The 61,241-nt window shown below is 44.8% G+C and overlaps 2 protein-coding genes across 4 annotated transcripts; one reads left to right on the top strand and one right to left on the bottom strand.

The window, feature by feature from the left end:
* The first annotated feature begins 2,192 nt into the window (after positions 1–2,192).
* LOC139388919 (voltage-dependent calcium channel gamma-6 subunit-like) lies at positions 2,193–18,104 on the top strand. Of its 3 annotated transcripts, none has more exons than XM_071135749.1 (5): positions 2,193–2,782; positions 6,887–7,612; positions 13,028–13,102; positions 13,650–13,787; positions 16,502–18,104. In XM_071135749.1, exons 2-5 carry the CDS (start codon positions 7,237–7,239, stop codon positions 16,723–16,725), a joined length of 813 nt encoding a protein of 270 aa, XP_070991850.1. In that variant the 5' UTR covers positions 2,193–2,782; positions 6,887–7,236; the 3' UTR covers positions 16,726–18,104. The 3 variants fall into 3 exon arrangements, with proteins under 3 accessions (XP_070991850.1, XP_070991852.1, XP_070991851.1); XM_071135751.1 differs by having other exon boundaries at positions 2,693–2,782; positions 7,229–7,612; XM_071135750.1 differs by lacking the exon at positions 2,193–2,782 and adding an exon at positions 5,405–6,441.
* A 5,204-nt stretch (positions 18,105–23,308) lies between these two features.
* LOC139389380 (calcium channel, voltage-dependent, gamma subunit 8b) lies at positions 23,309–42,059 on the bottom strand. The gene is made up of 5 exons (XM_071136103.1): positions 41,927–42,059; positions 39,343–39,564; positions 26,349–26,432; positions 24,540–24,680; positions 23,309–24,211 (listed from the first exon to the last, which is right to left on the bottom strand). Exons 1-5 carry the CDS (start codon positions 41,955–41,957, stop codon positions 23,397–23,399), a joined length of 1,293 nt encoding a protein of 430 aa, XP_070992204.1. The 5' UTR covers positions 41,958–42,059; the 3' UTR covers positions 23,309–23,396.
* Between the last annotated feature and the right edge of the window lie 19,182 nt (positions 42,060–61,241).

Here is a 61,241-nt window from a genome sequence, read left to right as displayed (position 1 = left end):
GGGTGCTGCAGACTTTTCTAGTGCCCGCGCCAATTCGTTGATATGTATGTTGAAGAGGGTGGGGCTTAGGCTGCATCCCTGTCTAACCCCACGACCCTGTGTGAAGAAATGTGTGTGTTTTTTGCCAATTTTAACCGTACACTTGTTGTTTGTGTACATGGATTTTATAATGTCGTATGTTTTACCCCCAACACCACTTTCCATCAGTTTGTATAGCAGACCCTCATGCCAAATTGAGTCGAAGGCTTTTTTGATATCAACAAAGCATGAGAAGACTTTGCCTTTGTTTTTGGTTTGTTTGGTTGTCAATTAGGGTGTGCAGGGTGAATACATGGTCTGTTGTACGGTAATTTGGTAAAAAGCCGATTTGACATTTGCTCAGTACATTGTTTTCATTGAGGAAATGTACGAGTCTGCTGTTAATGATAATGCAGAGAATTTTCCCAAGGTTACTGTTGACACATATTCCACGGTAGTTATTGGGGTCAAATTTGTCTCCACTTTTGTGGATTGGGGTGATCAGTCCTTGGTTCCAAATATTGGGGAAGATGCCAGAGCTAAGTATGATGTTAAAGAGTTTTAGTATAGCCAATTGGAATTTGTTGTCTGTATATTTGATCATTTCATTGAGGATACCATCAACACCACAGGCCTTTTTGGGTTGGAGGGTTTTTATTTTGTCCTGTAACTCATTCAATGTAATTGGAGAATCCAGTGGGTTCTGGTCGTCTTTAATAGTTGATTCTAAGATCTGTATTTGATCATGTATATGTTTTTGCTCTTTATTCTTTGTTATAGAGCCAAAAAGATTGGAGAAGTGGTTTACCCATACATCTCCATTTTGGATAGATAATTCTTCGTGTTGTTGTTTGTTTAGTGTTTTCCAATTTTCCCAGAAGTGGTTAGAGTCTATGGATTTTTCAATTGCATTGAGCTGATTTCTGACATGCTGTTCCTTCTTTTTCCGTAGTGTATTTCTGTATGGTTTTAGTGATTCACCATAGTGACTCTCTCTTTTTTCTGTCTGCTCTATCTGCTCTGACTCTCTCTCTCTCTCTCTCTCTCTCCCTGTCTGCACTGACTATCTGTCTGCTCTGACTCTCTCTCTCTCTGTCTGTTCTGCCCGCTATTACTCCCTCTGTCTGCTCTGACTCTCTCTCTCTTTCTCTGTCTGCTCTATCTGCTCTGACTCTCTCTCTCTCTCTCTCTCCCTGTCTGCACTGTCTGCTCTGACTCTCTCCCCCTCTCTGCCTGCTCTGACTCTCTCTCTCTCTCTCTCTCTCTCTCTCTCTCTCTCTCTGTCTGCTCTCTCTGCTCTGACTCTCTCTCTCTCTGTCTGCTCTGACCCTCTCTCTCTCTCTGTCTTCTCTGTCTGCTCTGACTCTCTCTCTCTGGCTGCTCTGTCTGCTCTTTCTGCTCTGACTCTCTCTCTCTCTCTCTCTCTCTCTCTCTCTCTCTCTCTCTCACACTCTCTGTCTGCTCTGTCTGCTCTGTCTGCTCTGACTCTCTCTCTCTCTCTGTGTCTGTCTGCTCTGTCTGCTCTGACTCTCTCGTTCTTCTCTCCTCTCTCTCCCTTCCTCTCCTCTCGTTCCCCCTCTCTTTCTCTCCTCTCTTCTCTCTCTCTCTCTCTCTCTCTCTCTCTCTCTCTCTCTCTCTCTCTCTCTCTCTCTCTCTCTCTCTCTCTCTGTCTGCTCTATCTGCTCTGACTCTCTCGTTCTCCTCTCCTCTCCCTCCCTCCCTCTCCTCTCTCTCCCCCTCTCTTCCTCTCCTCTCTTTTTTTCTCTCTCTCTCTGATTAACAGTGTGTTATGGATTGCTGTGAAGTGCTACCCTGGCCTCCACTCATATAAACAGTACAGAGGCCCCTCCTTTGCCACCACTTAATGCCATTAACAGCTGGCTTTCTTAAATAGACAAAGAGACACACAAGCACAAACAAACGCACACATAGACACACACAATGTTTTTACCCACACAAACGCTGCCTGTCATCATGGCAGAAAACAAAACCATAAAGATTTTCAACAAAGGTAGAGTTGAGTTTGAATATGGACCCGGATACACACAAACACACATTCTGAGGGTCAGAGGCCAGTAGACACAGTTAATCAACAACAGAACCAACCTACCCAGCGCTCCCTCTCCTCTTACTCTCTCTTTCCATATCCTTTACTCACCCCACCCCCTTAACACACACTGACTATCTCTCTCTTCTGCCTCTCTCTTTCTTTAGCCCCATTTATACCTGGTTTTAACAACATGCATACTCTGTCCTGATCTGGTCCACATTCTGATTGTGCCCACATTTTTAGACAGGTGTAGACGATTAAAAGACGGATTGTGATCAGATCTTTCTGACCACCCCCGGAGGTAATCAAGCATGCATTGTGTCTGGGTGTCTTGTGTGTAGACAGATCTGGACAGAGAAACAATTGAAATCATAATTTTCCCACCTTCTAAAATCATTGACAGGTGGCACCATTGAATTATGACATCAATATGTGTGTCTTACAATAAATACATAAATATTATTGTAAAAGAATAGCACTCAGTTAATTTGCATACAGGGAGTGACCAGGAAATCTGGAAATGTGGGTACAATCAGAATGTAAACAATCAGGACAAAGGACCCATGTTAGCACCAGGTATAAACGGGTCTCTCTCTCTCTCTCTTCCTTTCTCTCTCTCTCCCTCCCCTCTCCCTCTCCAACACTCCCAACTTTCTCCCCTCTATTAAGTTCCAAGCTTCTTTCAATCTGAAGTGAACAACATATTCCAAACAGGTCAGACTTACTTTTCTCCTTGTTGTTATTGGTGCTGGGCTTTAGATCGGGCTTATAGCTGCATGTTGTGCTGGTTGCCGTAGTGGTGGTTAAGTAGGAGAGAGTGTTGCTGATTTTCACAGATGTCTTTTTTCCTAACATGTGTGAGCAGTTAGAGCCTGCCGTTTTAGTTCTACTGCTCAACAAGTAAATGGACAGATCCTTTTGAAATGAAACATTTCTGCAGTCGATCTTAGTTTTGACACGATTAGGTTTGATCTGATTCGTAAAACAGTTTGCTGTGTTATTTTGACCATGATTAGGAAATCACGGACATTGCACAGCAAAAAGTGACATCTAAGCAACTTAAATATGTTATCTAGTGATAATTCACTTCAAACGAGTGTTTCTTGTCTTACTAAGCTAACATGTCTAACGTCATTGGCAGATATTTGGCCTCTTTTAACCTAAAAAAAGGCTAAATACAAGTCATTTATCTTATTTTAATATATTTATTTTATTTATTTGAACATATTTCAAGATATTTAATTCTCATTAAAATAAGCAAAATTATCTGGCAATGACGTTAGATAATTTAGTTGTTTTTTTAAAGAACGTAAGTGACTAATCACTCAATATAACATATCTAGGCTTGCTTAGATGGCACTTTTTGCAGTGCGTGATGTAATGGGATATCTATCCATGTGAGGTGTGTGTAATTCTACAGCTCCTAATTCAACTGTCAGCAGTTGCTCTTGTTATTTTCCATTAGGTTCAGTGCTATGCCTTATGCTATAGATATAAGCTATAGGTTACTTCATGTGCAAGAGAAGTTTCAGTCTAGCCATTGGAAATACATATCTCTGATAGTGTATACCATTAAATAATCTTTATTTTGGTTCTGTGGGACATTCCATGATGCTCTTTGACAGACAGAAAATGATTCCTTCCACTGTGGTTGCCAGATATGTCAGAAGGACGTCCCAGTGCAACATTTAAAAAAGGGCAGACAGTTCTCAGTCGTTTGACTTTGGTTTGGAGCTATAGACTGATAGCAGAGTACACACCTAATGGATTACTACACAGCAATGGAGGCTGGTGGGAGGAGCTATGGACTGATAGCAGAGTACACACCTAATGGATTACTACACAGCAATGGGGGCTGGTGGGAGGAGCTATAGACTGATAGCAGAGTACATACCTAATGGATTACTACACAGCAATGGAGGCTGGTTGGGAGGAGCTATAGACTGATAGCAGAGTACACACCTAATGGATTACTACACAGCAATGGAGGCTGGTGGGAGGAGCTATGGACTGATAGCAGAGTACACACCTAATGGATTACTACACAGTAGTGGATGCTGGTGGGAGGAGCTATAGACTGATAGCAGAGTACACACCTAATGGATTACTACACAGCAGTGGAGACTGGAGGGAGGAGCTATAGACTGATAGCAGAGTACACATCTAATGGATTACTACACAGCAATGGGGGCTGGTGGGAGGAGCTATAGACTGATAGCAGAGTACACACCTAATGGATTACTACACAGCAATGGGGGCTGGTGGGAGGAGTTATAGACTGATAGCAGAGTACATACCTAATGGATTACTACACAGCAATGGAGGCTGGTTGGGAGGAGCTATAGACTGATAGCAGAGTACACACCTAATGGATTACTAAACAGCAATGGAGGCTGGTGGGAGGAGCTATAGACGGATAGCAGAGTACACACCTAATGGATTACTACACAGCAATGGAGGCTGGTTGGGAGGAGCTATAGACTGATAGCAGAGTACACACCTAATGGATTACTACACATCAATGGAGGCTGGTGGGAGGAGCTATAGACGGATAGCAGAGTACACACCTAATGGATTACTACACAGCAATGGAGGCTGGTGGGAGGAGCTATAGACTGATAGCAGAGTACACACCTATTGGATTACTACACAGCAATGGAGGCTGGTGGGAGGAGCTATAGACTGATAGCAGAGTACACACCTAATGGATTACTACACAGCAATGGAGGCTGGTGGGAGGAGCTATAGAGGGACGGGCTCATTGTAATGGCTGGAATGGAATTCATGGAACGGTATCAAATATATGGAAATCACGTTTGACTCCGTTCCTTTTATTCCATTCCAGCCATCCTATAGCTCCTCCCACCAGCCTCCACTGCCACACAGCCTATCCCCACTTCTTCCCCATATTTCTATCACATTTAGATGGTCATTCAATGGACGCTTTCATCCAAAGCAAATCACAAACTCCCATGTTTACACTGAACTGCTGTCTCCTATCCTATCCTATTGCCCCAACTCAACCCTTGTCCCTAACCCCTCAGGCACTTGTGTAGATGTTAGTGGATTGTATGTATAAACAAAATATACCAACGTACCCTCCTATAGTCTAGGAGGACTTTGCATCAGTTTTACTGTGTGCCTAAAGAGTAGGGGCAATGGGTTGATTTAGGATTGCAGTTTGATAGTAGAGAAGATACTTAATGGATCAAGTATTTATATTTTCTTTTCACCTGCTGTCTGACTGGCTGTGTCCCAACCTGGGACCTGTCCATGGGACTCCACCACTCTGTCCCCTGATGTGGGACCTATCCCTGGGACACTCACTCACTCCAGCGCCATGGCCCCTGATGTGGGACCTATCCCTGGGACACTCACTCACTCCAGCGCCATGGCCCCTGATGTGGGACCTATCCCTGGGACACTCAAGCTGTCTACCACCACTGTCAGCGCTTGGCGTTAATTGCCACCCAGAGCCACCCAGGGCTGAATTACCTCACACACACCACACCACACCACACCACGCACATGTAAACGCTCACACATGCACAAAACATGAATGGTATCTGCGGGTATACATGATACATATACACTGAGTGTACAAAACATTAAGAACACCAGCTCTTTCCATGACATAGACTGACCAGGTGAATCCAGGTGAAAGTTATGATCCCTTATTGATGTCACTTGTTAAATCCACTTCAATCAGTGTAGATGAAGGGCAGGATACAGGTTAAAGAATGATTTTTAAGCCTTGAGACAATTGAGACATGGATTGTGTATGTGCACCTTTGAATGGGGGATGGTAGTAGGTGCCAGGTGCACCGGTTTGTGTCAAGAACTGCAACCCTCCTGGGTTTTACACGCTCAACAGTTTCCTGTGTGTATCAAGAATGGTTCACCACCCAAAGGACATCCAGCCAACTTGACACAACTGTGGGAAGCATTGGAGTCAACATGGGCCAGCATCCCTGTGGAACGCATTCAACACCTTGTAGAGTCCATGCCCTGACGAATTGAGGCTGTTCTGAAGGCAAAATAAAGTGTTCCTAATGTTTTGTACACTCAGTGTAATGCAGAACATTTCTTTCAGAGAGGGTACTAATAGCAACCTGCGAGGAGGATCTGTAGGGGCGGACCCAGGGATACCTGGCTTGGTTATTGGTCGGCGTCTGAGGAAAACAATAGCCTTTCCTTATGGCTGTCTGGCCCAGAGCCAGCACAGCTCCTAATGGAGGATTCAACACTCACCTTGACCCTGACAGCAGTCTGCTCTAATAGCTTGTATCTGGCTCATACTCTCTCTGGTGTATAGGACAGCAACAACAACATGTCCAGTCCAGGCAGTTCTTTAATAAGAAGAAATTATTTTGGTGGGTGCTTGTATTTGTAATATTTCACACATGTATGAATTGGAAATGTATGTTTTTGCATTTCCCAACTCCCCCTGAGACACCTTCAGAGTGGGGTCACAGCCAGCCATTGTGAAGGCACATTAACATATGTTATTTTCACCTTGTCACTGCAGGGATCCAAACTAGCGACCTTAACAGTTACTGTCCCAACGCTCTAACCACTAGGCTACCTGCTGTATCTAGGCTTGTACTCTGCTGCATAGGGCAGCAACAAAGGATCTCTACTCCTGGCAGACTGGCAGTTTTATCCACAGAGAGATCAGTGTTGGCCCAGTCAAGTGTTTTTCCCACTTGAACTTGATCCCCCTTTTTAGGGAATCATCATCTCTCTTGTTATGGATGGGGACAAAAAGGGTGTTGTCGTTGGTAACCGCTTTTTTCTTCTTTCCTTGTTTATATTCAGGGGGTGTTCCAGAAAAAATATACGCCATCCTTCCTCGTCACCCAGTCCTCTCCTCCTCCACCTTTCTCTCATCACTCCCTTTCTCCCATCTTGTCTACTCCCATACTGAACCATCCATCTCTCTCTCCCCTTTCCTCCTCCCATTCTCCATCCCCACATCCACCTCTGAACTGCTGTTATCTGTGTCTCTACCTTCCTTCTGTCTTCAACCTTCCTTTCTTCTTTTTGGGGTTCACCCCCCTTCAATAATTTCCCTGCTTCTCTCTCTTCACTCTCTTTCCCGTCCTCTTCCCTCTTTCCCTCCCTTCCTCTCTCCATCCGACCTCTCTCGGCCTCTGGTAGAGGTCACCATGTGGGCCAACTACATTGTCCAGCCGGAGGAGGATGGCCGTATGGGGGTGGTAGGAGCTGGGGCCCATGGGGGCCTGGCCGGCCTGGCAGGGGTGAAGGGAGGGGGGCGTGCTACGAGGCGGACCCCTAGGATGAGTGACAGCCAGGAGGGGAAGATCAAGCTGGCGTTCTTTGTGGCCATTGTGGGTGTGACCCTGACAGTGCTGGGGGTGGGAACAGAGTTCTGGGTGGAGCTGGCCACGCCCAAGACCTGGAGTAACAACCAGACGTGTCAGACAGCCCACTACGGCCTGTGGAAGGGGTGTACCCGCACCCTGTGGGTGGACGACATCGACCCCGAGAGAGAGAGCTGCGGCCCCGCCGATCTGCCCGGAGGTGAGGAACCTGTCTGTCTGTCTGTCTGTCTGTTGCATTAGGGCAGGCCATGAGTTGATTTTGGGGACAGGTTAGTTCATATCCTTAGTCTCATTTTGATGACAACACTGTAAAAATGGGTTCTGACTAGAGGGAGTAAAGCTACGACCGGAAGGGATTATTTCAGAGCAGGTTAGGAGAATTTGCGCAGCAGGTTAGGATAATTAATGTGGCAGGTTAGGAGACTTAGGTTAAGGTTAGGAAAAGGGTTAGGGTTAGGGTTAGCTAAAATGCTCTCCTGACCTGTAACGAAAAGCCTCTTCCGGTCATAGCTGGACTCCCTCAAAACCGCAGAGATGGAGGTAACGATGGAGGTAACTGGGGCACTGATTTCATGACCAACCCCTGATTCCACTGCAGTGCTGTGTGTGTTAGTTAGGGCTTCCTCCCCTTCCTCTGTAATGATCTGTAAACATAGGATAGGTGGAAGCAATGTGTTGGATGTCTCCCAGGAATTTGCATCAATTTAGCATCAATATGTGGGTGTGTGTGTATGCATGTGTACATTGTATGTATGCGTGTGCGTGCCCTTTGTCTGTGTGTGCGCGAGCGTGCTTATGCAAACGTGTGTGACTAGGAGGCGTGTATGCCAGCTTTGCTGCGTGTGTATCTGGGTCATCCTACAGATAATGTGCAAATTGAGTCCTTAAAGGAATACTGCTTTGAAATGGAGCCAGTCTGAATTTGACAAATCTGAATGTGGATACTGGTCTGTCTGTTAGTTATCTAGCTATAGGCATCAGATTTTTATAATCGTTGGTGAGTCAGAAAAGGATGTTTCCAGTATCCTTGTAAAGATCCAAACTTTCAGTGTGTTTATATAAGACAGACTCTTCCCTTTTACAGCATGATGGAGCTTCGTCTTTCGGGATACTTCAATGGATTATTATTATTACTATTTCATTTCAATTTCTTTCAGTTTTAGAATTTCCCTTTATTGAATGATCAGTCGAAAATATATTTTAATTGCAGGTATTCTTCATCATAGTGTTTTTTTCATAAAATCTTCTCTATAAAAAAACTATTTTTTTTTTTTACATTTCAGGAAAAGAAAGCTAATAAACCTTGATTTTCAGCCACTTCCTCCATCCTGTACTGTTACGTTCCTCCATGTAAGTCTGTTATCTGTGGAATGACCCGTTTCTGTCTGCCCTTCTTACATCAGCTGATATATCAAAGTGCTGTACAGAAACCCCAAACAGCAAGCAATGCAGGTGTAGAAACACGGTGGCTAGGAAAAACTCCCTAGAAAGGTCAAAAAGAAAGGAAGAAACCTAGAGAGGAACCAGGCTGTGGGGTGGCCAGTCCTCTTCTGGCTGTGCCGGGTGGAGATTATAACAGAACATGGCCAAGATGTTCAAATGTTCATAAATGACCAGCATGGTCAAACAATAATAATCACAGTAGTTGTCGAGGGTGCAACAAGTCAGCACCTTAGGAGTAAATGTCAGTTGGCTTTTCATAGCCAATCATTGAGAGTATCTCTTCCGCTACTGCTGTCTCTAGAGAGTTGAAAACAGCAGGTCTGGGACAGGTAGCACGTCCGTTGAACAGATCAGGGTTCCATAGCAGCAGGCAGAACAGTTGAAACTGGAGCAGCAGCACGGCCAGGTGGACTGGGGACAACAAGGAGTCATCATGCCAGGTAGTCCTGGGGCATGGTCCTAGGTCTCAGGTCCTCCGAGAGAGAGAAAGAAAGAGAGAATTAGAGAGAGCATACTTAAATTCACACAGGACACCAGATAAGACAGGAGAAATACTCCAGATATAACAGACTGACCCTAGCCCCCCGATACATAAACTACTGCAGCATAAATACTGGAGGCTGAGACAGGAGGGGTCAGGAGACACTGTGGCCCCATCCGATGATACGCCCGGACAGGGCCAAACAGGAAGGATATAACCCCACCCACTTTGCCAAAGCACATCCCCCACACCACTAGAGGGATATCTTCAACCACCAACTTACCATCCTGAGACAAGGCTGAGTATAGCCCACAAAGATCTCCACCACGGCACAACCCAGGCTAGGAGTGGTTGGCTTTGATACATTAGCAATGATGTATGTATTGTTTTTAATAGGATGTAGATATATATTTGACATTGTATAAATATAAAATAGCTTTATTTCATTTTGTAGTCTTGATTTAGCTTGTTCTATTAGGATGGATGAGTCCTATGAATGTTCATATCTATTACAATGTAGATTACACGCTATATCCATCTGGTGCATTGTTTATCAGCCTCCGATATTTTAGAGGGCTGATTCACCTTGGATGTCTAGTCGATAAACATCTATGTCTGACTCACCTTGTGTGTCTTGTCTAGCAGATAAACATCTGTGTTTACGATGACGGTCTGTGTGTTGGAGTCGAGTCAGTATCTATTCTGACACTTCCTTGTCTCCTTGCGTCAAAACACTGTTGGCCCACAGCGCCTGACAGACAGGCTCTGCTGTGTGTGTGTGGACTTCTCATGTTTGGAGAAAAAGAACTGTTTCTCCATCTGTGCGTCTCTATTTCACATTCATGTTTACATGCCCCTGGCGCCTGTCCCTGGGAAACAACATCACAGTCATTCTCTGTCACTGTCTGTCAGTGCCAGACTAACTAATACATCATACAACACTCACTGCTACTGTACATTACCATAACCTCTGACTAACTGACTAAGCCACTCAGGTGGACAGGAGTGCAGAAGGACAGGTGGACCGGTGGACAGGAGGGCAGGTGGACAGGTAGACAGGTGGAGAGCTTGAGAGGTAGATCTCACTATAAATCTGTGGTCATAATATACACTTTTCCTGTAATGCACCAGTGTTGCAGACAGAATAGCGTTAAGGTTGATAGGAGAGTCTGCTGTATGTGTTTGTACTTGTGTGTTTGATTTTACTATCCTTGTGGTGACCAGAAGTCAAACAGCCTAAAATAACCTTTTTCCTTAAGGTTTAGGGGTAGGGTTTGGGGTTAAGGTTAGGGAAAATTGGATTTTGAATGGGAATCAGTTGTTTGGTCCCCACATGGATAGTAAAACAAACATGTGTGTGTGGCTGTGTGTTTGTGGGTCCCTCTGTGTCTCTGACCACACAGAGTATGCAGGGGTGACTACCAGACAGGGGGATCGAGGAAGAACAGCAGAGGATGAGAGAATATATTTATATAAAGGAGGGAGAGAGGAAGAGCAGCAGAGGACGAGAGAATATATGTATATATAAGGAGGGAGAGAGGAAGAGCAGCAGAGGATGAGAGAATATACACTGCTCAAAAAAATAAAGGGAACACTAAAATAACACATCCTAGATCTGAATGAATGAAATATTCTTATTAAATACTTTTTTCTTTACATAGTTGAATGTGCTGACAACAAAATCACACACAAATGATCAATGGAAATCAAATGTATCAACCCATGGAGGTCTGGATTTGGAGTCACACTCAAAATTAAAGTGGAAAACCACACTACAGGCTGATCCAACTTTGATGTAATGTCCTTAAAACAAGTCATAATGAGAAAATAAGTATTTGGTCAATAACAAAAGTTTATCTCAATACTTTGTTATATACCCTTTGTTGGCAATGACAGAGGTCAAACATTTTCTGTAAGTCTTCACAAGGTTTTCACACACTGTTGCTGGTATTTTGGCCCATTCCTCCATGCAGATCTCCTCTAGAGCAGTGATGTTTTGGGGTTGTTGCTGGGCAACACAGAATTTCAACTCCCTCCAAAGATTTTCTATGGGGTTGAGCTCTGGAGACTGGCTAGGCCACTCCAGGACCTTGAAATGCTTCTTACGAAGCCACTCCTTCGTTGCCCGGGCGGTGTGTTTGGGATCATTGTCATGCTGAAAGACCCAGCCACGTTTCATCTTCAATGCCCTTGCTAATGGAAGGTTTTCACTCAAAATCTCACGATACATGGCCCCATTCATTCTTTCCTTTACACGGATCAGTCGTCCTGGTCCCTTTGCAGAAAAACAGCCCAAAAGCATGATGTTTCCACCCCCATGCTTCACAATTGAGTTTTTACCAAAAAGTTATATTTTGATTTCATCTGACCATATGACATTCTCCCAATCTTCTTCTGGATCATCCAAATGCTCTCTAGCAAACTTAAGACGGGCCTGGACATGTACTGGCTTAAGCAGGGGGACACGTCTGGCACTGCAGGATTTGAGTCCCTGGCGGCGTAGTGTGTTACTGATGGTAGTCTTTGTTACTTTGGTCCCAGCTCTCTGAAGGTCATTCACTAGGTCCCCCCGTGTGGTTCTGGGATTTTTGCTCACCGTTCTTGTGATCATTTTGACCCCACGGGATGAGGTCTTTGCGTGGAGCCCAGATCGAGGGAGATTATCAGTGGTCTTGTATGTCTTCCATTTCCTAATAATTGCTCCCACAGTTGATTACCTATTGCAGATTCAGTCTTCCCAGCCTGGTGCAGGTCTACAATTTTGTTTCTGGTGTCCTTTGACAGCTCTTTGGTCTTGGCCATAGTGGAGTTTGGAGTGTGACTGTTTGAGGTTGTGGACAGGTGTCTTTTATACTGATGACAAGTTCAAACAGGTGCCATTAATACAGGTAACGAGTGGAGGACAGAGGAGCCTCTTAAAGAAGAAGTTACAGGTCTGTGAGAGCCAGAAATCTTGCTTGTTTGTAGGGGACCAAATACTTATTTTCCACCATAATTTGCAAATAAATTCATAAAATTCGTACAATGTGATTTTCTGGATTTTTTTTCTCATTTTGTCTGTCATAGTTGAAGTGTAGCTATGATGAAAATTACAGACATCTCATCTTTTTAAGTGGGAGAACTTGCACAATTGGTGGCTGACTAAATACTTTTTTGCCCCACTGTAAATATACAAAGGCAGAGAGAGGAAGAGTGTCTGTCTAATGCAGTATTAACCAAGCCCCTGTAATCTTCTCTTTTCCTTCCTTCATCTCGTTCACCTCCCTCTCATCTGTCTCCCTCTTTCTCTTTGTTCTCACCCCTCCCTCCATCTGCCCACTCTATCACTCCCTATCTCTCCTTCCCCCTCTTTCTCATGCTCTCTGCGTTCTCTCTCTCTCTCTCCTTCTGTCTCTTCCTCCTTACAAATGTCTTGCTTTCTCTCCCCCCTCCACCTGCCCCTCTTTCTATCTCTCCTTCTCCCTCTCTTCCATCACCCCTCTGTCTCTCCTTCTCTCTCGTGGCACCATATGTGCTGTGGATGTGCTGTGAATATGGGACTGTGTAGAGCAGTGAGCAGTGTTTCTCATGGTGCTCCCACGACACAACAGATAAAATGTGTCTTCATGTCCAGGAGGACAGAGGGGATGGATGCACAGGGACCAGCAATATACTGTGTGTGTGTGATTTTCCCTCTGTTTCTCTTCTCAGAATCCAACTGCACTTACTTCAAATTCTTCACCAATGGACACAACGCAGTCATATTTAAGAAGACGACCCACAAGAGTAAGTCAGCATCTTAAGTCTCGCTTCCGCTTCCTCTCTCCCCCTCCTTCTCTCCCTCTTCCTCTCTCCCTCTCTTTCTCTCCCTCTCACCTTCTCTCTCTCTCTCTCTCTCTCACCTTCTCTCCCTCTCCTCTCTCTCACCTTCTCTCCCTCTCTTTCTCTCCCTCTCACCTTCTCTCTCACCTTCTCTCCCTCTTCCTCTCTCCCCCTCCTTCTCTCCCTCTTCCTCTCTCCCCCTCCTTCTCTCCCTCTTCCTCTCTCCCTCTCACCTTCTCTCTCCTTCTCTCCCCCTCCTTCTCTCCCTCTCACCTTCTCTCTCTTTCTCACAGTGCTGTATTTATCTCCTGTGATGTCACTCTCAGATGCACAATGCTCACTGAGGTGTAACTCTGCCCTCCCTCCCTCATTCTCCCCTGTCTTCCTCTCCAACACCTCTTCACTCTTTCTCTAACCACTTCTCCCTCTATTCACTTCCTCTCCATTCCCTCTCTCCTCCTCCTCTAATTCTGTCTCCCCCTCTCTCTTCCCCCTCCCCTCTCTCTCCCAGACCTGAACATAGCGGCTGCTATCCTAGCAATGATAGCTCTGTCTATGATGGTGATGGGAGCAATCTGTATCACCATGTCCCTCAGTAAAGGAGTGCCCTTCTTCCTCAAGCCCGCCTCCTTCTGCTTCATCCTATCAGGTAAGGGGAAATAGACTACAAAGAGAGCAGTCACTATTCTGGGTGTAGACTTAGACTTCCCTGTAGGGAAATAAACAATCAAAAATTTACATCAAACTCACAAAAGTTCCAAAAGAATACAAACATTTCAAATGTCATATTATGTCTATAAACAGTGTTGTAATTGTGTGCAAAGTACAACATGGAAAATTAATACACATAAATATAGGTTGTATTTACAATTGTGTTTGTTCTTCACTGGTTGCCCTTTGCTTGTGGCAACAGTTCACAAATAGTGCTGCTGTGATGGCACACTGTTGTATTTTACGCAATAGATATGGGAGTTTATCAAAATTGGATTTGTTTTTCGAATTATTTGTGGGTCTGTGTAATCTGAGGGAAATATGTGTCTCTAATATTGTCATGCATTTGGCAGGAGGTTAGGAAGTGCAGCTCAGTTTCCACCTCATTTTGTGGGCAGTGTGCACATAGCCTGCCTTCTCTTCAGAGCCAGGTGTGCCTACGGCAGCCTCTCTCAATAGCAAGGCTATGCTCACTGAGTCTGTACACAGTCAAATATTTCCTTAATTTGGGTCAGTCACAGTGGTCTGTGTACTCTCTGTGTAGGGCCAAATAGAATTCCAGTTTGCTGTTTTTTTTGTAAATTTTTTCCAATGTGTCAAGTAATTATCTTTTTGTTTTATCATGATTTGGTTGGGGACAGAAGCACCAGATCATCAGCAAACAGTAGACATTTGACTTCAGATTCTAGTAGGGTGATGCCGGGTGCTGCAGACTGTTCTAGTGCCCTCACCAATTCGTTGATATATATATACAGTGGGGAGAACAAGTATTTGATACACTGCCGATTTTGCAGGTTTTCCTACTTACAAAGCATGTAGAGGCCTGTAATGTTTATCATAGGTACTCTTCAACTGTGAGAGACGGAATCTAAAACAAAAATCCAGAAAATCACATCGTATGATTTTTAAGTAATTATTTTGCATTTTATTGCATGAAATAAGTATTTGATCACCTACCAACCAGTAGGAATTCCGGCTCTCACAGACTTGTTAGTTTTTTATTTAAAAATCCCTCCTGTTCTCCACTTATTACCTGTATTAACTGCACCTGTTTGAACTCGTTACCTGTATAAAAGACACCTGTCCACACACTCATACAACCTCTCCACAATGGCCAAGACCAGAGAGCTGTGTAAGGGACATCAGGGATAAAATTGTAGACCTGCACAAGGCTGGGATGGGCTACAGGACAATAGGCAAGCAGCTTGGTGAGAAGGCAACAACTGTTGGCGCAATTGTTAGAAAATGGGAGAAGTTCGGTCTGGGGCTCCATGCAAGGTCTCACCTCGTGGGGCATCAATGAGGAAGGTGAGGGATCAGTCCAGAACTACACAGCAGGACCTGGTCAATGACCTGAAGAGAGCTGGGACCACAGTCTCAAAGAAAACCATTAGTAACACACTACGCCGTCATTGATTAAAATCCTGCAGCACACGCAAGGTTCCCCTGCTCAAGCCAGCGCATGTCCAGGCCCGTCTGAAGTTTGCCAATGACCATCTGGATGATCCAGAGGAGGAATGGGAGAAGGTCATGTGGTCTGATGAGAAAAAAAATAGAGCTTTTTGGTCTAAACTCCACTCGCCGTGTTTGGAGGAAGAAGAAGGATTAGTACAACCCAAGAACACCATCCCAACCGTGAAGCATGGAGGTGGAAACATAATTCTTTGGGAATGCTTTTCTGCAAAGGGGACAGGACGACTGCACCGTATTGAGGGGAGGATGGATGGGGCCATGTATTGCGAGATCTTGGCCAGCAACCTCCTTCCCTCAGTAAGAGCATTTTCCTGCATGACAACGACCCGAAACACACAGCCAAGGCAACTAAGGAGTGGCTCCATAAGAAGCATCTCAAGGTCCTGGTGTGGCCTAGCCAGTCTCCAGACCTGAACCCAATAGAAAATCTTTGGAGGGAGCTGAAAGTCCGTATTGCCCAGCGACAGCCCCGAAACCTGAAGGATCTGGAGAAGGTCTGTATGGAGGAGTGGGCCAAAATCCATGCTGCAGTGTGTGCAAACCTGGTCAAGAACTACAGGAAACGTATGATCTCTGTAATTGCAAACAAAGGTTTCTGTACCAAATATTAAGTTCTGCTTTTCTGATGTATCAAATACTTATGTCATGCAATAAAATGCTAATTAATTACTTAATAATCATACAAAATTATTTTCTGGATTTTTGTTGTTGATTCCGTCTCTCACAGTTGAAGTGTACCTATGATAAAAAGTACAGACCTCTACATGCTTTGTAAGTAGGAAAACCTGCAAAATCAGCAGTGCAGTTCTCCCCACTGTATATATATATATATATATATATATATATATATATATATATATATATATATATATATATATATATATAAATTAGAAAATATATATATATGTATGTTGAAGAGGGTGGGGCTTAAGCTGCATCCCCGTCTCACCCCACGGCCCTGTGGAAAGAAATGTGTGTTTTCTGCCTCATACTTTTTTGTGTACATGGATTTTATAACATTGTATGCTTTTCCCTCAACACCACTTTCCATCAATTTGTATAGCTCTCTCTCCCCTCATACCTACTCTCCGTCTCACCTTCCTACTCCTTCTCCCCCTCTCCCTCCCTCTACATCCATTCCCCATCCCCACTTCCTCCCTCCCTCCCGCTCTCCCACAGGTCTACTGGTCCTGCTGTCTATACTGGTGTTTCACCAGTCAGTACTGGCCCTGTTGTCATCTGACCACTCCATACCGCTCCACCACGAGCTCTCCTGGTCCGTGACCTGTGTGGGCTTCGCTGGGGCCATCCTCATCATGGGGGGGATCCTTTTCCTGATCCTCTCCCTCCCCTATAGCTCCTGGGAGAAATGTCTGCCTCAATGCAACAGCAGCACTACCTAGCACAATGGAGGCCCAAAAGAGGCCCAAAAGCACATAACTGGGGGAAAAATGTTTAGTTTTATATCAAGATTGTAATCAAACTCCAGTCCTCGAGGGAAGCACTGTCTACTGGCTTTAGTTGTCAATTATAAATCAGACACTGATCAGAACAACTACAACCAGTAGACACTGATGCCACCCAGGAGTTGAGTTGGAGACCCCTGTTTATATTGTCAGTCTGCTGGCTTTAGTTGTCAGGTATAAATCAGACACTGATCAGAACAACTACAACCAGTAGACACTGATGCCACCCAGGAGTTGAGTTGGAGACCCCTGTTTATATTGTCAGTTATATTGTCAAACTAGACTGAAAGACTGACTAACTTGTAGGTCGACACAGTGTTTACTTAATGCAATAACAATGATGCTCACTAACTGTGCCTAGAACTCTACAAGCCTGCCCTAAAGCCTGCGACCTTACCAGAAAACACTATGTAGACCACAACTTCCCCACTTTTTGGCATCATGACCAACCTATAGCTTTTAGAAGTTTCTGATGACCTACCAAAGAACAAGCAATGTTTCTAAGCAGAACCCGGTCTTTACCAGGGGGGTAATGCTGGGTTAAACAAAACCAAAGCATGGATTGATGTCTTAACTTGTCCATTGACTGCTAACAGGGTAAGGAAACCAATATGTAATTTAGTTATTGAACTAGTTCTTTAAACACAACGCCAACCACACTGTAGTTGTAGATAAAGACCCAGCAGGGTGTAGCATCCTGTCTGTACTATGAACTATGTACTAACCATTACTTATTGATAGTGTTACTTAGCCAATTAAATCACATGGGGGAGGGGCTGCTATGGGTAGGTCACTACCGTTGCTAAGGGAGGAGATACTTTATTGTTTCCAGGAAGTGGCACAGCCATCCCTGCTACATGAAACGCCTTGCAGGTTGTCACTATTAATCTATTATGAATGATTATGACGCCTTACACTTAATACCTAGAAATAATATATTCTCTATTTATTATCTACACATTGTCCACATGAATGAATGCTGTTTTTAAGTAAGAATGTGTGAATGATTTAATGTATGTATGGAAGTATTGTATAGACTCACTTTACAAGCACAGCTCTGTATATAAAATATGTGTTTATATTTTATTTATGCCTGCACACTGTAGCCTTTTGTTCAAGCTTAGGGGGGTGTTTTTAGTTTTTAGCTCATTCAAACCCTTTTTTTCATGTGTTTTATTTGTCTTAATAAAGCCCACCTTGTCTTTCTCTACCTACATGTTTGTTTGGGGAAATGCACATTGTGCCTAAATGGTCCTATGATCATATGTATGTCTCAATGGGTTTGCTTTTGAAATAAATAGATTTGACATAAGAAACACTCTCCTACTTTGTCTTGTCTACGAGTCCTTTTCTCCCTTCTAACTTAAATGCAACCCATTTTTAACCCTTACCAACAGACATACCACCCCCCACCCCCCCCCCAACTCTCTCTCTCTAAAATTAGTACATTTCTCATCCCAGTTGCACTGCAGAGGTTGAGAAACCTTATCCATGAATGTAAACTGTGTGCCTCACCGCTACCCTCACCCTTACCCCCACATGCACCTGCACCCCCACCTCTCCCAACCCCACTTTCTCTCCTGTCTCTCGGGGAGCTCCCCTTCCCAAGCACCCCACCTCTGTTGCCCTCACCCCATTGGCCCAGAGGTGGAGTAATTTATCAGAAGGGTCCTAGAACCTTCTTCCATGTCGGATCCCTTTCTTTTGGACCCCCTCTACACTAATTGTCCAAGGGAGACCACCAACACACATACACTCTAGCCCTCCAGTGAGCAGAACCTGAAACCAGTGCTGACACATGACACGGTGTTCAGAAAGTATATATAGCTGTTTAATAGTTCTGCACAGCCTCTTTGACGAGAGCAATCGAAGCACTGCTGGCTTGTACCAGGTGTAAGTGAACCTCAGAGTGTGAAATTTGAGATTTTGGCTGACAAATGTAGTATCACCACCTCTTTTCCAGGCTGGATCTCAACCAGTCGTGATTGGGAGTCCCATAGGGCGGCGCACAATTGGCCCAGCGTCGTCTGGGTTTGGCCGGTATAGGCCGGTATAGGCCGTCATTGTAAATAAGAATTTGTTCTTAACTGACTTGCCTAGTTTGATAAATAATACAAAAAATCCTGTTAAAATAAAGTAACTAAAGTATTGTGGTCACATTCATTAACAGGATACTGCACTGTATAGTGCAAATACATGTTTTCACACCTTAGGTCTAAAGTTGTGTCAAGTCTCTCTCTGTCTGTCATTCCCGCAAACTCTCACTTTTTCCCTTTTTTTCTCTCGCTGTCATTCCCTTCATCTGTCTCTCTCTCTCTCTCTCTCTCTCTCTCTCTCTCTCCATCCTGCTATTCAATCTGGTTTCTGAGCTGGTCATGGGTGTACCTCAGCCACGCTCAAGGTCCTAAACGATATCATAACCTCCATCGATAAGAGACAATACTGTGAAGCCGTATTCATAGACCTAGCCAAGGCTTTCGACTCAGGAAATCACCACATTCTTATCGGCAGACTCAACAGCCTTGGTTTCTCAAATGACTGCCTCGCCTGGTTCACCAACTACTTATCAGACAGAGTTCAGTGTGTCAAATCGGAGGGCCTGTTGTCTGGACCTCTGGCAGTCTCTATGGGGGTGCCACAGGTTCCTATTCTCGGGTCGACTCTTTTCTCTGTATATATCAATGATGTTGCTCTTGCTGCTGGTGAGTCTCTGCTCCACCTCTACGCAGACGACACCATTCTGTATACATCTGGCCCTTCTTTGGACACTGTGTTAACTAACCTTCAGACGAGCTTCAACGCCATACAACTCTCCTTCCGTGGCCTCCAACTGCTCTTAAATGCAAGCAAAACTAAATGCATGCTCTTCAACCGATCGCTACCAGCTCCTGCCCGCCTGTCCAGCATCATTACTCTGGACAGTTCTGACAAATAGCGAGGTGTTTGGTTAGAATGTAAACTCTCCTTCCAGACTCACATTAAGCATCTCCAATCCAAAATGTAATCTAGAATTGGTTTCCTATTTCGCAACAAAGCATCCTTCACTCATGCTGCCAAACATACCCTCGTAAAACGGACTTTCCTACCGATCCTTGACTTTGGCGATGTCATTTACAAAATAGCCTCCAACAATCTACTCAGAAAATTGGATGCAGTCTATCTGTTTTGTCACCAAAGCCCCATATACTACCCACCATTGCGACCTGTATGCTCTCGTTGGCTGGCCCTCACTTCATATTAGTCGCCAAACCCACTGGCTCCAGGTCATCTATAAGTCTTTGCTAGGTAAAGCCCCGCCTTATCTCAGCTCACTGGTCACCATAGAAGCAACTACGAGTAGCACGTGCTCCATCAGGTATATTTCACTGGTCACCCCCAAAGCCAATTCCTCCTTTGGCCGGCTTTCCTTCCAGTTCTCTGCTGCCAATAACTGTAACAAATTGCTAAAATTACTGAAGCTGGAGACTCATATCTCCCTCATTAACTTTAAGCACCAGCTGTCAGAGCAGCTCACAGATCACTGCACCTGTACATAGTCCATCTCTAAATAGCTTATCCAACTACCTCATCCCCAGACTGTTATTTATTTTTTTGCTCCTTTGCACCCCAGTAAGGGAGGAGATACTTTATTGTTTCCAGGAAGTGGCACAGCCATCCCTGCTACATGAAACGCCTTGCAGGTTGTCACTATTAATCTATTATGAATGATTATGACGCCTTACACTTAATACCTAGAAATAATATATTCTCTATTTATTATCTACACATTGTCCACATGAATGAATGCTGTTTTTAAGTAAGAATGTGTGAATGATTTAATGTTTGTATGGAAGTATTGTATAGACTCACTTTACAAGCACAGGCTTTCCTTCCAGTTCTCTGCTGCCAATAACTGTAACAAATTGCTAAATTGCAGTATCTCTACTTGCACATTCATCTTCTGCACATCTTTCACTCCAGTGTTTAATTGCTAAATTGTAATTATTTCGCCACTATGGCCTATTTATTGCCTTACCTACCTTATCTTACCTCATTTGCACTCACTGTATATAAACTTTTTTTCTGTTGTGTTAACGACTGTATGTTTGTTTATTCCATTTGTAACTCTGTGTTGTTGTTTGTGTCGCACTGCTTTGCTTTATCTTGGCCAGGTATAGCCTACCTGCTTAAATAAAGGTGAAATAAAAAATAAAAATACAATTAAATCCCTTGATCATCTCATGATGTCACTCCTTTAAAGAAAAAAAAGAATCAGTCTGTAAATCGGTCTGTTACTGATTTTTTTTTATAAACTTCGTGCAATACAGTGTTTGAGTTTATCACACATTTAGATAAACCATAATCATTTTGTCTAGATATATCTATTCTCAACTACATAGCATTTATGTGGGCAATATGTATACTATCTGTGTGCAGTTTTGTCACATTATTATTTTTTCTCTCAAATGAAATAAAAAAGAAGAAACTAAAATCCAAAAGAATGTGGAAGCGTCAGGTGGTTTCATTTCCTTTCCCCAGTCTGTAATGTAGCGGGGTGTCCAATAGTGTCCATCCCAGTTCTGCCTCACACAATACATGAGGTGCAGGAGAGTGTTTACACGTGTATACATTCTCATCAACATAAACAGAAGGGGTCAAAAGGTCAAAGTTCAAGGGTCACGTGGGAAGCACAGTGAGAGTTTTTCTTTGGGGGTGGGGTTCGGATGTTCGTCTCCATGGCGATTCTGTCATGGGTCATGTGACAGAGGAGAAGACATGCCCAAAACAGCTAGGGCAGGGCAGGGCAGGGCAGGGGGGAGAGGCAGCGCTCCCCATGAGAACTGGGGGGTAGCCTGAACCATACAGAGGATCAAAAACGCATCACCCTCCCCTCCCTTCCCAAAATACACACATTGTTTTCATACCAGAGGTCCTAAAGAAAGTATCTATAGAGTTTGCAAATATAGGTATGCGTTAATTACAATGTACATGTTTCATTTCAAAAGTTCTCTATAGCGTGTTTGAACCCCCCACCTCCGTCCCCACATTTATTTAATTGACATTTTTCATTGTCAATTTCAGTTTAATAATGGATGGATAGCATGTCTGTTGTGTCTGTTCTAAATAATAATTTTGGGTCTCTTGCTTGTAGAAAATAATGAATAAATGTTTCTCTTCTTTTCTCCAGGTGACACGTTTCACCTGTTTTCTCTGTACAAATATATCAGTTTCTCTTTTTCTCTTCTCAAGACAGAGGTTTCTGTTAATGCCCAGAAAACAAACATCTTCAACACGACTACAGCTATGACTACTGCTAACATTGATTAGAATGGAACTCAGACTAACATAGGCCCATAGAAAACAGACTCAGAATAACACTGAAGTTGCTCAGTTGCCTCAGTCACTCACTTATTGTAGCCTTCAGTTACAATATTGGAAGACAATGTACAGTATTCACACAACTTAACTGTGTGTTAGAACCAAGGGGTAGAAAATCCAAATAGAGGTAAAAATAAATTAACTGCACTCCACCAAAGAACAAGTTGTAATAATAGTAATAATAATACATGATATATTATTATTATTATTAGATAATAATTAAATCATATAAATCATAATACACACTCGTCTTCTCATACGTTGTAGACACTCATGCTTGACACCAATGACACAGTTACACATCCCACTGATCATACCAGCGTGTCTGTGTTTAAGAAATTCACAGTAAACGTCGTCAGGATCCAAAATCAGAGTGAAAATTATACAAATCATATCATCATTCTAAAACGATAGCATTGCAAACAGAGCTAGCTCGTAATAACGCTAATAATAATCACAACAACAATTGATGTCCAATAGGATCTTGTTAAATCAGAGTTAGTATTGCACTAAAGAAAGTGGATTGTTTAAAATAGTAGCCCAAGGTTCATCGCGTTGGATCATTAACAAAATAAATCATTTCTAGTGCGTTCAAATAGTAAAATAGTTTTGTTGTTAAAGTTCATTATTGTTGTAATTATTACTTGTTTTCTTTTGTTTCTCAGTGAGATACTGTAGACTAATTATAACAGTGAAAAAGATTCTCTCTCTCCTCTCCATTCCTTTATCCCAATCCCCTCCTCTATATCTCTCTCTCTCTTCCTTCCCTGTTCCCTCCCTCCCCCCCCCTCCTCTCTACACGGGTGTTGTCTTCCTGTTGAGCGTATTGTAGTTGCTCTCTCTCTCTTCCTTCCCTGTTCCCTGTTCCCTCCCCCCCCTCCTCTCTACACGGGTGTTGTCTTCCTGTTGAGCGTATTGGAGTTGCTCTCTCTCTCTTCCTTCCCTGTTCCCTCCCTCTCCCCCCCCCCCCTCCTCTCTACACGGGTGTTGTCTTCCTGTTGAGCGTATTGGAGTTGCTCTCTCTCTCTTCCTTCCCTGTTCCCTCCCTCTCTCCCCCCTCCTCTCTACACGGGTGTTGTCTTCCTGTTGAGCGTATTGGAGTTGCTCTCTCTCTCTTCCTTCCCTGTTCCCTCCCTCTCTCCCCCCCTCCTCTCTACACGGTTGTTGTCTTCCTGTTGAGCGTATTGGAGTTGCTCTCTCTATCTCCCTTTAGCCTGTCCAGCGTTCCCTCCCTCTCCCCCACCTCCTCTCTACACGGGTGTTGTCTTCCTGTTGAGCGTATTGGAGTTGCTCTCTCTATCTCCCTTTAGCCTGTCCAGCGTTCCCATCCCTCGTTCTCTCTCCACCGTGGACGAGGAGAAGGGTGGGGGCCCCGAGCCCACCGAGTTGCCCATGGGTGCGTTGGAGTTGGAGGAATTCTGGGACAGCGAGGGGTTGTGAGACTTCAGAGAGGGCAGTGTGCCGCTCATCATCACACCCCCTCCTCCCCCTCCTCCCCCGTCCTTGGGGAAGCAGTTGTGGAGCTGGTAGAGGGTGGCGCGGTCCACGGTGCCGTACATGGGGGGCAGGCCAGCCAGCTTGGGGTCGCGGGACAGAGTGTAGAGGGAGATGTCGCCCCCCGCCAGGGTGGTGTGGGAGCGAGAGTGAGGGTTGGGCAGCGTGGCCACAGACATGGGCCCCTGGGAGAGCATGGCCGAGGGGGGCAGGCCAAAGTTCTTCCCCCCGCCTCCCCCCACCGGCGAGGGGTCTCGGGAGCGTGAGGGGTCAGTAGAGCGGGATGAGGAGCGGGAGCGACGGCGGAAGCGGTAGCTGGGTAGGCGGAGCATGGCGTGCGTGGTCCCCTTGAAGATGTCAGTGCGCGAGCGGCAGCGAAGCTCCTTGTTCTTTTCGATATAGATGTTGACGGCCAGAACGCCCACCATCTCAGCCATGATGAAGGACAGGCCTCCGAAGTAGAAGGACCAGCCGTAGCTGTACTGCCACTTCTTGTCCTCGTCCTTCTTAGGGGAGATGTCTCCCAGCGCTGCAGAGATGTACACGATCACACCAATGATGTTGCTCAGACCTGGGGGAGACAGGGGATAGATGAGGATATACAAACACATGCACACACACACAGACACAAATACACAAGGATATATATACACACACAGATGAGGATATATACACACATACACACAGACACACAGACACGCACTCTCTCTCTCTCTCTCTGTCATGTTATCCAGAGCAAGAGAGCAAGAGGAAAGTCATGACTTTACATCAACAGAACATAAACGTATGTATACATACTAAAAGACTTAGATAGACACTTAAAGACACAGAGATAATCACAGACACATACACAGACACACAGACACACAGACAGGTCTGACAGGAGTTAGTTAGTGCACCTGCAGCCACAAAGAGAATGCCTGCTCCCAGGACGATGTTCCTCTTGTGCTTATAGAAGCGACTGAGACCGATACACACCCCTCCCATCAACAGCAGGATAGCACTGAGGATAGGGAAGATGTTGGAAGCCCTGACCATACCTACAGAGAGAGAGGGACATAACAGTGACGGGACAGTGACAGGGAGAGCGAGGGGAAGTGAGAGAGAACAAGTGAGAGAGAAGAAGAGAGAGAGAGGAAGTGGGTGATGAAGAGAGAGGGAGGGGAAGTGAGAGAGAAGTAGAGAGAAGAAGAGAGAGAAGAAGAGAGAGAGAGGGGAAGTGGGTGATAAAGAGAGAGGGAGGGGAAGTGAGAGAGAAGTAGAGAGAAGAAGAGAGAGAAGAAGAGAGAGAGAGAGGAAGTGAGAGAGAAGTAGAGAGACGAAGAGAGAGAAGAAGAAGAGAGAGAGGGGAAGTGGGTGATAAAGAGAGAGAAGAGGGGAAAGAGAAAAGGTAAAAGTAGCAGATAGAATCAGAGGGAGAGGATGATAAATAAACAGCTGTATTCTGCTGTGAGCAAATTAATTACCATGTGGCCAAGCTAGTGAGTGTTTAATTGTATCAGCTCATTCCCAAGAGGCATCAACTCTGATACCCCCCAGGACGGAACACACACACACACACACACACACACACACACACACACACACACACACACACACACACACACACACACACACACACACACACACACACACACACACACACACACAACTCCCATCTAGGACATAGGCCAGAGGACAGAAATGCCAAAGTAAATGCCAGCCAAATGCCGAGGCTACATAGTGAACAGTACACAGTCTTCTCCTGCTGCATTGTGGGGCGGGCACACATAGTGCGGCATGGAACACCCACACAGGTGTGGCCTGGAGGAACACCCGTGAACTAGGGCAGCACATTATCCCTCAACTTCATACAAACACTAACATGTTTAATTCAAACACAGCTTATTTTCTCCCGGTCTTCAGGAGTGAGATCTAACTACTCTATGTGGTCTAAGGCTTCTGTAAAAAGTGGTTTACAGTGGTGGATGAGTTACGGCTGTGTATCAGTTATGGGGAACTCCCGTCCTGGGGGTGGCGTCAGTGTGTGCAGGGTTTTGTTCCAGTCCTGCCCAACACAACTGATTCAAATGATTTTCATTTTAGACCACAGAAAATAGTCAAAGACTCCAGCCACCCAAATGATAGACTGTTCTCTTGCTACCGCACGGAAAGCGGTACCGGAGCGCCAAGTCTAGGTCCAAAAGGCTCCTTAACAGCTTCGACCCCCAAGCCATAAGACTGCTGAACAATTCATCAAAGGCCACCAGACTATTTACATTGACACCCATTTGTTTTTACACTGCTGCTACTCGCTGTTTATTATCTATGGATAGTATCTTCACCCCAACCTACATGTACAAGTCACCTCTAACCTGTACCCCCGCATACTGACTCGGTACTGGTACCCCCTGTTTATTATCTATGGATAGTATCTTCACCCCAACCTACATGTACAAGTCACCTCTAACCTGTACCCCCGCATACTGACTCGGTACTGGTACCTCCTGTATATAGCCTCATTATTGTTATTTTATTCTGTTACTTTTTATCATTTTTTACTTTAGTTTATTTGGTAAATATTTTCTTAACTCTTTCTTGAACTGCATTGTTGGTTAAGGGCTTGTAAGTAAGCATTTCACGGTAAGGCCTACACCTGTTGTACTCGGCTCATGTGACTAATAACACATCCACCTCCACCTCCTCAGGTCCATCAGACGTTGACTTACGTAGAACATACTCTGGCCCATCATGGTCAAAGTCAGCATCCTCAGGGAAGTGGTTGATCTGAGAACACACTCCCCTCTTCACCCCTGAAAGAGAGAGAGAGAGAGGGAGGGGTGGGGGTGGGTGTTAGAACAGAATACTCTATCTCACACACACACACACATGCACACACACATGCGCGCACACACTTTATACATCAGCACATGCATCAGCTCCACTCCACAGAGATTCATCAGAAAAAGAAAGAGCAGTTTATATTAGCATATAAAAAGAGAGCAAGAGAGAAAGAGGAAGAGAATAAGGCATGAGAGAGAGAAACTGCAGACGGGTTGTGCCTCAGGTTCTGTCCTGTCATTGTTCACCCTTCCCAGGTAGGTCTGAGGACAGAACAGTACGCATCCTCAACACAAAACATCCACAATCTCTGCCCTTAGGAACTGATTCTAGATCAGATGTCCTTGACCCGTTAAGGTCATGCAGTATCTCATTAGTATCACACTCACATACATACATGATTTGTCATCAGGTGCTGGGTAGAAAAATACAAATTTAATGTAGAAAGGGTACCAGCATGTATGTATGTATAGTTCTAATAAGAAAGGTTTTATTTAGAGTGAACCACAGCTACCAATATTCACTTTATAGTAATTTCACTGTGGTCCTTTCTGAATAAGAGCATGCAGTAACTGAATGAACACACTAACTCACCCCCACACACACCCCAACACAGAGAGCCATCCAAACAGGCAGACAGGCAGACAGATAGCTACCCGCTGGGGTCTTGTGGCTCTATTGCAGACAGACAGATGGACGGACGGACGCACGGTGATGACAGCACACGACTGGTGCTGGCTGATGGATGGATTGTGAGAGAGTTGGAGTGATGGAATGATGAGACACAGACGGAGGAGGGAGAGAAGGACAGATGTGGGGTGAGCTTGTCTCTTTCTCATAGTTCTTTTATTTCCATGGTTGTAGTCTGTAAAGAAAGAGATGGGGGCACAGGGGAGGGTGTCAGCTAAACCCCCTGACAGATGCCATTTTGGCTCTAAACCAGGAAGTAGTTCCCCATTGGTGCAGATCTAGGATCAGTTAACCCTCTCTCCCAATGCTAACCATAACCATTAGGTGGGAAAACCAGTATCTAGGGAGCAACTACTCTACAGCTGTACTTACTACTCCTGAAATAGAGAAACAGCTGGATAGAGCCAAAATGACCTGAGTTTCACACACTTCCATTCACTTACCTGGTAACTCTGTAAGAAAAGTACTGGAGGGTGACACTGACCTACATGGGCAGTAGAGGCTGCCTCTAAGTACTGCCCCAAAGATCAGTGTTCTCTATTTGAACCAGCACCACAACAGCATTCAATCTAAAGCATCAACACTCATATCACTGCTGTTGAATGGTGGCTTGTCTGATGCCATGCACATAAAACTCTTGCTCTCCATTGGTTTCAGTTGAATTTTGAATATTTGCAGCCCACAAAGTGATGTTAGGGGCCTTTGACTAAAAGCTAAGGGAGAGACTGTACTGACCTACTAGTATTTTGCCTGGTTAAATAAAGGTACAAATAAATATAAATACAAATCTGGGATCCTCTCAACCTGCCGAATCAGATAATACCCCATCCACTCACTCCTTCGGCCCCTAACACAGCAAGGTGTGACATCCACCCTCGGGCTTAAATCTTTTAGAGACAATATGTCCTCTGTTTGCATTGCACCTACACTTCACTGCATCACTGCATGGCTTCTGAGCATCCATCTTGACTCAATACTCTAAGGACATCAAGGATACTTGACCTCTAAGCCATACCAAAGCACTGAAGGCTCCACTGCACCACAGAGAGAAAGAGAGAAGAGAGAGAAAGAGAGGAGAGAGAGAAAGAGAGGAGAGAGAGAGAGAGAGAGAGGGGAAAAGAGAGGGAGAAAGAGAGAGAGAGAGAGAGAGAGAGGGGAAAAGAGAGGGAGAAAGAGAGAGCGAGCGAGAGAAATAGCGGGGAGGGAAGAGAGAGCGTAAAGGGAGAGATAGCAGACAGAGGCAGAGGGAGTATGAGAGAGGCAGAGAGACGACAGAGGGGGAGAGTGAGAAGAGCGAGAGCAGAGAGAGAGGGAGAGAAAGAGGGCGAAAAGAGTAAAGAGAGAGAGAGAGCAGAGAGAGAGAGGGAGGGAGAGAGTAAAGAGAGAGGGAGAGAGATAGCGAGAGAGAGCAGAGAGAGAGAGGGAGGGAGGGAGGGCAGAGAGAGAGTAAAGAGAGAGCAGAGAGAGAGGCAGAGACAGAGGGAGTTAGTGAGAAGAGCGAGAGAGCAGAGAGAGAGTAAAGAAAGAGAGCAGAGAGAGAGTAAAGAGAGAGCAGAGAGAGAGAGCAGAGAGGGAGAGAGAGTAAAGAGAGAGAGCAGAGAGAGGCAGAGACAGAGGGAGTTAGTGAGAAGAGTGAGAGAGAGCAGAGAGAGAGGCAGAGACAGAGGGAGTTAGTGAGAAGAACGAGAGAGAGCAGAGACAGACAGACAGACAGACAGACAGACAGACAGACAGACAGACAGACAGACAGACAGAGAGGAGCACTGCAGCAATGCTGTGAGGGCTGGGGCTTATCTCTAATTGGCTGCTTTGTTATCAGGAAGCTTAGAGATGAGGACAAATGTGCTTTGCACAATGACCAGGCCAAGGATGGGACTTACCCTGCATGCCTTATAGAGGAGTAGTGACAGGACTACAAACATACGGCAGCTAGCTAACACCATTCATTCAGCTTCAACTACTGTCCTATTCTGTTCTATTCTGTCCCATCCAGCCCTGTCCTGTCTTCCCCCTTCTAAAGCCTGTATGTCAGAGCAGTTAAATGTATTATAAATGTGCTGCTTGTGCCGCAGTGACTGAGTGAAGATGGTGTGATGGCTACTGTCATTTTCAGAGACCCCGTCAGTTAAATCACTGGGCTGGTGCAGGGTTGGGCAACAGGGTCTGCAGTGAGTTTGTAGGGCCAGCTGTAATATACCTGATTCATCTTATCAAATGCTTGATGGATCTAGTTGAATCAGGTTTCCAACACATGGTTGGTGAGCACAGTGCTAGTGGGTGATGCATGTAAGGTAGGTTATATATTAAATACAGTGATGGAAGGAATGGGGTGAGATGAGAGGGGTTCTTTTCAGGTGATTTCAACTTCCTGATCTGCTGACACAATGGAACATGAGGAACACTGTATACTGTACATCTAGACCATCAGCTCCTGTTACCTACTTCACCACTGGGGTCATCCTTAGTTCAGGGATAAAGTGGTCTCCTTATGACAAATTCATTTGAAGGGTAGAAATTACAATCTCCACAAACATCCAGTGTTCATAGATAAAGTGCCTGTACTGTACTAGCTCTCTGCACAGACACAGTTCAGACCTCTTCTCTTTAACTTCATGTGAACCCTCTCTAAAGCTGATGTTCTTATGCACAACGCATCACTGGGCGCAAACTACCTGCCCTCCAGGACACCTACAGCACCCGATGTCACAAGGCCAAAAAGATCATCAAGGACAACAACCACCCGAGCCACTGCCCGTTCACCCTGCTACCATCCAGAAGGTGGGGTCAGTACAGGTGCATCAAAGCTGGGACCAAGAGACTGAAAAACAGCTTCTATCTCAAGGCCATCAGACTGTTAAACAGCCATCACTAGCATAGAGAGGCTGCTGCCTATATACACACTTTATTTAACCAGGTAGGCCAGTTGAGAACAAGTTCTCATTTACAACTGTGACCTGGCCAAGATAAAGCAAAGCAGTGCGACACAAACAACACGGAGTTACACATGGGATAAACAAACGTACAGTTTCGCCCAATTTTTCAGTTTTTGATTTGTTAAAAAAGTTTCAAATATCCAATAAATGTCGTTCCACTTCATGATTGTGTCCCACTTGTTGTTGATTCTTCACAAAAAAATACAGTTTTATATCTTTATGTTTGAAGCCTGAAATGTGGCAAAAGGTCGCAAAGTTCAAGGGGGCCGAATACTTTCGCAAGGCACTGTACCTTCTGGAGCGCGTGCTACAGGTGGGTGCTGCTATGGTGACCAGTGAGCTGAGATAAGGTGGGGCTTTACCTAGCAAAGAATTATAGATGACCTGGAGCCAGTGGGTTTGGCGACTAATATGAAGCAAGGGCCAGCCAACGAGAGCATACTTTTATTTTTTATTTCACCTTTATTTAACCAGGTAGGCTAGTTGAGAACAAGTTCTCATTTGCAACTGCGACCTGGCCAAGATAAAGCATAGCAGTGTGAACAGACAACAGAGAGTTACACATGGAGTAAACAATTAACAAGTCAATAACACAGTAGAAAAAAAAGAGAGTCTATATACATTGTGTGCAAAAGGCATGAGGAGGGAGGCGAATAATTACAATTTTGCAGATTAACACTGGAGTGATAAATGATCAGATGGTCATGTACAGGTAGAGATACTGGTGTGCAAAAGAGCAGAAAAGTAAATAAATATAAACAGTATGGGGATGAGGTAGGTAAAATTGGGTGGGCTATTTACCGATAGACTATGTACAGCTGCAGCGATCGGTTAGCTGTTCAGATAGCAGATGGTTGAAGTTGGTGAGGAAGATAAAAGTCTCCAACTTCAGCGATTTTTGCAATTCGTTCCAGTCACAGGCAGCACAGAACTGGAACGAAAGGCGGCCAAATTAGGTATTGGCTTTAGGGATGATCAGTGAGATACACCTGCTGGAGCTTGTGCTACGGGTGGGTGTTGCCATCGTGACCAGTGAACTGAGATAAGGCGGAGCTTTACCTAGCATGGACTTGTAGATGACCTGGAGCCAGTGGGTCTGGCGACGAATATGTAGCGAGGGCCAGCCGACTAGAGCATACAGGTCGCAGTGGTGGGTGGTATAAGGTGCTTTAGTAACAAAACGGATGGCACTGTGATAAACTGCATCCAGTTTGCTGAGTAGAGTATTGTAAGCTATTTTGTAGATGACATCGCCGAAGTCGAGGATCGGTAGGATAGTCAGTTTTACTAGGGTAAGTTTGGCGGCGTGAGTGAAGGAGGCTTTGTTGCGGAATAGAAAGCCGACTCTAGATTTGATTTTAGATTGGAGATATTTGATATGAGTCTGGAAGGAGAGTTTACAGTCTAGCCAGACACCTAGGTACTTATAGATGTCCACATATTCTAGGTCGGAACCATCCAGGGTGGTGATGCTAGTCGGGCGTGCGGGTGCAGGCAGAAAACGGTTGAAAAGCATGCATTTGGTTTTACTAGCGTTTAAGAGCAGTTGGAGGCCATGGAATGAGTGTTGTATGGCATTCAAGCTCGTTTGGAGGTTAGATAGCACAGTGTCCAAGGACGGGCCGGAAGTATACAGAATGGTGCCATCTGCGTAGAGGTGGATCAGGGAATCGCCCGCAGCAAGAGCAACATCATTGATATATACAGAGAAAAGAGTCGGCCCGAGAATTGAACCCTGTGGCACCCCCATAGAGACTGCCAGAGGACCGGACAGCATGCCCTCAGATTTGAGACACTGAACTCTGTCTGCAAAGTAGTTGGTGAACCAGGCAAGGCAGTCATTAGAAAAACCGAGGCTACTGAGTCTGCCGATAAGAATATGGTGATTGACAGAGTCGAAAGCCTTGGCAAGGTCGATGAAGACGGCTGCACAGTACTGTCTTTTATCGATGGCGGTTATGATATCGTTTAGTACCTTGAGCGTGGCTGAGGTGCACCCGTGACCGGCTCGGAAACCAGATTGCACAGCGGAAAAGGTACGGTGGGATTCGAGATGGTCAGTGACCTGTTTGTTGACTTGGCTTTCGAAGACCTTAGATAGGCAGGGCAGGATGGATATAGGTCTGTAACAGCTTGGGTCCAGGGTGTCCTCCCCTTTGAAGAGGCGGATGACTGCGGCAGCTTTCCAATCCTTGAGGATCTCAGATGATATGAAAGAGAGGTTGAACAAGCTGGTAATATGGGTTGCGACAATGGCGGCGGATAGTTTCAGAATTAGGGTCCAGATTGTCAAGCCCAGCTGATTTGTACGGGTCCAGGTTTTGCAGCTCTTTCAGAACATCTGCTATCTGGATTTGGGTAAAGGAGAACCTGGAGAGGCTTGGGCGAGTAGCTGCGGGGGGGGGGGGGGGGGGGGGGGTTGGGGCTGTTGGCCGAGGAAGGCATGGCCAGCCGTTGAGAAATGCTTGTTGAAGTTTTAGATAATTATGGATTTATCGGTGGTGACCGTGTTACCTAGCCTCAGTGCAGTGGGCAGCTGGGAGGAGGTGCTCGTATTCTCCATGGACTTTAGTGTCCCAGAACTTATTGGCGTTAGTGCTACAGGATGCAAATTTCTGTTTGAAAAAGCTAGCTTTTGCTTTCCTTACTGCCTGTGTATATTGGTTCCTAACTTCCCTGAAAAGTTGCATACCGTGGGGGCTATTCGATGCTAATGCAGTACGCCACAGGTCAAGGGCAGTCAGGTCTGGTGTGAACCAAGGGCTATATCTGTTCTTAGTTAAATTTATTTTGAATGGGCATACTTATCTAAGATGGTGAGGAAAGCACTTTTAAAGAATAACCAGGCCTCCTCTACTGACGAAATGAGGTCAATATCCTTCCAGGATACCCGTGCCAGGTCGATTAGAAAGGCCTGTTCGCTGAAGTGTTTTAGGGAGCGTTTGACAGTAATGAGGGGTGGTCATTTAACCGCGGACCCATTATGGACGCAGGCAATGAGGCAGTGATCGCTGAGATCCTGGTTGAAGACAGCAGAGGTGTATTTAGAGGACAGGTTGTCAGGATGATATCTATGAGGGTGCCCGTGTTTACGGATTTAGGGTTGTACCTGGTAGGTTCCATGATAATTTGTGTGAGATTGAGGGCATCGAGTTTAGATTGTAAGACGGCCAGGGTGTTAAGCATATCCCAGTTTAAGTCACCTAACAGTACAAACTCAGAAGATAAATGGGGGGCAATTAATTCACATATGGTGTCCATGGCACAGCTGGGGGTTGAGGGTGGTCCTTAACAAGCGGAAGCAGTGAGAGACTTATTTCTGGAAAGGTGGATTTTAAAAGTAGAAGCTCAAACTGTTTGGGCACAGACCTGGATAGCATGACAGAACTCTGCAGGCTATCTCTGCAGTAGATTGCAACTCCACCCCCTATGGCAGTTCTATCTTGGCTGAAAATGTTATAGTTGGGGATGGAAATTTCAGAATATTTGGTGGCCTTCCTAAGCCAGGATTCAGACACGGCTAGGACATCAGGGATGGTGGAGTGTGCTAAAGCAGTGAATAAAACAAACTTAGGCAGGAGGCTTCTGAATGCTAACATGCATGAAACCAAGGCTTTTACGGTTACAGAAGTCAATGAATGGGCAGAGCGGGTCAGTTAGGTACATACAGGACCTGAGTTCGAGGCTGGGGCCGACAAGTAAACAAAATGAGGTATCGTGCTATTTAAACAGTCCAGGGGGCATCAGCTGTGTAGCCGAGTGATCATAGGATCAAAAGAGCAGCAATAGGTGAGTCAGGGTACTGTTTGGTAGTCACTACTACGCTAGGTGAGCAGGAGACACAGTGTTCAGAAAAGCTAGCGGGCGGGGGCTAGTAGATGGTTCTTCGGCGACATCGTAACAGAATAGCCTGTTGAGACCACATCGGGCAATCACGGCGGCAGTCCAGACGTGATGGATCGGTGGGGCTCCGTGTCAACAATAAAGGGCAAAGGAGGTAATGTATCCCTAGAATTAGCTGGTATATGGGCCTAGCTCGAGGATAGCTCAACGTTAGATGGTGCTGCTTTGGGACAGAGCTAACAGCAGCCACTTGTTTGCAGCTAGCTAGCTGCGTTGATCTGGGGGAATGATCCGGTGTAATGATGGTAGGAATCCGGGATGCTGGCTTTCTAGGCAGAGTTCCTCTGTCCAGTGTCTGTGCTCTTTTTCCCATCTTAATCTTTTATTTTTATTGGCCAGTCTGAGATATGGCTTTTTCTTTGCAACTCTGTCTAGAAGTCCAGAATTCCCGAGTCGCCTCTTCACTGTTGACGTTGAGACTGGTGTATTGCGGGTAGTATTTAATGAAGTTGCCAGTTGAGGACTAGACACTCTAATGTATTTGTCCCCTTGCTCAGTTGTGCACCAGGGCCTCCCATTCCTCTTTCTATTCTGGTTAGAGACAGTTTGTGCTGTTCTGTGAAGGGAGTAGTACACAACGTTGTACGAGATCTTCAGTTGCTTGGCAATTTCTCGAATGAATAGCCTTCATTTCTCAGAACAAGAATAGACTGACGAGTTTCAGAAGAATGGTCTTTGTTTCTAGCCATTTTGAGCCTGTAATCGAACCCACAAATGCTGATGCTCCAGATACTCAACTAGTCTAAAGAAGGCCAGTTTTATTGCTTCTTTAATCAGAACAACAGTTTTCAGCTGTGCTAACATAATTACAAAAGGGTTTTCTAATGATCAATTAGCCTTTTAAAATGATAAACCTGGATTAGCTAACACAACGTGCCATTGGAACACGGGAGTGATGGTTGCTGATAATGGGCCTCTGTACGCCTATGTAGATATTACATTAAAAAATCAGCTGTTTTCAGCTACAAGAGTCATTTACAACATTAACAATGTCTACACTGTATTTATGATCAATTTGATGTTATTGTAATGGACAAAAAAAAGTGTTTTTCTTTCAAAAACAAGGACATTTCTAAGTTACCCCAAACTTTTGAACGGTAGTGTATATACTGTATTCTATACTATTCTACTGTATGTTAGTCTATGCTACTCTGACATTGCTCGTTCATATATTTATATATTCTTAATTCCATTCCTTTACTTAGGTTTCTGTGTATTGGGATTAAGTTAATTTGTTATAATTAATTGGTATTAGATTTAAAAGGTGATTGAATTGCTCCCGAATTGTAATGTTGTTAATGCATTTCTTTTGAAGAAATATTTATTTAATGTATAAGTGAATAGGTTGGTTTACTTTTAAGTTTAAGTTTTGACCAATAAGGTCGCTTGTTAAGCTGTGGCTTAACAACGGGAGGCCTGCGGGAAAAAAAGAGGGAGAGAGGCGTTGAGAAAAGGATGGACGTTACATTATGACCGTTGGTGAAGAAGAATTATAACAGAAGACGATAAAAGAACATAATAGAACAATAATAGAACAATAGATAGAACAAAACCCATACCTACTGAGTTTTGAAGGAACATACCAATTTTATTTTATCAGAGAGTTGTTATAATTTTGTTAAGAAAGACTTAGAAAAGACTGAAGCGACCTTCTCATCGTGGAGGTATTTGACAGCCTTGAGGTTAGCCTAGCATCATGTGACACAGAGAGAATTGCTTGGGAAAGATTAACGAGTTCATGTTCCCATAGGATATCGGTTACTGCTAAAGAGTACTGTCTGCATTGATAGCGGTGCTTGCCGTGGATCTTGTGAGGAAACCTGCACAGAACTGCCATACTTCGCAGAGGGAATACCTACGAGTAGTGAGTAACCACAATGGTGGGGTGCTTCTGGACTTTAAGTGTGTCATCATTTTTGTTGTTGTTGAGCTCCAACGCGCGCCAATGGGTTAAGAAAGCTTGAAATAATTTGGACATGCGTTGTGCACGACTCATTGGGGATTATTACTTTTATGTATTTCGATGTGGTGCATTGAAAATGTAATAATACACATCTTGAACCTTATGTATGTTGCCTTGGTGGAGTCCTTTACTGTTTCAATTTAATATAATGCATGGGAAAGTATATCCTTATACAATTACAGAAACCTATAATCATTCCATCTGAAGTTAATACCCTAGTTGTCATCACCTTAGATAGTTTACAACAGGGATTCTTATTGGAGATGTCCTTCTCTCCTAACATCCCATGCTGTTGAGATATTCTATGTAAGTGAGTCAAATTCGAGCCTGGTGAGAGGGTTACAGGTATATGTTGCGAAATTATTCAATATTACTTGTAAGATACTGCTGCATTGTAGGAACTAGAAGCACAAGCATTTCACTACACACGCAATAACATCTGCTAAACACGTGTATGTGACCAATAACAATTGATTTGATGCTCCTTGGAAATCATTCATCAGAAACGTCCACTGGGAAAGTCTAGGAAAGGGTTTCCTCTTCCAGCATTTCCAAGTTCCAGATCTTCCAAGGAGCTCATAAACTCAGCATGTGCATTGCTGAGTTCTTACTTTGATCATACCAGCTATTACCAACTATTACCAACTATTACCAACTATTACCTATATTACCAACTATTACCAGCTACTACCAACTATTACCAGCTATTACCAGCTATTACCAGCTATTACCTATATTACCACCTATTACTAGCTATTACCATTTATTACCAACTATTACCAGCTATTACCAGCTATTACCAGCTATTACAACCTATTACCTATATTACCACCTATTACTAGCTATTACCATTTATTACCAACTATTACCAGTGTCGTGTCTTTACTATCATTAACTGAAGACTTATTTTTTTATCAAAGATTCTCTGTAATTAGTAATTAACTAGGAAGTCGGGGCACCAACTAATTAACTAGGAAGTCGGGGCACCAAGGAAAAATATTCAGATTACAAGGTTATAATTTCCTTATATAACGTTTCAGATATTTTCATATCTGATCCATAGTCTTCTGATTAATGAATTATTTACTTTACCTCACGTTAGTCTCATTCCAAACGTCATGAATTGTTGGTTATCTGCACGAACCCAGTCTTCACTATGAGTCATCCATACATTAATTGTCTTAAATCATTTATTTATTACTAACTAAGTAATTCACAGAAATGCAAAAACAAACAAACAAACAAGGTAAATGGGGTTACAAGAAATGATAGGAGAATGTGCCCTAGTGGGCTAAACCGGCATCGCGGCTTGTTAGACAAAAGGGGAAGTGGGGGTCGACTAAGAAGTCACTACAAAGTGATAATTATAACAATTGAAATGCTTATCCTTTGCACATGAACGCTCACTCATTCGGGAACAATTGCAATCAATATATATATTTACGCTCAGTGTGTCGTCTGGATCGCTGGTGAAGTTAATTTCTTTTGTAGAATTCTCCGTCTCTCTCCCCCTCTCTCTCTGTTGTGGTTGTAGCGGATAGTTCAGAGTGACATTCATTCGTTTTATTATAGAATGGATGTTTCGGCGGTTGTCGTTCTTCGCATTCAATGATACCGAATTCCTAGCTGCAGACTAGTAATTAATATCAAAGACTTGTTCTTATTCTTAGTCGGTATCGATAGTCTAAGAGTTTAACCACGTGGTATGGTTAAAAGATTCAGCAATGGTCTACAACCTTTGTTCCCCTCCTAATGGAGAAAAACATGGTCTGCAACCTTTAGCCATCTCGTAACTGAGGTAAGCTCCGTCTGCTGATCGAAAACCCGAGTGGTTGTTTTATTCGGAAGGGCCGAAAAAGGGCTGTCCCAGGAGGCCTGACCCTAACTGGGCTCAGGGGCGGTCCTCTGATTTAGTTCAAATCAAAAGGGAATTGTATTTTTCTTCATTAAACAGTCCAAAATCATATTACACCATTATACAAACAGTTTCATACTCACTCATTCATCTTATACAACAATTAGATGTAAACCTCATAAATGAGGCTATTATATAAACAGTGTTATGGTAATGTGGCCATACCGTCTCCCATGAGCTTCCCCAAGTTGTGACAAACGGACCGATCTTTTATACTTTCTCCGGGAACATGAAATTTGTTCGTACCTTAAGTTCTGTGAGGTGGAAGGAATTCCTTTGTCCTCTATGAAAATTTACTCTGCCTCTTATACTGTGTGTCCATGAGGAGATCCTGAGGAATTTACGACGTCTCTCTGACCACAGCAACCTAGTTGAAGGAGGCAAGGGGGAGGCAGGGAGAGGGGGTTGCTATACCCAAAGAGGCCAACGTCATGACACCAGCTATTACCAACTATTACCAACTATAACCAGCTATTACCAACTATTACCAATATAACCAACTATTACATTCAATATATTATACATAGTATTTATAGTATCTAATCTCATAAAAACTTAAATATGTCACTTTTTGGGTGACCCAACCAAATTCGCATAGAAATGTGAGTTATAGATCTATCATTCTCATTGAAAGCAAGTTTAAAATCATTTTAGACCCAAGACACGCCCTGTACCCAGACTTTGTATCACTCCCCTCTGGCGCAGGTATAGGGCACCCCTCGGCAGGAAAAACAGAACTAGACAATAACTTGTGCCAGGTGTGACATCCCTCCTAAATAGCTTTGGCTAATGTTCCTATCAACCCAGAAAGGCCAGCAGGCTAGTCTCTTTTTATCGGTATGGAACTGTTATGAAAGTTGTATTGTCAATTTGTTTTGTAATTAAACTCCACTTTAAACATGTACATGACACTGCAACAAAATCTCCCCATTGGGACAATAAAGTCAGTAAAGTAAGAAGTGGTAGATCTGTTCTATATGAACTATTTCTATGCTTCCCATTCTTAAGTTTTGTTTTTGTGTCTTTCACTTTTGGTTTTGTACCCCAGCTTCAAACCAGCTGAAAATACATTTTTGGTTATGGAAAATATATTTCACAGCGGTTCAGATGGTACAATGATTCTCTACACTATACCTGCTTGTTTTGTCACATAAACTGAAATTAGGCGAACTATTAGAATTTTAGCAACCAGGAAATGACAAGAGTGTTTTCTGCATCGTGTACCTTTAAATGTAGAATGGACATTAGGACAAAAGGCTCAAATGGAACCAGTCCTAACTCATCCCCTCCAACATCACACACACACACACACACACACACACACACACACACACACACACACACACACACACACACACACACACACACACACACACACACACACACACACACACACACTTCCATCTACCCTCTATCCATCCTCTCCCACTCCAACCACATATCCAAGATGGTGTGTCAGTAGCATTTAAGTAGCCTACCTTCCAGGCAGCAGATCCTCCAGAGGCCAGAGTGGGTGAGGGCGCCGGGGTCCTTCTTGTCCTTGTTGTGGGGGTCGTCCGAGTGGTTGCGGGTGCTGTTGCAGATGGAGGCACGAGAGTACAGCCAGTAGTCCGTCCCTATAGAAACCGTCATCAGGCAGAAGGCTGCAAAGGCCCCCACGGTGGTGAGGAGGATCTGGATCCCCTTCTCACAAACCATCCCTAGAGAGGAGGGCAGAGGAGAAGGAGGAGAGAGAGGGAGGGGAGGGATGAGAAGTAGAGAGACAAGGATGAAGAAAAGTGAGAAGTGCAGTAGAGACAAGAGATCAACAGATGAGATAGAAAGAGGGAGAAAGGGGAGAGATGAATGAGAGGGAGGAGAGAGACAGAGGCAGAGAGAGATGCAGAGAGAGACAGAGGCAGAGAGAGATGCAGAGAGAGAGAGAGAGAGAAAGAGGCAGAGAGAGAAAGAGAGAGAGAACGAGGCAGAGAGAGAAAGAGAGAGAAAGAGAGAAAGAGGAGAGAGAAAGAGAAAGAGAGAGAGAGAGAGAGAGAGAGAGAGAGAGAGAGAGAGAGAGAGAGAGAGAGAGAGAAAGAGGCAGAGAGAGATGCAGAGAGAAAGAGAAAGAGGCAGATAGAGATGCAGAGAGAGAGAGAAAGAAGCAGAAAGAGAGAAAGAGAGAGAGAAATAGGCAGAGAGAGATGCAGAGAGAGAACGAGGCAGAGAGAGATGCAGAGAGAGAGAAAGAGGCAGAGAGCGAGAGAGCGAGAAAGAGGCAGAGAGAGATACAGAGAGAGAGATGCAGAGAGAGGCAGAGAGAGAGAAAGAGAGAGAGAAAGAGGCAGAAAGAGATGCAGAGAGAGAGAGAGAGAGAGAGAGGCAGAGAGAGAAAGAGAGAGAGAACGAGGCAGAGAGAGAAAGAGAGAGAAAGAGAGAAAGAGGAGAGAGAAAGAGAAAGAGAGAGAGAGAGAGAGAGAGAGAGAGAGAGAGAGAGAGAGAGAGAGAGAGAAAGAGGCAGAGAGAGATGCAGAGAGAAAGAGAAAGAGGCAGATAGAGATGCAGAGAGAGAGAGAAAGAGGCAGAAAGAGAGAAAGAGAGAGAGAAATAGGCAGAGAGAGATGCAGAGAGAGAACGAGGCAGAGAGAGATGCAGAGAGAGAGAAAGAGGCAGAGAGCGAGAGAGCGAGAAAGAGGCAGAGAGAGATACAGAGAGAGAGATGCAGAGAGAGGCAGAGAGAGAGAAAGAGAGAGAGAAAGAGGCAGAAAGAGATGCAGAGAGAGAGAGAGAGAGAGAGAGAGAGAGAGAGAGAGAGAGGGGCAGAGAGAGGCAGAGAGAGAGATGCAGAGAGAGAGAAAGAGGCAGAGAGATGAGGTGTATAAGTGGTTATATGAGGTGTCCTTGGAAGAGGGGTTGGACGACACTGCTGACTCGTCTTAACGGGAAGGAATTGATGGTGAACACAACAAATTACACTGAGAACCTCAATGTGCTCCATATTCATGACCATGACACCACTCTCTCCCCCACATAATCAGCATAGACAGGGCTAGCGCAGAATACACAACATACTCGATGAGACAGAATACACGGACGCACGCACGCACGCACAATATACATAATCAGAGCGCAGGAACACAGCAGCAACATCAGCACATACAGGAACAAAGCTCAACAGTGCATTCTGCGTTCATTGTCGAAAATCAATCAATCAATCAACCAACCATTTAGGCTTAAACAATCAATCCTATACAGTATAAGTGTTCCTATCCTCTTCTTACCTCCACCACCACCATAGTATACCCCTCTGGTCCCCTTGTATATGAAGTGGTGCTAAAACCTGTGCCTTTACATGATGCTTACGTAGGCCTCTGCCCAGCACCCTGCCCTGAACTTAGTCACTGTTACTGGCCCGCTACCACCCGGTACTCTACCCTGCACCTTAGAGGCTGCTGCCCTGTGTACAGAGTCATGGAACACTGGTCACGTTAATCATGTTTACATACTGTTTTACCCACTTCATACGCACATTCTGTATTCTAGTCAAGGCTCATCCTATACAACTACTGCTGTACACACCTTTTCTATTCATATAGTGTCTATAATGTCTATACAAACCATCATATACATACAGATTTATATTCCGGACTCTGACATTGCTCATTCTAATATTCCCATATTTCTTCATTCCTTTTTTTATATTTATGGTATTTGCCTGTATTGTTTCGTATTGTTAGGTATTACTACACTGTTGGAGCTAGGGACATAAGCATTTCAATACACCTGCGATAACATCTGAACAGTTTCATTTCATTTGGCTTCATCTCACCCTAGGCCATACCTGCTGTTCTAGATTACACATTTACCTCCATTGTGACTTCATTTGCAAATCTTTGAAATTGTGCAAAGCGCACTCGGGTATAAGAGTTGTAAATACTATTAACAATGTGTACCTCCAATGTAATTACACTGTACCTGCCTATGTAATAACCACGTAAATACATTGATTATAGTGCCACTTGATGTAAAGTGGGACCCCATTGCGTTACCAAGGTATACATTTACATCAGCTGAGGTAAGACTTACCTGCCGCCGAGTTTCTATCCTTCGACTCCATTTTGAAATCTTTCTTTTCCTCGTTAATGAAGAATGCGCTGTCCCCTCAATCCGGACAGCATCCATCGACTGTTCTCACTCTCTCCCCCTCTCCTTCCTGCACTCGTTTCTCTCTCTCTCTCTCTTTGGCCTCTATCTCTTTCTCTCTCTCACTGGAAAGATGTGCTGGTGGAAGCTCTTGATTGTGATTGGACGCTCTCGCTCTGGTCCTCTTATTCACAGGAAGCAGTCACTGAGGAGGACATGGTAGTTGGGCTACTGCCAAAGAAAGACAAGAAGAAGAAGGAGAATGATAACATTAGTCGTTTATAGCTGTGCAGTTATGAGGCCTGTTTATCTAAAAACTGTGATCATCTCAGAAAGTTCAGACTATTGATAGGTCACGCTATAAAGTCACGTTGTAAAAACACAAATAACAGAAAACTAAAACACTAAAAACTATCAAGTCCTCTCTCATACCAGTATAACATAGAATAGAATACAAATGGTGCATCTGAATATAGAGCTGGAAATAACAGATCTGGTCTGAATAAGACGAGCGAGAAAGGGGGAGTGTAGAGAGGGTGCACTCAGCACTGTTACCATGGCGACATTGGACGGAGAGAGGGACTGAGAGCGAGAGGGAGAGAGAGAGAGAGTTTTGAGTTTTAAATAATATTTATTGGGTCTGGGGGCCCACCACACAATAAATACTCATACAAAACACCAGTTACACATCAATTAAAAACACAACTCCAATTCCTCCTCCACAGTAACTAAACACAACAGCCTCTGAATACCCCATATACTCAAAAACAGATCAATATTGTTGACAAATTTATAATAGGCAAACTCAACTCTTAGTCTCGCTGCCAACATTCCCTCCAGCATTCCCACCACATCCACAGACACCTGTCCCCGAATACTGTTCTTTCGGGTCTTCCATATCGCTAATTTTGCTGCCCCTAACACAAAATTAAGCAACACAACTACACCCTTTTGACTGAACCTGTATTTTGGAAGAGAAAACCTCTCCCAACGTTGAGAACCAATCAGTGATCAGGTCAATCATCCCGACCAACCTGGGACACAGTAAAAACAGATGTGCCAGAGTTTCAGACTCAGCACAGAATGGACACCCCTCCCCAACAGCAGGGTCCAGGTGTACCAGATGCATGTTGGTGGCTATAGCTCCATGTATTATCCTCCATTGGAGGTCAGCTGTCCTCTTACCAATAGGCAGTTTGTATAATGATCGCCAACAGCCTTATGGAGAGGCACCTGGACCAAGCACACCTGCCCACCTCGTCGATTTGACCCCTTCCAGGGAAGAGGCATGGGACACCTTTACACATATTCTGTACATGGCCTTCTTTCCCACCTCCTTGAACTCCCCCAGCTCCGGGGTATCGAAGGAAAGCAGCATCCCCACGTCGTCCTCGAATGCCCCCATCGCAGCACTAACAATCAGTGCAGGGAACACATAATCCAGACCCTCCTTCCACCAATCAGAATTGGAAGTATCAGTCACATACTGCAGATGAAGCACTGGCAAGGAGTTGCAGACCTCAGCGACCTTCCTCATTAGACGAGATGGTCGGATCCCCGCTCTTTCTCCCAGCTCCTCCAACGATCTGCTCCTGCTCCGCATCAGATGACCCAGCTTGGTACACCCCACGCCTAACAGGCATGAACGAAGGCTAGCTGAACCCAAAACACGGGACTGGATGGCAGTGTTGTGAAAAAGAGGTTTTTCAAAAAGCCACATCCCTGGTGGCGTGCAGGCCTTACGGGACTCTCCAAGCCTGCATAACAGACTCATAAAATGGAGTCAGGCCAGGCAAATCACCCCCCTCCAGCTTTAAGAGGAAAGGGTGCTTGTCTAAGCCCAAACAGCCGGCTCTCCTCATCAATGTGTAGGCTGTTTCGACCCAGCTAGAACCGTCTCTGTACAACAATCTCTGGGCTGCTTGGAGCCGGAAAGCCATGATTCTAGAGGAAATGTCCACCAGGACTTGCCCACCCTCGTGCAGTGGCAGGTACAGGGCTGCAGCTTTAATCCAGTGTTGTCCAGACCAGAAGAAATTGACAAGGGTCCTCTGAAGCTCTTGTATCAGATCCTTTGGTGGTGGCAAAATCATTAGTCTGTGCCACAGGGTAGAGGCAGCAAGATTATTAGCTACCAGGACCCTTCCCCTATAAGACAGCTGGGGCAGCACCCGTTTCCATCTTGACAGTCTGGCAAACACTTTCTCCAATACACCCTCCCAGTTCTTTTTCTAAAAGACATCAGAGCCTCTTCATCCCATCTCTGCCCCACTGAAGCCCCCCTGGTAACCGTGGAGCGGACCCCGTCTGAAGCCCCCCTGGTAACCGTGGAGCGGACCCCGTTTGAAGCTGACCTGCCCTCAGCGCTTCACTCTTTCCCCAATTGACTCTAGCTGAGGAGGCCCCCTCATACACCTTTAAAGCGTTTGAGAGAACCTTAACATCTTCACCCCCTGTAATAAAAACTATCACGTCATCTGCATACGCAGACAGTGCTATCGCGGGACCCTTCATTACACCTGGCACAGAGAAACCAGTAAGCGTCGCTCTTAAAAAACAAAGCATTGGTTCAATCGCCAGACTATATAACTGCCCTGAAATTGGGCATCCCTGCCTGATGCCCCTTTGGACAGGGATGGGGCAACTCAAACCACCCCCCACCTTCACCATACACGAGGCCCCAGCATACAGTAAATTCATCCAAGACAAAAAAACATCCCCAAACCCAGAGGCTTTCATTGTTTTAAACAAGTACTGGTGGTCCACACGATCAAAAGCCTTCTCCTGATCCAAAGAAAGTAAACCCACATTTACATCAGACAGTTTACAAATGTCTAAAACATCTCTTATCAGAAACAAGTTGTCAACAATAGAGCGATCAGGTACACAGTAGGACTGGTCCTTGTGGACCAACAATCCCAGATACTCTTTCAACCTGTATGAGAGACATTTAGAAACAATTTTGTATTCAGCGCACAGCAAAGCAACAGGTCTCCAATGTTTTATGAGAGCCAAATCCCCCTTTTTTGGCAACAGTGAAAGCACCGCACGTTGACAGGATGCAGGAAGAGAACCCTCATGAAAAGATTCACACACCACTTCATAAAAATCATCCCCAATAGACCCCCAAAAGTGCTTATAAAACTCAGATGGTAAACCATCGATGCCAGGGGCTCGGCCTGTTGAGAGCTGCATAACTGCTGTGGACAGCTCTTGCAGTGTAATGTCAGAGTCCAATGTGACTCTCTGCTCAGGTCCCAATTGAGGAAGACTGTGTAACAACTGTTCAGTACATAGAGTCACAATCCTCCGCCTTATAGAGGGCCGAGTAGAAATCCACGGCATGTTGACGCATTTCACTGTCATCCGTGGTCACCTTCCCATCAGGGAGACGAAGGTTTTTTAAAAAGCGCTAGGAGCATCCATATCCTTGAGGGAAGCGAAACGAGACTTAATCAAAGCACCCTTCACTCTTTCATGCAGAAACGACCTCAGTTCATGTCTCTTGTCCTGTAAGTTCATGACTAGTCCAGGGTCGTTCTGAGTGAGCAGCTTCAATTCAAAATACTCGTATGTGGGCCTTCCCAACCTCCCACCGTTGTCTCAAGGACTCAAAATTCCCCTTTGTAACCCATTTTCCCCAAAACAACACAAACCTTTCACAAAACATGACATCATGTAACAATGTAACATTAAAATACCAGTAAGGTGATGACCTTCGTGGACAGGACAAGTGAATATCAACAGTACAATATGATGATCAGAGAAACCCACAGGAGTAATGTCACACCTTCCAACCCTACTACAGTATTGCTCAGATACATACAACCTGTCTAACCTTGCTGCACTGACACAACATTAACTTTTAGCCATGTGTACTGCCTAACTTTCGCATTCCTTACTCTCCATACATCAGAAAGCTCAAACTCAGTTAATAGGCCAGACAGGCAAGTGGCTGACCGCAGGTGAGGTTCTTCAGCAGTGCGGTCAACAGTAAAATCCACTGTCCAGTTCCAGTCACCCCCTAAAACCATACACCCCTCTTGGTCACACTGTCTTAAGGTTTCCTTTATTTGATCAAATATAGCAATATGCTCTGTACCCTCATTAGGAACATAAACATTAAAAAGAAAAAAAAAAAAAAACATCCACCTTGACCAATAAAACCCTTGACTATCTCTGTTGTAGATACCATAGTCACCCCTAAACCTGAGGAAAACAAGATTGAGACCCCAGCACTGAAATTAGTACCATGACTGAGTATATGCTGCCCCTCCCACCACATACCCCAGTCAACCTCATTTTCCACATCACTATGTGTCTCCTGTAGGAAAACTACATTAAGCCTTTTCTGTTTTTTTACTTCTAATACCCAAGCCCTCTTATTTCTGTCCCTTCCCCCATTAATATTGAGAGGACCTACCCTTAGTACCCCCATGTAGAAAATAGAAAAGAAAAGCAGAAGAAACCACAGAGAAACCAACGAGAAAAAAGACACCCTATGAAGCATTTTCATCATCATTGTTTTAATCTTCTCTTATTAACCTGACCACGTTTCCCACCACCTTTTGCTGCTGCAACAGCAGTAACACATTTCCTCAAGCGAAACCGCTTCTTCTCACTCAATTGGTCTAACCCCACCGTCTTCTGTAACATCACAGCTGACCTCACAAACTTATCAACATCAAAATAATCTGCCAATTTGACAGATTTCCCAAAAGCCTGATCCAGAAACCCATTTACCTTCTCTAGATCGTAAATTGAGTCGTCACCAGCTGCTATCATATCAAAAAAATATCCTTCTCCAGATCCTCCTCAGCTGAGGCCCCATACAACTGACTCCCCTCTGCCAACTCCCTTTCAACACTCCCCACTTGCACCCCATCACTCGTACCAGGCATCTCCTCCACTACCTGGGAGACTAGCCCCACCTGAACCTCATTACTCGTAGTGGGCATCTCCTCCACTACCTGGGAGACTAGCCCCACCTGAACCTCATTCCTCGTAGTGGGCATCTCCTCCACTACCTGGGAGACTAGCCCCACCTGAACCTCATTACTCGTAGTGGGCATCTCCTCCACTACCTGGGAGACTAGCCCCACCTGAACCCCCACCTGAACCTCATTACTTGTAGTAGCCCCACCTGGTAGTGGGCATCTCCTCCACTACCTGGGAGACTAGCCCCACCTGAACCTCATTCCTCGTAGTGGGCATCTCCTCCACTACCTGGGAGACTAGCCCCACCTGAACCTCATTACTCGTAGTGGGTATCTCCTCCACTACCTGGGAGATTAGCTCCACATGAAAACCCTCCTGTACCTCATTACTCGTAGTGGGCATCTCCTCCACTCCCTGGGAGCCTAGCTCCACATGAACCTCATTCCTCGTAGTGGGCATCTCCTCCACTACCTGGGAGACTAGCCCCACCTGAACCTCATTACTCGTAGTGGGCATCTCCTCCACTACCTGGGAGACTAGCCCCACCTGAACCTCATTACTTGTAGTGGGCATCTCCTCCACTACCTGGGAGACTAGCCCCACCTGAACCTCATTACGTGTAGTGGGCATCTCCTCCACTACCTGGGAGACTAGCCTCACCTGAACCTCATTACTCGTAGTGGGCATCTCCTCCACTACCTGGGAGACTAGCCCCACCTGAACCTCATTACTCGTAGTGGGTATCTCCTCCACTACCTGGGAGATTAGCTCCACATGAAAACCCTCCTGTACCTCATTACTCGTAGTGGGCATCTCCTCCACTCCCTGGGAGCCTAGCTCCACATGAACCCCCTCCTGTACCCCATTACTCATGGTGGGCATCTCCTCCACTACCTGGGAACCTAGCTCCACATGAACCCCCTCCTTTACCCCAGCACTTGTACTGGGCACCTGCTCACCAGTCTGATGAACTGGCTCTTCAGATACATCCTTACCTTCTACAACAATATTTTTCTGCTGCATAACATTTCCCTCTAATACAAGTTGCAACTCCGTGCCCTCAACACGGATAACTTGTTCCTCAGGTGCTTTTGGCTGCTCTACCGCTGTCGGCCCACCTCTCCCTACATCAGTGGGCCCAGGCGTTACGATGACCACCTGTGCCCCTCTCTCGGCCTTCTCCATTTTCGAGCAAGCATGCCGCTTATGACCAATATCCCCACATTCAAAACACAGTTCAATACCTGTACTAGCATAAGCCATATACAGTCTATTGTCATACTTGATTTTAAACGATAACTCTAAAGTCTGCTCCGGTGAGTCCAAAAACATAAACACCTGTCGCCGAAATGACCAACCTGTTTCAACGCCGGGTGTTTGCAACCCAACGGGACAACCTTAATTGAACTGGCGAACTTCCCAAAGCGCAATAACTCGCGCTCCAATAGCTCATTTGGAATAAACGGCGGTACATTTGAAATCGTTACCCTTGTTGACAAAGAAAAAAGCGGCATAACTTGAATAAACATTCCTTTAAGAATTACACCATGCTCAACCATACGATCAACAAGACACTCTTCTTTAAGAAATACACCATGCTCAACCATACGATCTACAAGACACTCTTCTTTAAGAAGTACGCCATGCTCAACCATACGATCTACAAGACACTCTTCTTTAAGAAGTACGCCATGCTCAACCATACGATCTACAAGACACTCTTCTTTAAGAAGTACACCATGCTCAACCATAGTACGCCATGCTCAACCATACGATCTACAAGACACTCTTCTTAAGAAGTACACCATGCTCAACCATACGAAGTACACCATGCTCAACCATACGATCTACAAGACACTCTTCTTTAAGAAGTACACCATCTACAAGACACTCTTCAACCATCAACCATACGATCTACAAGACACAAGACACTCTTCTTTAAGAAGTACGCCATGCTCAACCATACGATCTACAAGACGCTCTTCTTTAAAAATCAGGGTAATTTCCCACCAAAATCAGGGTAATTTCCCGCCAAAATCAGGGTAATTTCCCGCCAAAATCAGGGTAATTTCCCGCCAAAATCAGGGTAATTTCCAGCCAAAATCAGGGTAATTTCCCGCCAAATTCAGGGTAATTTCGATACGAAAAGGAAAATACTTAATTCTACCACAACAAAAAAGAATAACCTTAATCCTGCACAGAAGAAAACCAAAAAATGCCACCAATAAATAGAAAACCGAAAGAAAGTTCTGAATATCTAACTCCACACAACACACGCACTCCTTCGCTCATACAATTCCCAGCATGCACCAAACACTCCCAGCATGCAGAGAGAGAGAGAGAGAGAGAGAGGGAGAGTGAGAGGGAGAGAGAGAGAGAGAGAGAGAGAGAGAGAGAGAGAGAGGAGAGAAGAAAGAGAGAGAGAGAGAGGAAGAGAGGGATGAACGGAAAGCGGGACAGAGAGACAGAGGGACTGAGATAGGAGGGCTGAGAGAGAGAGAGAGAGAGAGAGAGAGAGAGAGAGAGAGAGAGAGAGAGAGAGAGAGAGAGAGAGAGAGAGAGAGAGAGCAGAGCAGAGGTCACGATCAGATGAGCTGTTGTGGAAATTTCCTCTATTTACCAAATCATGACAGCAAACTACACACAAGTCAGAGTTAGTTATCACAAAGTCCATTTTTAATTATATGAGCTCTATCACAACCCTGTGACTCTCAGATCAATTCAGTGTCTATCAATGAATTCTCTGAGAGTGACTTCCACATTTCAACTGAGATCCTTTATAGCAAAGACACACACAGGATAAGACAGCATCGGCATAATTCATCGTTCAGCTTTGTCTCCTAAAACATGAATTACGGAATCACCTGGAAGGTTCACAACTACCAAGGATTATTATTCTATACAGCAAATTCTCTGGAAAACAACAGAAACCTGAAAACACCATCCAACCTGGAACTGAGTGAGTAATGTTTAGTCTGAAACTATATTTTATTTCCAAAAGCCAAGAAGAAAAATACACAACATTACTTTATAAGGACTGAATTCTAACATAATTCTGCCAAGCTTGATACAGCTTCAACTAGCACTGACGTGTCAAGTGAGAGGTGTCAAAGCTCATTAGCCCAACAATGGCAGGAGAGTCAAACAGTCTACTCCAACCAAATGGAGAGGCCTTAGAAGCTCCCTCCCGCTGTTCAGAGGTAATTAAAATACAGTACCCTGTGTATGTAAAGAATGATAAGGCAAGAAAAGATTACAAAATGAAGCTCCTTATGGAAAATCAAGAGACACTTTTTGCTGACTATTACAAAAATGGGAACATCAGCAACCTTATCTTCCACACAAACCATCCCCTGGCATGGCACGGTGCTATATTAGCACACTACCCCTTTGTTAAGAGAAGGTGGGTTAACGAGGGGTGGAAACTCAGGATACTTGACAACGAGGACTCTGAGTCAGCTAATATAAACCTCTATAAGTCCGGAACAGTAATGGTACAGGGTAACCCCAAACAGTTTCAGCTGGACTTTCACCAAATTAAAGAATTAGCCCAGCAGGAGAAGCACTCCCTTGATAATGATACCTCCACCCTGAGCGGGTCAGACCAGACCTCTTCATTATGTAACCCCACAGACGAGCAACCCCCAGCGGACAGTCAACCTCCCAGCACAGAGTACTACCCCCTCATTGAAATGAAGGATTAATTCACCCAGCTGGAGGTAAGGCAGGTGGAGCTGGAACAGCAGGTGATTACACTTCAGTCAGCACAGACCCAGGCAACAGTCCAGCACAACAACACCCCCTTAACCAGACCCGGAGAGCTGGAGGTGGAGAGAGACATATCTGCACTCTGGACAGTGGTGAGACAACTTCAACAGGAGAAAGAGCAGGAGCAGGAGAAGAACAGAGCACTAGAGGAGAGGATCAGACTGCTGGAGGAGAGGTTGAGGGGGATGGCGTGTGACAGAGAACAACCCACTAGAGAGGTGGCCACCCCCACAGAGAAGCCAGAACAGCCCACCTCAGCACCCGACAAAAGTCTCGACACCACAGCAGAACAGTCCACACCAGACCCTGACCATAGAGTCAACATCACAGCAGAACAGACAAATGAAGAACCCCAAGCCCAGCGGCTCTCACCCCCTCTGAGCATCCCCCTTGTCAGCCACCCTGATAGCCCCTCTGACAACCCCCCCCCCCCCACACACACACCCACTGAGGACAAACACAAGACACAGATTGTACTACTTATGGACTCAAATGGGAAATATATAGAAGAAAAAAACATTTTTCCCAAAAACAGTGTGTCTAAACTCTGGTGTCCAACACCCAGCGCGCCCTAGACCTTCTGTCTGAGGACCAACTAGGGTCACTCAGCCACATAATAATACACACAGGCACAAACGACCTGAGAGCACAGCAGGAAAGGGTGGCCACAGCACTGAAGGGAATGATTGAAAAGGCTTCTTCTACTTTCCCCAATGCACAAGTGGTTATCTCCACCCTGCTACCACGAAAAGACTTTCACCCTGCCACAATACAACGGGTAAACGCAAGTATTTCCCGTGACTGTGCCTCAAAACGAAATGTTTTCCTGGCCCACCACTCCACCCTGGACTTGTACAGCCTCTATGACCAGGTCCAACTCTACAAGGCAGCAGTGCCCACCTTTGCCCGAACTCTAGAGGACATCGCTCTCAAACGTATCCCCAACACTTCACACAGGAGCAACAGATCAATAGACACCCCACCCAGACCAGCGAGACACCCTTCAAGACCTGCAGGACCCCCCCTGGACCTATACATAGAGGACCCACGCCAAGAGGACTTACATCCAGACCACAGCACCCCCAGACACATCCACACCCCCACCCCAACCAATCAACACCCCCCCACGTCAACCATTCCCACACCCCATTTAGGCCCCCTTAGATCAGACCTATGCCACTCCTGCCCACCCCATGCACCCCAACCCCGCAAAGAGGGCCTCAACATGGAAGCCACACATACGCCCAGGTAGTGAGCGGGCAAACAGGCCCAATCTTTCACTCGCCCAAGCCAATGGCATGCACCAGATGCTCAGCAGGCTCTGCTCACACTTACTGGCCTGAGGCTAAACCACGACCAACAACATTGGACGCTTTATGGAACAAAACACCGAAGGCAGAGGTCATCTGCCTTTGGCCTAAAGAGCAGGAACCCGGACTTCACCAAAGAAATCGGTAATACAGACATTGTCATCCTGCAAGAAACCTGGTATAGAGGAGATGGACCCACTGGTTGCCCTCTAGGTTAAAGAGAGCTGGTAGTCCCATCCACCAAACTACCAGGTGTGAAACAGGGAAGGGACTCAACGGGTATGCTAATTTGGTATAGAGTAGCCCTAACTCACTCCATTAAATTAATCATAACAGGAACATTTTACATTTGGCTAGAAATTCAAAAGGAAATTATCTTAACAGAGAAAAATGTCCTCCTGTGTGGTACCTATATCCCCCCACTAGAATCCCCATACTTTAATGAAGACAACTTCTCCATCCTGGAGGGGGAAATCAATCATTTCCAGGCCCAGGGACATGTACTAGTCTGTGGCGACCTAAATGCCAGAACCGGACAAGAACCTGACACCCTCAGCACACAGGGGGACAAACACGTGCCTGCAGGTGACAGCATTCCCTCCCACATATGCTCCCGTAGGCACAACTATGACAACATAACCAACAAAAATGGGTCACAATTCCTGCAGCTTTGTCACATGCTGGGTATGTACATAGTCAATGGTAGGCTTCGAGGGGGCTCCTATGGTAGGTACACCTATAGCTCATCTCTTGGCAGTAGTACTGTAGACTACTTTATCACTGACCTCAACCCAGAGTCTCTCAGAGCGTTCACAGTCAGCCCACTGACACCCCTATCAGACCACAGCAAAATCACAGACTACTTGAACAGAGCAATACTCAATCATGAGGCATCAAAGCCAAAGGAACTGAGTAACATTAAGAAATGCTATAGATGGAAGGAATGCAGTTTGGAAACCTACCAAAAAACAATTAGGCAACATCAAATTCAATCCCTTTTAGACAATTTCCTGGGTAAAACGTTCCACTGTAATAGTGAAGGTGTAAACTTGGCAGTAGAAAATCTCAACAGTATATTTGACCTCAGCTTCCCTATCAAATCTAAAAATCTCAAATAGAAAACCGAAGAAAAGGAACAACAATGACAAATGGTTTGATGAAGAATGCAAAAATCTAAGAAAGAAATTGAGAAACCTGTCCAACCAAAAACATAGAGACCCGGAAAAACCTGAGTCTACGCCTTCACTATGGTGAATCACTAAAACAATACAGAAATACACTACGGAAAAAGAAGGAACAGCATGTCAGAAATCAGCTCAATGTAATTGAAGAATCCATAGACTCTAACCACTTCTGGGAAAATTGTAAAACACTAAACAAACAACAACACGAAGAACTATATATCCAAAATGGAGATGTATGGGTAAACCACTTCTCCAATCCTTTTGGCTCTATAACAAAGAATAAAGAGCAAAAACATATATATGATCAAATACAGATCTTAGAATCAACTATTAAAGACTACCAGAACCCACTGGATTCTCCAATTACCTTGAATGAGTTACAGGACAAAATAAAAACCCTCCAACCCAAAAAGGCCTGTGGTGTTAATGGTATCCTCAATGAAATGATCAAATATACAGACAACAAATTCCAATTGGCTGTACTAAAACTCTTTATCATCATCCTTAGCTCTGGCATCTTCCCCAATATTTGGAACCAAGGACTGATCACCCCAATCTACAAAAGTGGAGAAAAATTTGACCGCAATAACTACCGTGGAATATGCGTCAACAGTAACCTTAGGAAAATCCTTTGCATTATCATTAACAGCAGACTCGTACATTTCCTCAATGAAAACAATGTACTGAGCAAATGTCAAATTGGCTTTTTACCAAATTACCGTACAACAGACCATGTATTCAATTTGGCATGAGAGTCTGCTGTACAAACTGAAGGAAAGTGGTGTTGGGGATAAAACATACGACATTATAAAATCCATGTATACAAACAACAACTGTGCGGTTAAAATTGCCAAAAAACAAACAAATGTCTTCACACAGGGTCGTGGGATGAGACAGGGATGCAGCTTAAGCCCCACCCTCTTCAACATTTACAGTGCCTTGCGAAAGTATTCGGCCCCCTTGAACTTTGCAAAATTTTGCCACATTTCAGGCTTCAAACATAAAGATATAAAACTGTATTTTTTTTGTGAAGAATCAACAACAAGTGGGACACAATCATGAAGTGGAACGACATTTATTGGATATTTCAAACTTTTTTAACAAATCAAAAACTGAAAAATTGGGCGTGCAAAATTATTCAGCCCCTTTACTTTCAGTGCAGCAAACTCTCTCCAGAAGTTCAGTGAGGATCTCTGAATGATCCAATGTTGAACTAAATGACTAATGGTGATAAATACAATCCACCTGTGTGTAATCAAGTCTCCGTATAAATGCACCTGCACTGTGATAGTCTCAGAGGTCCGTCAAAAGGGCAGAGAGCATCATGAAGAACAAGGAACACACCAGGCAGGTCCGAGATACTGTTGTGAAGAAGTTTAAAGCCGGATTTGGATACAAAAAGATTTCCCAAGCTTTAAACATCCCAAGGAGCACTGTGCAAGCGATAATATTGAAATGGAAGGAGTATCAGACCACTGCAAATCTACCAAGACCTGGCCGTCCCTCTAAACTTTCAGCTCATACAAGGAGAAGACTGATCAGAGATGCAGCCAAGAGGCCCATGATCACTCTGGATGAACTGCAGAGATCTACAGCTGAGGTGGGAGACTCTGTCCATAGGACAAGAATCAGTCGTATATTGCACAAATCTGGCCTATGGAAGAGTGGCAAGAAGAAAGCCATTTCTTAAAGATATCCATAAAAAGTGTTGTTTAAAGTTTGCCACAAGCCACCTGGGAGACACACCAAACATGTGGAAGAAGGTGCTCTGGTCAGATGAAACCAAAATTGAACTTTTTGGCAACAATGCAAAACGTTATGTTTGGCGTAAAAGCAACACAGCTGAACACACCATCCCCACTGTCAAACATGGTGGTGGCAGCATCATGGTTTGGGCCTGCTTTTCTTCAGCAGGGACAGGGAAGATGGTTAAAATTGATGGGAAGATGGATGGAGCCAAATACAGGACCATTCTGGAAGAAAACCTGATGGAGTCTGCAAAAGACCTGAGACTGGGACAGAGATTTGTCTTCCAACAAGACAATGATCCAAAACATAAAGCAAAATCTACAATGGAATGATTCAAAAATAAACATATCCAGGTGTTAGAATGGCCAAGTCAAAGTCCAGACCTGAATCCAATCGAGAATCTGTGGAAAGAACTGAAAACTGCTGTTCACAAATGCTCTCCATCCAACCTCACTGAGCTCGAGCTGTTTTGCAAGGAGGAATGGGAAAAAAATTCAGTCTCTCGATGTGCAAAACTGATAGAGACATACCCCAAGCGACTTACAGCTGTGATCGCAGCAAAAGGTGGCGCTACAAAGTATTAACTTAAGGGGGCTGAATCATTTTGCACGCCCAATTTTTCAGTTTTTGATTTGTTAAAAAAGTTTGAAATATCCAATAAATGTCGTTCCACTTCATGATTGTGTCCCACTTGTTGTTGATTGTTCACAAAAAATACAGTTTTATATCTTTATGTTTGAAGACTGAAATGTGGCAAAAGGTTGCAAAGTTCAAGGGGGCCGAATACTTTCACAAGGCACTGTATGTGGCGCGGGCACTAGAAAAGTCTGTAGCACCCGGCCTCACCCTACTAGAATCCGAAGTCAAATGTCTACTGTTTGCTGATGATCTGGTGCTTCTGTCACCAACCAAGGAGGGCCTACAGCAGCACCTAGATCTTCAGCACAGATTCTGTCAGACCTGGGCCCTGACAGTAAATCTCAGTAAGACCAAAATAATGGTGTTCCAAAAAAGGTCCAGTCACCAGGACCACAAATACAAATTCCATCTAGACACTGTTGCCCTAGAGCACACAAAAAACTATACATACCTTGGCCTAAACATCAGCGCCACAAGTAACTTCCACAAAGCTGTGAACGATCTATGGCATTCTATGCCATCAAAAGGAACATAAATTTCAACATACCAATTAGGATTTGGCTAAAAATACTTGAATCAGTCATAGAGCCCATTGCCCTTTATGGTTGTGAGGTCTGGGGTCCGCTCACCAACCAAGACTTCACAAAATGGGACAAACACAAAATTGAGACTCTGCACGCAGAATTCTGCAAAAATATCCTCCGTGTACAACGTAGAACACCAAATAATGCATGCAGAGCAGAATTAGGCCGATACCCACTAATTATCAAAATCCAGAAATGAGCCGTTAAATTCTTCAATCACCTAAAAGGAAGCGATTCCCAAACCTTCCATAACAAAGCCATCACCTACAGAGAGATGAACCTGGAGAAGAGTCCCCTAAGGAAGCTGGTCCTGGGGCTCTGTTCACAAACACAAACACACCCCACAGAGCCCCAGGACAGCAGCACAATTAGACTCAACCAAATCATGAAAAAAATAAAAGATAATTACTTGACACAATGGAAAGAATTAACAAAAAAACAGAGCAAACTAGAATGCTATTTGGCCCTAAACAGAGAGTACACAGCGGCAGAATCCCTGACCACTGTGACTGACCCAAACTTAAGGAAAGCTTTGACTATGTACAGACTCAGTGAGCATAGCCTTGCTATTGAGAAAGCAAGGCAGGCTATGTGCTCACTGCCCACAAAATGAGGTGGAAACTGAGCTGCACTTCCTAACCTCCTGCCCAATGTATGACCATATTAGAGAGACATATTTCCCTCAGATTACACAGATCCACAAAGAATTCGAAAACAAATCCAATTTTGATAAACTCCCATATCTACTGGATGAAATTCCACAGTGTGCCATCACAGCAGCAAGATTTGTGACCTGTTGCCACAAGAAAAGGGCAACCAGTGAAGAACAAACACCATTGTAAATACAACCCATATTTATGCTTATTTATTTTATCCTGTGTCCTTTAACCATTTGTATATTGTTAAAACACTGTATATATATAATATGACATTTGTCATGTTTTTATTGTTTTTAAACTTCTGTATGTGTAATGTTTACTGTTCATTTTATTGTTTATTTCACTTTTGTATATTATCTAACTCACTTGCTTTGGCAATGTTAACACATGTTTCCCATGCCAATAAAGCCCCTTGAATTGAATTGAATTGAGAGACAGAGAGAGAGAGAGAGAGAGACAGAGAGAGAGAGGGACAGAGAGAGAGAGGGACAGAGAGAGAGAGAGACAGAGCGAGAGAGAGAGAGAGAGAGAGAGGGACAGAGAGAGACAGAGAGAGAGAGAGAGAGAGAGAGAGAGAGAGAGAGAGAGAGAGAGAGAGAGAGAGAGAGAGAGAGAGAGAGAGGAGAGAGGGACTGAGAGAGAGAGAGAGAGAGAGAGACGAGAGAGGGACTGAGGGAGAGAGAGAGAGAGAGTTTGAGTTTTAAATACTCTTTATTGGGTCTGGGGGCCCACCACACAATAAATACTCATACAAAACCACAGTTACACATCAATTAAAAACACAACTCCAATTCCTCCTCCACAGTAACAAAACACAACAGCCTCTGAATACCCCATATACTCAAAAACAGATCAATATTGTTGACAAGTTTATAATAAGCAAACTCAACCCTTAGTCTCGCTGCCAACATTCCCTCCAGCATTCCCACCACATCCACAGACCCCTGTCCCCGAATGCTGTTCTTTCGGGTCTTCCATATCGCTAATTTTGCTGCCCCTAACACAAAATTAAGCAACACAACTACACCCTTTTGACTGAACCTGTACTTTGGCCCAAATATATACAGTTGGGAAGAGAAAACCTCTCCCAACGTTGAGAACCAATCAGTGATCAGATCAATCATCCCAACCAACCTGGGACACAGTAAAAACAGATGTGCCAGAGATTCATCTTCAGCACAGAATGGACACCCCTCCCCAACAGTAGGGTCCAGGTGTACCAGATGCATGTTGGTGGCTATAGCTCCATGTATTATCCTCCATTGGAGGTCAGCTGTCCTCTTATCAATAGGCAGTTTATACAATGATCGCCAACAGCCTTTTGGAGAAGCACCTGGACCAAGCACATCCGCCCACCTCGTCGATTTTACCCCTTCCAGGGAAGAGGCATGGGACACCTTCACACATGTTCTGTACATAGCCTTCTTTCCCACCTCGTTGAACTCCCCCAGCTCCGGGGTATCGAAGGAAAGCAGCATCCCCGCGTCCTCCTCAAATGCCCCCATCGCAGCACTAACAATCAGTGCAGGGAACACATAATCCAGACCCTCCTTCCACCGATCAGAATTGGAAATGTCAGTCACATACTGCAGATGAAGCACTGGCAAGGAGTCGCAGACCTCATCGACGACCTTCCTCAGTAGGCGAGATGATCGGATCCCCGCTCTTTCTCTCAGCTCCTCCAATCTGCTCCTGCTCCGCATCAGATGACCCAGCTTGGTACACCCCACGCCTAATAGGCATGAACGTAGGCTAGCTGAAACCAGAGCACGGGACTGGATGGCAGTGTTATGAAAAAGAGGCTCTTCAAAAAGCCACATCCCTGGTGGCGTGCCGGTCTTACGGGACTTGACAAAGACTCTCCAAGCCTGCATAACAGACTCATAAAATGGAGTCAGGCCAGTCAAATCACCCCCCTCCAGCTTTAAGAGGAAAATATGTTTGTCTAAGCCCAAACAGCCCGCTCTCCTCATCAATATGTAGGCTGTTTCGACCCAGCTAGAACAGTCTCTGTACAACAATCTCTGAACTGCTTGGAGCCGGAAAGCCGTGATCCTAGAGGAAATGTCCACCAGGCCTTGCCCACCCTCGTGCAGTGGCAGATACAGGGCTGCAGCTTTGATCCAGTGTTGTCCAGACCAGAAGAAATTGACAAGGGTCCTCTGAAGCTCTTGTATCAGACCCTTTGGTGGCTGTAAAATCATTAGTCTGTGCCACAGGGTAGAAGCAGCAAGATTATTAGCTACCAGGACCCGTCCCCTATAGGACAGCTGGGGCAACACCCATTTCCACCTTGACAGTCTGGCACACACTTTCTCCACTACACCCTCCCAGTTCTTTTTCTGAAAGACATCGGAGCCTAGAAAAACTCCCAAAGTCTTCATTCCATCTCTGCCCCACTGAAGCCCCCCTGGTAACCGTGGAGCGGACCCCATCTGAAGCTGACCTGCCCACAGCGCTTCACTCTTTCCCCAATTGACTCTAGCTGAGGAGGCCCCCTCATACACCTTTAAAGTGTTTGAGAGAACCTTAACATCCTCACCCCCTGTAATAAAAACGATCACGTCATCTGCATACGCAGACAGTGCTATCGTGGGACCCTTCATTACACCTGGCACAGAGAAACCAGTAAGCTTCGCTCTTAAAAAACAAAGCATTGGTTCAATCGCCAGACTATATAACTGCCCTGAAATTGGGCATCCCTGCCTGATGCCCCTTTCGACAGGGATGGGGCAACTCAAACCACCACCAACCTTCACCATACACGAGGCTCCAGCATACAGTAAATTCACCCAAGACAGAAAAACATCCCCAAACCCAAAGGCTTTCATTGTTTTAAACAAGTACTGGTGGTCCACACGATCAAAAGCCTTCTCCTGATCCAACGAAAGTAAACCCACATTTACAGCAGACAGTTTACAAATGTCTAAAACATCTCTTATCAGAAACAAGTTGTCAACAATAGAGCGATCAGGTACACAGTAGGACTGGTCCTTGTGGATCAACAATCCCAGATAGTCTTTCAACCTGTTTGAGAGACATTTAGAAACAATTTTGTATTCTGCGCACAGCAAGGCAACAGGTCTCCAATTTTTTATGAGAGCCAAATCCCCCTTTTTTGGCAACAGTGAAAGCACCGCACGTTGACAGGATACAGGAAGAGAACCCTCATGAAAAGATTCACACACCACTTCATAAAAATCCTCCCCAATAGACCCCCAAAAGTGCTTGTAAAACTCAGATGGTAAACCATCGATGCCAGGGGCTCGGCCTGTTGAGAGCTGCATAACTGCTGTGGACAGCTCTTGCAGTGTAATATCAGCGTCCAATGCGACTCTCTGCTCAGGTCCCAATTGAGGAAGACCGTGTAACAACTGTTCAGTACATAAAGAGTCACAATCCTCTGCCTTATAAAGGGATGAGTAAAAATCCACGGCATGTTGACGCATTTCAATATCATTCGTGGTCACCTTCCCATCAGGGAGACGAAGGCAGACCATCTGTTTGCGTTGAAATTTCGACTGTCCTAGGTTGAAAAAAAAAGCGCTAGGAGCATCCATATCCTTGAGGGAAGCGAAACGAGACCTAATCAAGGCACCCTTCACTCTTTCATGCAGAAACGACCTCAGTTCATGTCTCTTGTCCTGTAAGTTCATGACTAGTCCAGGGTCGTTCTGAGTGAGCAGCTTCAATTCAGTAGATTTGATGTCCTGTTCAAGGGCCTTGATAGTCTCTTTAACCTCAATTTGAGACAGAGCAGTATACTGTTGACAAAAAACTCGTATTTGGGCCTTCCCAACCTCCCACCATTGTCTCAAGGACTCAAAATTCCCTTTTATACCCCTCCATTTTTCCCAAAACAACAAAAACCTGTCACAAAACATGACATCATGTAACAATTTAACATTAAAATACCAGTAAGGCGATGACCGTCGTGGACAGGACAAGTGAATATCAACAGTAACAATATGATGATCAGAGAAACCCACAGGAGTAATGGCACACTTTCCAACCCTACTACAGTAGTGATCAGATACATACAACCTGTCTAACCTTGCTGCACTGACACGACCTTCATTCATTTTTAGCCATGTGTACTGCCTAACTTTTGCATTCCTTACTCTCCACACATCAGAAAGCTCAAACTCAGTTAATAGGCCAGACAGGCAAGTGGCTGACCGCAGGTGAGGTTCTTCAGCGGTGCGATCAACAGTAAAATCCACTGTACAGTTCCAGTCACCCCCTAAAACCATACACCCCTCTTGGTCACACTGTCTTAAGGTTTCCTTTATTTGATCAAATATAGCAATACGCTCTGCACCCTCATTCGGAGCATAAACATTCAAAAAAACAAACAGAAACCCCATAACATCCACCTTGACCAATAAAACCCGACCCTTGACAATCTCTGTTGTAGATACCACAGT

The sequence above is a fragment of the Oncorhynchus clarkii genome, chromosome 3 (genome assembly GCF_045791955.1).
Source record: "Oncorhynchus clarkii lewisi isolate Uvic-CL-2024 chromosome 3, UVic_Ocla_1.0, whole genome shotgun sequence".
NCBI lineage: Eukaryota > Metazoa > Chordata > Actinopteri > Salmoniformes > Salmonidae > Oncorhynchus > Oncorhynchus clarkii.
The sequence above is the reverse complement of the archived record's forward strand: the minus strand, read 5'-3'. Positions and strand labels throughout refer to the sequence as shown.

Bases quoted from the DNA above. Each gene is read 5' to 3' on its own strand.
- LOC139388919 (XM_071135750.1), top strand. From the start codon at position 6,399: ATGTCCAGTCCAGGCAGTTCTTTAATAAGAAGAAATTATTTTG. The intron at 7,613-13,027 runs GTGAGGAACCTG...TTCTCTTCTCAG, and splicing joins CCCCGCCGATCTGCCCGGAG to AATCCAACTGCACTTACTTC. The intron at 13,103-13,649 runs GTAAGTCAGCAT...TCTCTCTCCCAG, and splicing joins TAAGAAGACGACCCACAAGA to ACCTGAACATAGCGGCTGCT.
- LOC139389380 (XM_071136103.1), bottom strand. From the start codon at position 41,957: ATGGAGTCGAAGGATAGAAACTCGGCGGCAG. The intron at 39,565-41,926 runs GTAAGTCTTACC...CCTCCTCTCTAG, and splicing joins GGATAGAAACTCGGCGGCAG to GGATGGTTTGTGAGAAGGGG. The intron at 26,433-39,342 runs GTAGGCTACTTA...TCTCTCTTTCAG, and splicing joins GAGGATCTGCTGCCTGGAAG to GGGTGAAGAGGGGAGTGTGT.